Raw genomic sequence first — 71,474 nt, forward strand, 5'->3', positions numbered from 1 at the left:
ATGCCCTAAAGCCCAGGACAGCCAATGCATGTTACAAGCCATCATGGGGTAAGGGAGTCAATGATTTCAAGGACTTCCCCACTATTAATGCAGTTATTAAGAATATGTGAAATGTTGCAAAAAAAGTTGATGGAGAACGCTGTCTGAAATGACTGAGGATGACGTTAAGGAACACACCGAAAAGCAGAGAAACCCTTACCAGCTAGGAACTTCAAAGTCTGCTGAAATCCACTACACATGATGATGAGCTAGAAAACTTAGAAGACACAGAGCCATTGATTTGGACACTTGAAAAGTTTGCCACAGTTTTTCAGTAGGCAAAGGTGAAAAAGAGGTACGATCCTCAAAGATCCTACAATGGAACAAAGCTTTCACTCCACCCGAGAAGTAACAACATGCCTATAAACACTGCAAGATTTTTTTTTTAATGAAGCAAAGAAGAACTAGCTTCCTATAACTAAGCATCTGCAAAGAAGATGGAACATTCAATGGTTACAGATCTTCAGCCCTCAAGCCAAACAGATCCTAACATTAGTATTACATAGCCTCCTCAAATGAGTCCACATCTATAATCACAAGTTGGTTCTTCCAACATAGATGATAGTCCTGATGGCCTGTCAAGATTCAAGTTAACCTGCTGTCTCACTACTTACCCACAATGCCATACATCTAGTCATCTCAACACATCAAAACATTGGGCGCCACAGAATCATCATCATTGTTATAATCACGATACTTGGGTTATCAAGAGAGAAGACCCAGGGTTTGGTAAGTGTTAACACATTAAACAAAAGAAACAGGTGAGAGTTGAAACAAAGAAACTTTAATGTTCTGGCTGACTATACTATGTTGATAGGCTCACAATTACTGCATCTATACTGAAAATACATAGACTCTTTTCCTTATCATGAGTCCCTAAACAATACAATAGAACAACTATTTGCATAGCTTTTATAATGCATGAGGTATTTTAAGTAATCTAGACATAATTGAGACTATACAAGAGGATGTGGGTAAGTTACATACAAATATGTCATTTTATAAAAGGGACTTGACATGGCTCACGGAGTGCTGGAACCAATACCCAGCAGGTATCAAGGGATGACTGTACTGGAAAGAAACTGAAATTACTTAAGGTTTTACCAAGTGCTTACATTCACAGGGTCTATCTCCAATGTGTTTCGTACAAGTATCTGAAATGAAATAAAATTAATAAATGCTTTCCCACATTCCATACATTTAGAGAGAATGCTAGTGAGTCTTTTTATGTCTATGCAAGGAACTGAGAGAAGCAAATGCTTTCCCACATTCCTTACATCCATACGGGTTCTCTCCAGTGTGAGTTTTTTTCCAGTGAGTCTTTTTATGTCTATGCAAGGAACTGAGAGAAGCAAATGCTTTCCCACATTCCTTACATTCATATGGGTTCTCTCCAGTATGAGTTTTTTCATGTCCTTGAAGAAAACGGGAATGAGTGAAGGCTTTACCACATTGTTGACATTCATAGGATTTCTCTCTCATGTGAATTCTTTCATGTCGTAGAAAGCAAGTGAGCCAAGAGAATGCTTTCCCACATTCCTTACATTCATACGGCTTCTCTCCAGAGTGAATTCTTTCATGTACTTTTAAGTTACCAAAATGACTGAAGGCTTTCCTACATGTTTTACACTCATAAGGTTTCTCTCCTGTGTGAGTCCTTCTATGTTGAGAAAGGTATTGGAAACAACTGAATGCTTTCCCACATTCCTTACACTCATATGGCTTCTCTCCAGCATGAGTTGTTTTGTGATTTTGAAAGGAATAGAAATCAATAAAGGCTTTCCCACATTTGCATTTATAGGGTTTCTCTCCAGTATGAGTTGTTTCATGCCTTCGAAGAGAACTGGAAATACGGTAGGCTTTGCCACATTGTTTACATTTATAGGGTTTCTCTGCAGTGTGAGTCTTTTCATGCCTTTGAAATACACTGGGATAAACAAAGGCTTTCCCACATATCTTGCATTTGTGAGGTCCATCTCCAGTGTGCATTGTCATGTGTCTTCGAAAGCTTGAGCTATGAGATAACGCTTTCCCACACTGCTTGCATTCATAGAGTTTCTCTCCAGTGTGAGTTCTTTCATGACTTTGCAGTGAACTAGGACAATCAAAGCCTTTTCCACATATCTTACATTTATGAGGTCCATCTCTCGTGTGCATTACCATGTGTCTTTGAAAGCTTCCCAGATGATGAAACGCTTTCCCACATTGCTGACATGCATAGGGTTTCTCATCAGTGTGAGTTGTTTCGTGTCTTCGAAGGGAAGTGGAAGCACTGAAGGCTTTCCCACATTGTTTACATGTATAGGGTTTCTTTCCAGTGTGAGTTCTTTCATGTCTTAGACAAGAACTGTAATCAGGGAAGGCTTTAGAACACTGTTTACATTCATACGGTTTCTCCCCAGTATGTGTTCTTTCATGTCTTAGATAGGAACTGTAAAAAGAAAAGGCTTTAGAACACTGCTTACATTCATATGGTTTCTCTCCAGTGTGCGTTCTTTCATGCATATGTAATAAACTGGGCCAAAAACACGCTTTCCCACACAACTTACATTTATAAGGTCCATCTCCACGCTGCACTGCCATGTGTCTTTGAAGGTTTCCCAAAGAACTGAAGGACTTCCCACATTCTTTACAATTATATGGTTTCTTTCCAGTGTGAAGCCTCTCATGTGTTTGAAGTGAGTTGTGGTAACTGAAGGCTTTCCCACGTTGTTTATGCGTATCTGGCTTCTCTCCACATTCATGATACTCATGTGGTTTGTGCCCAGCACCAACTCTGATGTAACAATTAAGGGATGAATGACCCATGACGATTTCTCCTCTCATACTGCTTTCACATGGACCTACTCCAGGAAGAGTGTTCTTGGTCACAATACTATCTTGAATCTGGCTAGATGTTTCTCCACATTGACTTCCACCTTTACTTTCAACAAATCTCTCTAACATACGACATCTGTAAAAAATGGGAAATATATCACTAAAAGTCGGTCTATAAATAATCGTATAGGTGTTAATAAGTATTGGATGTACATTTTTAACACTATCATTCAAAGTGCAGGCTTCGTGTCCTGCTTGAACGTGAATGGATGGAATGCTGTGCAAGGTAACTCGACCCAGGTGTTCTCAAGACAATCACATTCATATGTGGATTCATAATATCGTTGCCATGGGAACTATTTTACAAACACTAAACAGCTATGGAACATTTAAGTATATGTTTTGGAGAAAATTTTCTAAGAATAAATAAATTTAAGCTAGGCTTGTTCATTTTCTTTGCTTCTTTTTAAATTTTCATGTCATTCTCAGAATGGCTCCAGGGACATATCTTTCTCTTGTGAGTATAAATTACCTTAGATTTTTCCTGGGATATCTGTATTGATCTTCAATGTTCTGGTCTTTCCATTTCATTCCTAAAAGGTATACACAGAAAAATCATTACAAATTTTTACAAAATTATAGACAAACAGTAAGATTGTGATGTACACTGCAATCGTGAAAAATGCATTCACTGAAGTACACCTGACTCTTGAAAAACAGAGGTTTGAACTGCACAAGTCCATTTGTATATACATATATATATGAATGTTCTTCAGTCTCTGCTACCCAAGACACTAAGACCAGCCCCTCCTCTTACTCAGCCTACTCAATGTGAAGACAATGAGGATGAAAACCTTTCTGAGGATGCACTTCCACTTAATGAACAGTAAATATAGTTTCTCTTCCTTATGATTATCTTTTTAACACTTTCTGTTTCTAGCTTACTTTACTGTGAGAATATACGATGTAATAATACGACATAAAATATATGTATTAATCACTGCTTATGTGACTGATAATGCTGCCCATCAATAGTAGGCTAAGATGTGGACAAAAAGTTATATGAAGATGTACAACTGCTACAGGAGCTGGCACCCCTAAACCCTGTTTTTTTTTTCCAGGGCCAACCATATCCCCTTTCCATATTCCAAATCTTTGAACAGCATGAATGACCAAGAAACAAATGTCTCCAATTAAATAAGTGGAAATGCGATGTCATCCTTACCTACACAATCCAGGTTCCTGATGGTTTCCTGCATCACATCTTTGTAGAGATTCTTCTGACAAGGACCCAGCAAAGCCCACTCTTCTCGGGTGAAGTTCACAGCCACATCCTCTAAAGCCACTGAGGCCTGATCCATCCCACATGTACAGAGGAGGAAGGGTGAAAATCACAGTACTGAGAATCTATACTCACTTCATAAATTTCACATGATGCTGTGGTTTCCAACCATTTTATTCAATGACATGGTAAACCCACTCTTATTCTCTGTCTACACTCACTTTCTCCTACACAGTAATTCTGAAGCTACAGTTAAACATGTTTGGTAAATTAACAGTGGGATAGAAACATGCCACTTGTTGGCGAACTAAGTGAGTGAATCACATAGCCTGGATCACCCCTAATGTCGATTTCCACAGTGGGTCTGCAGTCCTTGGCACGATAAAGTCCTACTACTAATTGTGCAAAAGGGAGTTACCATTAGCAGTGCTGAGACTGCGTGTCCTTACAAATGCTTTTTCACAAAGTTGGGCTTTTCATGGCATCTAGACAGCGTATTTAGGGGAGGGCCCCAGGAGCGTAACTAATAATAGGGGTGGAGTGTGCCTAAATTGTTTACGCAAAAAAAATACAGTATTTCGTTAACTCCCATCTTCCTTCTGAGAGTTTGGAATTTTGTTACATACTTAGCACAGGGAGTGCACCTGATCAGCCGCTGCTAGGTTTGAATGGTTGTCCCCTCCAAAATGCACACTGAATGTTAATCTCCAAAGTGGCAGTAAAAAAAAAAAAGTGGGGTTTAAGAGGTGATGTAGTCCTAAGGGTTTGGACCTCATGAATAGATTAATCCGTAACGGGTGAATGAATAAATGAGCTATCTCATGTCCTTCTGAGAAGAGTAAGAGATCTGAGCTAGACACTCAGCTCCCTCACCATGTGATACTCTATGCCACCTAGGGACTCTGCAGAGTCCCCACCAGCAAGAAGGTTTCTCATCAGATTCCCAGCCTTAACCTTGGACTTCCCAGCCTCCAGAAATGTAAAAATTAAATACTGTTTCTTATAAATTACCGAGGTTCAGTAATTCTGTTATGAATAACAAGAAACAGGCTAAGACAGCTACAAAGAAACACTCTGGGCATTGGGTCTATAATGAACTTTCTGGGTAGATAACATTTCACGTTTTGTTGCAACTTGTTATTTGGGGGATTTAGCCCATCCTATGTGATTATACTTACAGAGAATATTTGGAAGCTGGCAACTAGTTTCCTTTAGATCAAATGTACTGAAGTATGACAACAGACTGAGAAAAGATATTACACCACCTCAAAGGAAAAATTTTAATCATTTTGAGTAATGCCAAAGGGGAAAGAAAGAAGGGGAAAGACTGCACATATTCTTAGAAAGAACTCAATGTCATCTCTCATGAATATTTATAATACTTACTAAGAAACTAAAACAAATCTTTTAGTAGTCAACAAAAATTACATTACCAAATCTAATAGAACTCACAGTATCTAAAAAATGCTGAAAGGCTTCTCACCAAGAAAGTGCAGCATCCCAAAAACAAATAAAGGATTTTATTTGGCACCCTGTACTATTAACAGAGAGATAAATATATATATAAAGAAAAATGAAAACTGGTAGAAAAGTCTTGTGGAGCTTTTATTTGTCCTTGGCCCAATCCCTCCCCCATCAATGCCAGTCTTGAACACAGCAGCCTGAGTTCCCGGTATAGAACCCTGGACACTAATTCTAGAGACAGCAGATCAGATCTTATTTGCAAATTATTGCCTTGCATTTTCCAATCTGTATAAGGACTATCCCGAGGTCTGAAACAAAGCTGTCTTTTTTTTTTTTTGAGATGGAGTCTGCTCTGTCACCCAGACTGGAGTACAGCCACACAACCTTGGCTCACTACAACCTCTGACTCCCGGGTTCAAGTTATTCCACCCTGCCTCAGCCTCCTGAATAGCTGGCAGTACAGGCATGCTCCACCACATCCGGCCATCTTTTGTATTTTTACTAGAGACGGGGTTTCACCCTGTTGGCCAGGCTGGTCTGAAACTCCTGACCTCAAATGATCCACCTGCCTTAGCCTCCCAAGTGCTAGGATTACAGGTGCAAGCCACCGCGCCCAGCCAAGGCCCTCTCTTCTACTTTATCTACAATACAACACAATCAGGGTCAAATTTGGCAGGAACTGCATGAAAATGTTGCAAAATACACAAAAAGCCTGTAGCCAACTGCAAGAACAGACTACGATTAAGACATACAGTAGACCAACTAAGTCATGGAGAAAAAGAGCTGAAGAGAAAATGTCCTCCAGATATCAGGGTACTCAAAAGCACCCAGGTATCCTGGGGAATTGAGAAAGCCCCATGCATGCACACTAAAGAACACATTTTCACAAAAGACACCAGAGAAGAAACCCTCATTTTCACTTCTGGCTGATCTGTAGGTTTAGTTAAGCAGAACATAAAGCATAAGTAGAGTATTAAACAGCCTGGCTAAGTGTTCAAGGGATGCCCCAGGCACAGAGCCATCCACAAAGACTGGAAGAGGTCAGGCTTTTGTATGCTTTATCTTTTTTACTAGCTTCTAGCATTCAGGAAATCTCTGCCAGAACACTGGATGAACACACACTAAAGAACAGAGATGTCAGTTTCTACAACAAATAAGGAATACAGTCTGTGCAAACATACTTTGAAAATGTTATTAAACAAATGAACAATTACAGTCTTCAACACACATAAATAGAAAACAGTGAGGAAAGAAGAAGAATCCAATTTTCAGAATTACCCCATTATAACACTGAGATGTCTACTTTTCAACACAAAATTATGAAGAATACAGAAAAACATGAAAATATGGTTCATCAATTGGAAAAAATATAACTGAGATAAGCCATCTCTGAGAAACCTCAGACACTGCACTCACTGAATAAAAACGTTAAAACAACTATCTTAAATATGTTCAATGAAGTAAAGGCAATGATGAACAAACAACTAAAAGAAAACCAGAATACAGATGTAGAGATAAAATAATATCTATTAAAAAGTAGAAATTAACTGGGCGTGGTGGCTCATGCCTGTAATCCCAGCACTTTGGGAGGCCAAGGTGTGTGGATCACCTGAGGTCAGGAGTTTTGAGACCAGCCTGGCCAATGTGGTGAAACCCTATCTCTACTAAAAATACAAAATTAGCTGGGCATGGTGGTGCACACCTGTAATCCCAGCTACTTGGGAGGCTGAGGCAGAAGAATCGCTTGAACCCAGGACGTGGAGGTTGCAGTGAGCCGAGATCGTGCCACTGCACTTCAGCCTGGGCAACAAGAGCGAACCTCTGTCTCAAAAAAAAAGGGGTAGAAATTTAGCCATACAGAATTTATGCAGCTGCAGGGTACAACTAAAATGAAGACATCATCACAAGTGTTCAACAGATGTGAGCAGCCAAAAAAAAAAAAAAATCAGTTAAAATGATGATAAACCAATTGAAATTAATCTAATGGGGAAAAAAAAAGGAATGAAATTGAGAGAATGTGTTACCGGTGTACTTGTCTTGCCAATAATGTTAAAAGAAGTTCATCAGAGAGAAGAAAAATGTTACAGGTTAGAAATTCAGATCATACACACACACACACACACACACACAAATATACACATATGCATATATATGAAGAGCATTAGAAAATAATTCAACGAAGGCACAAAAATTATTTCCTTTTCTTATTCCTATTGGATATCATAAAGGTTTGTTCAAAAAATAATATCAACAATGTATTGGGTGGTTATAGTTTATAATAGGGCAAATGGATGACGGTGATGTTAAATTGGGCGGGAGGGAGGAATGCTGAACACTGGGTTATATGAGCATTACCCCAAAAGCCAGTACAGTGTTACTTAAAACTGAAGGTCCATTTGTTGTGAATGGTTTACTCCAAATGCTAGGGAATTCAATAATAAAATGTTAAGAAACAACAGCCTGTCACAGTGGCTCAGCCCTGTAATGCCAACACTTTGAGATGCAAGACAGGAGGACTGCTTAAGATCAAGACTTTGAGTCCACACTCGGCAACACAATGAGACTCTGTCTCTACCAAACGTGTAAAAAAAAAAAAAAAAATTAGCCAGGTGTGGTGGCCTGCACCTGTAGTCCCAGCTACTCAGGAAAGCAAGTAGGGAGGATCTCCTGAGCCCAGGAGTTGGAGGTTATAGTTAACTATGACTGCTCCACTGCACTCTAGCCTAGGTGATAGAGCAAGAACCTGTCTCAAAAAAAAAAAGAAACAAAGAAAGAAACAAAGAAACAAGTACACTTACCATACTATTAGAAGAAAATACAATCATATAGACTCCTCAGTTAAAATAAAAGGAGGCAGAAAAAGGAAGTTGAAAAAAACTGACAAGTATAACAAATGTAAAACAATTATATATGTACATATGAATCCAGGTATATCAATAACCACTTTAAATGTGTATTATATGAATATACCAATAAAAGAAGACAAGGACTGATAGAGTAGAATAAAAAAAAAAAACAAGATCCACCAATGTGTGCAAGAAAACTATTTTTTTATTCTCTCAAGAAAACTATTTTAAGTAGAAAGACACAGGTACATTAAATATAAAGGTATGAAAAAATATACTCCATTCTAGCCCTAATCAAAAGCCATATGGGGCTGGGCATGATGGCTCATGCCTATAATCCCAGCACTTTAGGAGGCCAAAGCTTGTGGATTGCCTGAGGTCAGGAGTTCGAGACCAGCCTGGCCAATATGGTGAAACCCCGTCTCCACTAAAAATACAAAAGAAAAAAAAAATTAGCCAGGCATGGCGGCACGCGCCTGTAGTCCCAGCTACTCAGGAGGCTGAGGCAGGAGAATCGCTTGAACGCAGGAGGCGGAGGTAGCAGTGAGCTGAGATCGTGCCACTGCACTCCAGCCTGGACAACAGAGTGAGACGCTGTCTCAAAAAAAAAAAAAAAAAATTGGTCTTAGCTGGAGGTGGGGGCATTGGCCTCAGGCCTCTCTGCCATAGTCAAAGCTACTCTCTTACCCTTCTATGCTTTACATGGATATTTCAAAACAAAATACTCATGTTTGATGAATCCAGGAAAATCACTCAAATTCAGTGTTTATGTCTATCGGTGGGAAGGAAAGTGTAAGGCACTGATATTTTATACCTCAACAGGAAAAGCCCAAATACCTATCCCTTCCAGACAATGAATGTCATTTAATTACTATTTCCATGATAGTAAGTGATATAGTAAAAAATAATTATATTTTACTTCTTTAGCTGTTGGAAAGTCCTGTTCCACAGAATTTAGCATTCATCTGTCAAACCCATATAACAGGAACAGAACAGATTTCTCCATTGTCCCAAAATCTCCACCCTTTTAAAAAGGAGAACTGAATTTTCGTTAAATCATTTTAATTCAATGTACCTACTACACTTTCTTGTAAAAATGTATTCCTTTTTTGCAGCCATAATGGAAGAGGATTTTTTCCTTGGTAGTAGTTATACTACTAAGTCCTGAAATTCCATCTGAAATCATCCAAAAAACAAACACACCTGAGAAACATACTACACAAGCTCTGGGGCAAAATAAATAAATAAAGGTTTTTAAAAAATGGAATAGAAGATTACATATACCATTTATATTCTGAAATCCAACTCTTTCTAGAATTACTTACACAATTTATTTTCTGAAGTCCAACTATTTCCAACTTTGGGTATACTTTGTCTTCAAAGTATACAATAACAATCTCTAATCATAGGATGTATTTTAAGGTTAATCAAAAATTTAGGCTGAAAAGAGTAAACATATCTTTTCAAGCTAACAAACTCAGGAATCAGCAGTGCTGACTGGAACACAGGAAAGTCTAATGCAACAATCAGTGCAGGTCATCCTATCACCTGGGACATCCCTTAACCCTCTTCTGGTCATCACCCTCCCAGGAGACACTCACCACCCTCCTAGGAGACACTGCCTTGTGTGCTTTTCAGGATCTTGCACTACCTCAACGGGCAGGTTCTCCAGTCCTTAGATATAACTTTCTACCTTTTAAGTCTGAGAGAGTCCAGAAGGCAAAAATCATTTCTGTTTTTTTTCCTGTGGAATATGACCATGAAATTGGCTGTTTTAGTCATGTGTCTCCAAGGAATGGAAACTAGGGTTGGGAAGAAAAGGTGAGTGTCCCAGGAGTTAGCTTTTTACAGGAATTATATACCAGAAGATTCCTCCCATCCCAGTGGATCCAGTTGCTCCCCAGGGGGCCCCACCCCCCATCTCAGGCTGTCCCCTGGGAGGAGTGACCCAGGGGATTATATTCACTAGACCCTCCAAGAGACTTGGCAGCTGTGGACATCCTTTTTTTTTTTTTTTTTTTTTTTTTTGAGACAGGGTCTGCCTCTGTTGCCTAGGCTGGGATGCAGAGGCACGATCATAGCTCACTGCAACTTCAAACTCCTGGGCTCCAGCCATCATCCCACCTCAGCCTCAGGAGTAGCTGCGACTACAGGTGCCAGCTACCAAGCCCAGCTAATTTTATTATTATCATTTATACTAGAGACAAGGTCTTGCCATGTTGCCCAGGCTGGTCTGGAACTACTGGGATCAAGCAATACCTCTGCCTTAGCCTCCCAAGGTGCTGGAATTACAGGAATGACCCACCGTGTTCAGGAACCCAAAACAATTCTTTCAAGAAAAAGCCATACATTGCTAGCTGAAAACAAGATGACAAACTAGTGAAATATCGCCTGGGGGCCAAACAGTTCATACCGTTGCTGTGAATTAAGGACAGAAGGTTAGCCTGGGGAAGTCTCTGGAAACCAAGAGATTTGCTGCCAGCCCTAGGAGGAGTCAGGATGAGAGAACACAGTGGTGGATTTGAGACCCTGCTGCCCACATCTTTGGAAGACTCAGAGGGGAAACGGTCGCCCTTGGAAAGGAAGAAAGGACTGAGGACCACGGAAACCACAGCTCCTCCCACACACGAGTCTGGATTCCACCTGGTGACTCGTCGTCACCGTGCAGCGTCCTCACCGGGTTCACAGGAACTGCGAGCCAGGCTGGAGGCGAGATTGCAGTTAGATATTAACCAGGTGCCCTCAGCCCCGCTGCCTCAAGGGGCCGCCTCCCTGAGAGTCAGGTCACAGCAGACGCTGACCGCCGGCTTCCCCACTGTGCCTGGGGATAAGATCTCTGAGAACCGCTCAAGAGTCGCCGGAGTTCTGTCTCAGATCCTGAATCCCAGCAAAGGCTGGCGCCAACCAGGTTGAAGACCCCACGAGGGAGCCCTCTCAGCAGAATGCGGTTTCTTCACCTGTCCCAGGATTCACCCCTCACTTCCCCACCAACCAACGACCCTACACCCAGCCGCCCCCGTCCAGACCCCAAATCCCTCAGGGAGGCGGATCTGGGGTGTCCTCCCCTCTCTGGCTATTAAACTGTTTCTGCTGCAGCCCTCAGCGTCTCGGTGCAGTGAGTCGGGCCGCGAACCTGTGTTGGTTACAGCCGCACAATCTCGGGAGACGCGAGGCTGCGGGCGCGGAGCTGCCCAGAGAGGGCGCCGGGGCCGCAGTCGCCGCGCAGGAACGGGACAGGACGCCCGGGGTCCCGGCTGCAGGCCCAGCCCCACCCTGCGGCCGAGGGCCGACCTACGCCAGGGGGACCCGGGTCCGTAGATCCCGGAGTCGCCCGTGGGGAGGCCCGGTTCCAGCCACAGCCGATTACGGCATGTTCCACCCAGCCCCTCCCCCGCCTAGGAACGCCGGCCCAGCACACGCACCATTTCCCGACTTCCGCGGTGTCCCAGGTCCTCCGGACGGCTCCCGCTGCCAATGCGGGTTCCCGCGTGACACAGGCTGCCACAGAACTTCCAGGTCGTCTCTTAGCTACAGAGCCGAGCAACGAGCGCCCAGCGCATGTGGGTGGAGAAGACGCCGCGGGCTTTTTCAACCACACACTCCTCTGGGCAGTGCGCCTGATTGACAGTTCCCACGAACCCGCCCCACGGCCCTTACTGGATACGGCGTCAGGTGCCGCCCCTCGTGGACTGATTGACAGAAGAAGCGATCTAGCACAGCTGAGTGGAGCCGGATGAGCAAGTTCCTGACACAGCCCTTGGCAGGGCGGGCTTCCTCCCTGCACTTTGATCTGAATCCTCCCGTGGGATATTTGCACTTAAGCGGAATTTCCTGCCTGTACTCAATAGGACCTCCTGCTTCTTCGTCCTGGACACGGACTGACAAACCAATTATACTTTTTTTTTTTTTTCCGAGAGAGAGAGAGAGAGAGAGAGAGAGAGAGAGAGTCTTGCTCTGTGGCTCAGGCTAGAGTGCAATGGTGCGAGGCTCACTGCGACCTCCGCCTCCTAGGTGGGTTCAAACAATTCTCCTGCCTCAGCCTCCCGAGTAGCTGGGATTACAGGTGCGCGCCACCACACCCGGCTAATTTTTGTATGTTTTAGTAGAGGCTGGGTTTCACCATGTTGGCCAGGCTGGTCTCGAACTCCTGACCTCGTGATCCGCCCACCTTGGCCTCCCAAAGTTCTGGGATTAGAGGTGTGAGCCATCGTGCCCGGCTCCAATTATACTCTTTTTCAATGAAATTTTTCAAAATATTTCAATGTACAATTAAATTATTTTTTACTATAGTCACTCTGTTGTGCTAGCAAATACTAGGTCTTATTCATTCTTTGTAACTATTTTTTATACCTATTAACCATCCCCACTTCCCCCATAACTACTCCTCCCTACTACTTTTCGCAGCCTCTGGTAACCATCCTTCTACACGTTTTTGGTTGTTTGAGATGGGGTCTTGCTCTGTTGCCTAGGCTGGAGTGCAGTGGGGCCATCATGGCTCACTGCAACCTCTACCTCCCAAGCTCAAGCAATCCTCCCACCTCAGCCTCTCAAGTAGCTTCAGATTGTTCACTGTTGGCATATAAAAATGTTACTGATTTTTGTATGTTAATATTGTATCCTGCAACTTTACTGAATTTATTTCTCAGTTCTAATACTTTTTTGGTGGAGTCTTTAGGTATTTCCAGGTATAAGATCATATTATATGCAAACAAGGATAATTTGACTTCTTCCTTTCCTTCCCAATATAGATGCCCTTTATTTCTTTTTTTTTTTTTTTTTTTTTTTTTTTTTTGGACTTATTGCTCTAGCTGGGACTTTGAGTACTGTGCTGAACAACAGTGGTGAAAGTGGGCATTCTTATTGTGTTCCAGATCTTACAGGAAAGGCTTTCAGTTTTTCCTCATTCATTATCATGCTAGCTGTGGGTCTGCCATATATGGCTTTTATTATGTTAAGGTAGCTGCTTCTATACCCAGTTTTTTTTAGGGTTTTTATCATGAAGGGATGTTAAATATTATCAAAAGCTTTTTCAGTACATATTGAAATGATTATATGGTGTTTGCCCTTTATTCTGTTGAAATGATACATCACATTGATTGATTTGCATATATTGAACCATCCTTGCATGCCCACTTGGTCATGATGAATGATCTTTTTGGTGTGTTGTTAAATTCAGTTTGCTAGTATTGAGTTGAGGATTTTTGCATCAATATTCATCAGTGACACTGGCCTATAGTTTTCTTTTTCTGACATGTCTTTGTCTGGTTTTGGTGTCAAAGTAATATTGGCTTTGTAAAATAAGTTTGGAAGTATTGCCTTCTCCTCTGTGTTTTGTAATAGTTTGAGTAGGATTGGTATTAGTTCTTTTTTAAATGTTGGTAGAATTCAGCAGTGAAGCCACTGGGTTCTGGGGTTTTCTTTGCTAGGAGACTTTTTATTATGGCTTTGATCTCATTATTTGTTATTGGTCTGTTCAGGTTTTTTATTTCTTCATGGTTCAATGTTGCTATGTTCTATCTGCCTAGGAATTTATCAATTTCTTCTAGGTTTTCCAATTTATTGGCATATAGTTGTTCTTAGTTGCATTAATGATCCTTTGAATTTCTGCAGTATCAACTGTAATGTCTCCTTTTTCATCTCTAATTTTATTTGGGCCTTTCTGTTTTTTTCTTAGTCTACCTCAAGGTTTGTCAATTTTGTTTGTCTTTTCAAAAAACCAACTTTTTGTTTCATTTTTCTTTTCTATTATTTCTTCATTTCAAATTCATTTATTTCTACTCTGATTTTTATTATTTCTTTTCTACTAATTTTGGGTTTGGTTTGCTCTTGCTTTTCTAATTCTTTAAAATGCATTCTTAGGTTGTTTATTTGAAGGTTTTCTTCTTCTTCTTCTTTTTTTTTTTTTTTTGATGTGAGTTTTACTTCACTCTTGCAGCCTAGGCTGGAGTGCAATGGCGCAATCTCAGCTCACTGCCACCTCTGCCTCCTGGGTTCAAGCAATTCTCCTGCCTCAGCCTCCCAAGTAGCTGGGATTACAGGCACCCACCACCATGTCTGGTTAATTTTTTGTATTTTTAGTAGACAGGGTTCCACCATGTTGGCCAGGCTGGTCTTGAACTCCTAAGCTCAGGTGATCCACTCACCTCGGCCTCCCAAAGTGCTGGGATTATAGGTGGGAGCCACCGCACCCAGCCTGCAGGTCTTCTTCTTTTTTGATGTAGGTGCTTATATCTATAAACTTCCCTCTTAGTACTGCTTTTGCTGTATTCCATAGGTTTTGGTATGTTGCATTTTCATTATCATTTGTTTCAAGCAACTTTACAATTTCCTTCTTAATTTCTCCACTGACCCATTGGTCATTCAGAAGCAGATTATTTAATTTCCATATGTTTGTATGGTTTCCAGAATTCCTCTTGTCATTGATTTCTAGTTTATTCCATGTATTCTATGACACAATTTAAATTATTTCAATTTTTTTGGAGAGTTTTAAGACATGCTTTTTGAACTAACATATGGTCTATCCTTGAGAATGATGCATGTGCTCGGGAAAAATATGTGTATTCTGTTGCTGTTGGATAAAATGTTCTGTAAATATCTATTAGATCCATTTGATCTATAGTGTAGATTAAATCCCATTTAATCTTTCTTTTGTCTGATTTTTCAGTATATATTGAGATAATCTTTGTTGATTTACTGTCTGGAAGATCTGTCCTGTGCTGAAAACGGGGTGTTAAAATCTCCAGCTATTATTGTATTGGTCTCTCTCTCTTTTATTTTTATTTTTATTTTCTTTGTGACAGAGTTTCGCTCTTGTTGCCCACGCTGGAGCGCAATGTTGCAATCTTGGCTTACTGTAGCCTCCTCCACCTCCCAGGTTCAAGCAGTTCTCCTGCCTGCTGGGATTACAGGCGTGAGCCACCATGCCCGGCCCTCAGTGCCAGTCTTAAAGACAGCAGCCCGAGATCCCAGTATAAAATCCTACTCACTCAATTATCACCTTTGTATTTTCCAATTGGTATGGGGACTTTCCAAAGGTCTGAAACAAGGCTCTCTGTTCTATATCATCTACAATAACTCAGTCCCTGTCAAATTTGGCAGGAATTGCCTAAAAATGTTGTAAAATACATCAAAAGCCTGCAACCACCTGGTAAAACGGATTATGATTATGACATACCATCTCTGATGGTTAATACTGAGTGTCAACTTGATTGGATTGAAGGATACAAAGTATTGATCCTGAGGGTGCTGCCAAAAGAGATTAACATTTGAGTCCCTGGGCTGGGGAAGGCAGATCCACCATTAATCTGGTGGGCACAATCTAATCAGCTGCCAGCAAATATAAAGCAGGCAGAAAAACATGAAAAGAAGAGACTGGCCTAGCCTCCCAGCCTACATCTTTCTCCCATGCTGGATGCTTCCTGCCCTCGAACATCAGACTCCAAGTTCTTCAGTTTTGGGGCTTGGACTGGCTCTCCTTGCTCCTCAGTTTGCAGACAGCCTATTGTGGGACCTTGTGATTGTCTAAGTTAATATTTAATAAACTCCCCTTTATATATATATCCTATTAGTTCTGTCCCTCCAGAGAACCCTGACTAATACACCATCTAAATCCTGGGGGGAAAAAGTTGGAGAGAAAATTTCCTCTAGTAAACTAGGGTATTCAAAAGCACTCAGGTATACTGGGGAATTGAGAAAGCCCCCTGCATGCACAGGAAAGAACACATTTTCACAAAACACATGATAAAACCCTCATTTTCAGCTCTGGCTGATCCCTAGGTTTAATTAAACAGAAAATAAATGCTAAAGTAGGATTTTAAACAGCCTGACTGTGTTTTCAAGGAATGTCCCAGTACAGAGCCATCCACAAAGACTGAAAGAGGTAAGGTTTTTGTTTGTTTCATCTTCTTCTTTACTTTTAGCTTCTAACATTCCAGAAATCTGTCAGAACACTGAATGAACACAGAGGAATAGACATCAGTGTCTACAATGAATAGGGACTACAGTCTCTGCAAACACAGTTTGAAAATGTTACTAAACAAATTACAGCCTTCAACAAACATAAATAGCAAAGAGTAAGCATAATTTTGTTTTGATACAAACAAAATTATGAAGAATACAGAGAAACATGAAAATGTGGCTCATTGATGGAAAAAGTTTAATTGACATAGGTCATCTCTGAGAAACCTGACACTGGACTTACTGAATTAAAACTTTAGAGCCGGGCGCGATGGCTCATACCTGTAATCCCAGCACTTTGGGAGGCCGAGGGGGGCAGATCACAAGGTCAAGCGATTGAGATCATCCTGGCCAACACGGTGAAACCCCATCTCTACTAAAAATACAAAAATTAGCTGGGTGTAGTGGCATGCGCCTGTATACCCAGCTACTCGGGAGGCTGAGGCAGAATCGCTTGAACCCGGGAAGCGGAGGTTGCAGTGAGCCAAGATTACGCCACTGCACTAATGTCTGGTGACAGAGTTGGACTCTGTCTCAAAAAAAAAAAAAAAGAAAAAAAAAAAAAAGGCCCAGCGCAGTGGCTCACGCCTGTAATCCCAGAACTTTGGGAGGCCGAGGCAGGCGGACCACGAGGTCAGGAAATCGAGACCATTCTGGCTAACACGGTGAAACCCCATCTCTACTAAAAATACAAAAAAAAAAAAAAAAAATTAGCCGGGCATGGTGGCAGGCGCCTGTAGTCCCAGCTACTTGGGAGGCTGAGGCAGGAGAATGGCGTGAACCCGGGAGGCGGAGCTTGCAGTGAGCCGAGATAGCGCCACTGGACTCCAGCCTGGGCGACAGAGTGAGACTCCGTCTCAAAAAAAAAAAAACAAAAAACTTTAAAATAACCGTCTCAAATATGTTCAACAAGGTAAAAGCAATGATGAATAAAGAACTAAAAGAAAACCAGAAAACAGATGTAGGGATAAAATAATATTAATTAAAAAGTAGAGGCCCGGCGCGGTGGCTCATGCCTGTAATCCCAGTACTTTGGGAGGCCAAAGTGGGCGAATCACGAGGTCAGGAGATCGAGACCATCCTGGCTAACATGATGAAACCCCGTCTCTACTAAAAATACAAAAAATTAGCTGGACATGGTGGCGGGCGCCTGTAGTCCCAGCTACTGGGGAGGCTGAGGCAGGAGAATGGCGTGAACCCCGGAGGCGGAGCTTGCAGTGAGCGGAGATCGCGTCACTGCACTCCAGCCTGGGCGACAAAGCGAGACTGCTTCTCAAAAAATAAAAAATAAAATAAATAAAAAAGTAGATATTGAGCCATATAGCATTTATGCAGGTGCAAGGTACGACAACCAAAATGAAAACATCACTACAGGTGTTCAACAGTTGTGACTAACCAAAGAAAAACATCATCTAAAATGAAGACAAAACAACTGAAATTACCCAGTCTGAGAGAGGAAAAAAGGAACAAGGATGAGAGAATGTGTGACTGGTATACCTGCCTTGCCAGTAATGTCAAAAGAAGTTCATCAGAGTGAAGAAAAAGGATACAAGTTAGAAATTTGGGCTGGCTCAGTGGCTCATGCCTATAATTCCGGCACTTTGGAAGACCCAAATGGTAGGATTGCTGGAGCCCAGGAGTTCAAGGCCAGCCTGGGCAACATGGTGAAACTCCATCTCTATAAAAAATAAAAAATTAGCCAGGCATGGTGGTGCACATCTGTGATACAGGCTACTTGGAAGGCTAAGACAGGAGGTTAACTTCAGCCCAGGAGATGGAGGCTGCAGTTAGCTATATTCCTGTCACTGCACTCCAGCCTGAGTAACAAAGCAAGACCCTATCTAAAAAAAAAAAAAAGAGAGAGAGAGAAAAAAAAAAAGAACTAGAACAAATTCTGGTCACACACACACAAACATATATACACAAATACATACAAACATACATATGCGAACTACATAAAATATATGAAAAGAATTAAATGAAGGCACAAGAAAACTCTTTCCTTTTCTAGTTCCTATCTGATGTAATAGATGTTTGTTCAAACTAATAATATCAACAATGTATTGGGTAGTTTAGCTTATAATAGGGCCAATGAATGACAGTGATGTTATCTGGGATACGAGGGAGGAATTTGGAACACTCTGTTATACAGGCACTATACCAGAAGCCAGTATGATGCTTTGTAAAACTAAAGGTCCATTCATTGTGAATGGAATACTCAAACTCTAGGGAATTTACTGATAAAATTTAAGAAACAATAGCTAGTTGGGTAGCTCATGTGTGTAATCCCAGGACTTTTAGGAGGCCAAGGTGGGAGGATTACTTGAGCCCAGAAGTTCAAGACCAGCATCAGCAACATAGTGAAACCCTGTCTCTATAAAAATTTTAAGAATATCTCGGGCATGGTGGCACATACTGTAGTCACAGCTGCTCGGGAGGCTGAGGCAGTGGGATCTTGAGCCCAGGAGTTTGAGATCACAGTCAGCTATGATTGTGCCACTGCACTCCAGCATGTATGAGAGACCCTGTCTCAAAAACAAAAAAGATTCTGTCTCAAAAGAAAAGAAAAGAAAAGAAAATGAAACAAGTAGTATAGTATAATAAGTCTACTTACTCTACTTCCATTTTCATAAAATTTCATTTCACATAGTAATAGACTTACTATACTAATAGAAGAAAGAAAGAAAATGGAATCATATTAAATGCTCAGTTGGAAGGAAAGGAGGCAGAAAAAAAGAAGTTGAAAAAACAGACAAACATAACACAATTACATATGTACGTAGTAATCCAACTATATCAATTGCCATTTAAACATGTATTATCTAGTAAGTTGGGACCGACTCATATTCAGAGAAGGACTGTGTGGTAGATAGAGCTCCCTCTCCCCTCTCCCCTCTCCCCTCTCCCCTCCCCCCTCCCCCCTCTCCCCTCCCCCCTCCCCCCTCTCCCCTCTCCCCTCTCCCCTCTCCCCTCTCCCCTCTTTCCACGGTCTCCCTCTGATGCCGAGCCGAAGCTGGACGGTACTGCTGCCATCTCAGCTCACTGCAACCTCCCTGCCCGATTCTCCTGCCTCAGCCTGCCGAGTGCCTGCGATTGCAGGCGTGCGCCGCCACGCCTGACTGGTTTTCGTATTTTTTTGGTGGAGACGGGGTTTCGATGTGTTGGCTGGGCTGGTCTCCAGCTCCTAACCGCGAGTGATCCGCCAGCCTCGGCCTCCCGAGGTGCCGGGATTGCAGACGGAGTCTCGTTAACTCAGTGCTCAATGGCGCCCAGGCTGGAGTGCAGTGGCGTGATCTCGGCTCGCTACAACCACCTCCCAGCCGCCTGCCTTGGCCTCCCTAAGTGCCGAGATTGCAGCCTCTGCCTGGCAGCCACCCCGTCTGGGAAGTGAGGAGCGTCTCCGCCTGACTGCCCATCGTCTGGGATGTGAGGAGCCCCTCTGCCTGGCTGCCCAGTCTGGAAAGTGAGGAGCGTCTCTGCCCGGCCGCCATCCCATCTAGGAAGTGAGAAGCGCCTCTTCCCGGCCGCCATCACATCTGGGAAGTGAGGAGCGTCTCTGCCCGGCCGCCCATCGTCTGAGATGTGGGGAGCACCTCTGCCCTGCCGCCCCGTCCGGGATGTGAGGAGTGTCTCTGCCTGGCCGCCCTGTCTGAGAAGTGAGGAGACCCTCTGCCTGGCAACCGCCCCGTCTGAGAAGTGAGGAGCCCCTCCGCCCGGCAGCCACCCCGTCTGAGAAGTGAGGAGCGTCCTCCCTCCTCGTCTGGGAGGGAGGTGGGGGGGTCAGCCCCCCGCCCGGCCAGCCGCCCCGTCCGGGAGGTGAGGGGCACCTCTGCCCGGCCGCCCCTACCGGGAAGTGAGGAGCCCCTCTGCCCGGCCAGCCGCCTCGTCCGGGAGGGAGGTGGGGGGGTCAGCCCCCCGCCTGGCCAGCCGCCCCGTCCGGGAGGCGAGGGGTGCCTCTGCCCGGCCACCCCTACTGGGAAGTGAGGAGCCCCTCTGCCCGGCCAGCCGCCCCGTCCGGGAGGGAGGTGGGGGGGTCAGCCCCCCTCCCGGCCAGCCGCCCCATCCGGGAGGGAGGTGGGGGGATCAGCCCCCTGCCCGGCCAGCCGCCCTGTCCAGGAGGTGGGGGGGGCGCCTCTGCCCGGCCGCCCCTACTGGGAAGTGAGGAGCCCCTCTGCCCGGCCAGCCGCTCTGTCTGGGAGGGAGGTGGGGGGGTCAGCCCCCGGCCCGGCCAGCCGCCCCGTCCGGGAGGGAGGTGGGGGGGTTAGCCCCCCGCCTGGCCAGCCGCCCCATCCGGGAGGTGAGGGGCACCTCTGCCCGGCCACCCCTTCTGGGAAGTGAGGAGCCCCTCTGCCCGGCCAGCCGCCCCGTCCGGGAGGGAGGTGGGGGGTCAGCCCCCCGCCCGGCCAGCCGCCCCGTCCGGGAGGGAGGTGGGGGGGTCAGCCCCCCGCCCGGCCAGCCGCCCCGTCCGGGAGGGAGGTGGGGGGGTCAGCCCCCCGCCCGGCCAGCCGCCCCGTCCGGGAGGGAGGTGGGGGGTCAGCCCCCCGCCCGGCCAGCCGCCCCGCCCAGGAGGGAGGTGGGGGGGTCAGCCCCCCGCCCGGCCAGCCGCCCTGTCCGGGAGGTGAGGGGCGCCTCTGCCCGGCCGCCCCTACCGGGAAGTGAGGAGCCCCTCTGCCCGGCCAGCCGCCCCCTCCGGGAGGGAGGTGGGGGAGTCAGCCCCCCGCCGGGCCAGCCGCCCCGTCGGGGAAGTGAGGGGCGCCTCTGCCCGGCCGCCCCTACTGGGAAGTGAGGAGCCCCTCTGCCCGGCCAGCCGCCCTGTCCGGGAGGGAGGTGGGGGGTCAGCCCCCCGCCCGGCCAGCCGCCCCGTCCGGGAGGGAGGTGGGGGGGGTCAGCCCCCCGCCGGCCAGCCGCCCCGTCCGGGAGGTGAGGGGCGCTTCTGCCCGGCCGCCCCTACTGGGAAGTGAGGAGCTCCTCTGCCCGGCCACCACCCCATCTGGGAGGTGTACTCAACAGCTCATTGAGAACGGGCCATGAAGACAATGGCGGTTTTGTGGAATAGAAAGGGGGGAAAGGTGGGGAAAAGATTGAGAAATCGGATGGTTGCTGTGTCTGTGTAGAAAGAGGTAGACATGGGAGACTTTTCATTTTGTTCTGTACTAAGAAAAATTCTTCTGCCTTGGGATCCTGTTGATCTGTGACCTTACCCCCAACCCTGTACTCTCTGAAACATGTGCTGTATCCACTCAGGGTTGAATGGATTAAGGGCGGTGCAAGATGTGCTTTGTTAAACAGATGCTTGAAGGCAGCATGTTCGTTAAGAGTCATCACCACTCCTTAATCTCAAGTACCCAGGGACACAAACACTGCGGAAGGCCGCAGGGTCCTCTGCCTAGGAAAACCAGAGAACTTTGTTCACTTGTTTATCTGCTGACCTTCCCTCCACTATTGTCCTGTGACCCTGCCAAATCCCCCTCTGCGAGAAACACCCAAGAATGATCAATAAAAAAGAAAAAAAAAAAAAAAGACTACTTTAAAAAAAAAAAATGTATTATCTATAGATACCAATATAAAACAAAGATTGATAGAGTAGAAGGAAAAAACAAGACCCATGAATGTATAAAGAAAACTATTTTAAATAGAAAGACACAGATACATTAAATACAATGGTATAAAGAAATATATGCCATTTTAGCCCTACTCAAAAGGAATATGGAACAGGCTACATTAGATTCAGATAAATCAGGTTGTAGATCAAGGAGAATTACAAGAGATAGAGATATTTCATAATGATAAAGTGCTCAATCCTAGAGACATAATAATCCTTGATATGTATGTCCAGAAAATAGAGCATCAAAATGCATAAGGTGGCTGGGTGTGGTGGCTCACGCCTGTCATCCCAGCACTATGGAAGGCCGAGGTGGGTGGATCACCTGAGGTCAGGAGTTCGAGACCAGTGTGGCCAACATAGTGAAACCCCATCTCTACTAAAAATACAAAAAATTAGCTGGGCGTGCTGGCTGGTGCCTGTTATCCCAGCTACTCGGGAGGCTGAGGCAGGAGAATCACTTGCACTCGGGAGGCGGAGGTTGCAGTGAGCCGAGATCGCACCATTGCACTCCTGCCTGGACAATAATTGTGAAACTACACCTCAAAAAAAAAAAAAAATGCATAAGGCAGCAGTCCCCAACCTTTTTGGCGCCAGGGACTGGTTTTGTGGAAGACAATTTTCCCATGGAATTGCGCTATAGGGGAATGGTTTCTGATGAAACTGTTCCACCTCACATCATCAGGCATTAGATTCTCATAAGGAGCGCACAACCTAGATCCCTTGCATGTGCAGTTCACAACAGGGTTCGCGCTCCTATGAGAATCTAATACCGTCACTGGTTTGACAGCATGTGCAGGAAATAATGCTTACTGCCTGCCGCTCATCTCCTGCTGTGCCACCCGGTTCCTAACCAGCTACAGACCAGTACTGGTCCACAGCCTGGAGGCTGGCAACTCCTGGCATACGGCATAAATTTATAAAACTGCAAGGCAAATACACAAATCCATAATTATAGTTGAAGGAGAACAATTCCCCTCTATCAATAATTGATCAATTCAGTAGAAAAATCACTAAGGACATAGCTGAACTCAACAGCATCATTAATCAACTGGATTTAATTCATATGTATTTATAGAATACTTCACTCAACACCAGAGTACACATTCTTCTCCAAACTACGTAACATATTCACCAGGATGGACTATATTCTGAGCCATAAAACCTACCTTAACAAATTTAAAATAGATATTCTGTAAAGTATGCAATCTAACCATATTAGAATTAATCTAGAAACCAGTAACAGAAACACAGTTGAAAATCTTCCAGAAAGTCGACATTTGAACAACAAACATCCAAAATACATGAAAGACAAACCGAACTGTCAAGAGAAATTTAAATATTCTGAAGTTGATGAGAAAACTATATCTTAGGGCCAGGCACAGTGGCTCACGCCCATAATCCCAGCACTTTAGAAGGCCAAGGTGGGTGAATTACTTGAGGTCAGGAGTTGGAGACAAGCCTGGCCAACATGGCAAAACCCTGTCTCTACTAAAAATACAAAAAATTAGCTGGGCATGGTGGTGCACACCTGTAGTCCTAGATACTCGGGGAGCTGAGGCAGGAAAATTGCTTAAACCCGGGAGGTGGAAGTTGCAGTGAGCTGAAATCATGCTACTGCACTCCACCCTGGGCAACAGAGTGAGACTGTGTCTCAAAAACCAAACAAACAAATATATATATACACATACATACATACATACATACATATACACATACATATATATACATATGTGTCTGTGTATATATCAATGTCTGTGTGTATGTGTGTGTGTATATATATATATATATATATATATATATATATATATCTTAGCCAAAAACACTTTTCATAGAGATGAGATCTATATTCCCCAGGCTGGTCTCAAATTCCTGGGCTCAAGTGATCCTACCACCTTGGCCTCCCAAAGTGTTGGGATTACAAGCATGAACCATAATGCCCAGCCTTAGCGAAATGTTTGAAATGTAGCAAAGGCAGTGTTTAGAGGGAAATTCAAAGAATTGAATGCAAACTCTGAAAAATAAAGATCTAAAATCAATGCTCCATTTTGAGAAACTAAAGTTCCGTTTTGAGAAACTAAAGAAAGAACTCCAAGATAAATCACTCAGAGGAAAATTACAATGAGAATATATTAATGAAATTGCAAGCAAGATATCAATTAAAAACACCAATAAAATCAAGAGCTAGTTCTTTAAAAAGACCAAGAACATTGCTAAACCCACAGCCAAGCCAACTCAGAAAAAAAAAGGGGGCCATCACTACTATTCCTATGCACATTAAAGTGACCATAAGGGACTATTCACAGCAATTGCATGTCTACAGATTTGTTTAATTACATGAATGGGCCAATTCCCTGAAAGACAAAATCTACCAAAACTCACAAAATTAGACCCATGTAATACGAACAGGCATAATCTATTTAAAAATTTGAATCACTAAATAACAAATGTCCCAAGAAAAAGGAACCAGACCAGGATGGTTTCACTGGTGAACTCTGGCAAACACTTATGGAAGAAATGACACCAATTTTCTACAATCTCTTCTGAAAAAGAGAAGCAGAGAGAAATCATGTTATAAGGCCAACATTGCCCTTACACTGCAACTAGACAGATGATACAGACATATCTCCACCATGTAAGAATATAAAAGGAAGACTGCTATCTGCAAACCAAGAAGCAGGCCCTTACTAGAGACTTCATCTGCTTGAACTTGGAAACCCAGCCTCTACATCTTTGAGAAATGTTTGTTGTTTATGGTATGCAGCCTGTGGTAATCTGTTATAACAGCTTGAGGTGACCACACATCAAGGCTTTGAAGTCTATAGTAATGAGGAGAGTATGGTATTAACCACAATGACTAAAAGAGAAACCAATGGAAAATAGCCAATTCTAAAACAAGATCACCAATTTAAGACACAAGAACCTATGGCATGCAGGTATTAGCAGGCAACGATATAAATGGGAGACACTTCAACACAAAAGACAGGGACAAATGGTTATCTTCAAGAGAAAAATCAATTTTCTGCTCATCATCTTCACATACAATAATCAACTCACTATACACCTACCTGTTTTGTGAATTCTTATTCACTTGATATTGCCCCAGTTTCCATTTTGGTTTTTCGTTTTTGTTTTTTTTGAGGCAGACTCTCACTCACTCTGTTGTCCAGGCTGGAGTGCAGTGGCTTGATCTCAGCTCACTGCAACCTCCACCTCCCAGGTTCAAGCAATTTTCCTGCCTCAGACTCCTGAGCAGCTGGGACTACAGATGCGCACTACCACACCCAGCTAATTTTTGTATTTTTAGTAGAGACAGGGTTTTACCATGTTGGTCAGGCTGGTATCAAACTCCTGGTCTCAAGTGATCTGCCAGCCTCAGCCTCCCAAAGTGCTAAGATTACAGGCGTGAGCCACTGTGCCCAGCCCAGCTTCCATTTTGAATTTGCTTTGAACACTCTCCAAGCAGAAAATGGGTTTGTAATCTCAGATACACTTTCTTGTTCTCTACCTCCTCCTCCTTCCTCAATGTGGTTGATCCAGATATCTCCCTTACGTAACCATCTTTCTGTCACCATGTCCCTATGGGACAGCTAAATACAACTTGCCTGACTCACCCCCCACAGCCCACATGGACTGCAGACATGTGTAGCAGTGACCACCTCTCAGTCAAAGCTGGACTCTGGGGAACTTGCGCATACTTCCTTTTAAACACACCAATTAGAACTCCCCAAGAGAAGCCTGGTTGGGTAACCCCTGGGCCCCAATAAAGGCTTCAGCTCATGAGTCCCCCTCCCTCTCTTGTTCCGCACATACTGGTCAAGTGTCCATGTAACTCAAGACCGCTAACTCTTGGTCTTCAAGGCATGCTAATCTCTTCTGTCTAGGATGTCTATGTAAATGCACTGTTTCTATTATTTCCTGTATTTTGTTGAGTTGCCTTTTCTATGTCGCACCTGACCAACACATCTGAACCTAAGTTCTATCCAGGTCAAAGCTCTCTTTGTAGGATTGTCTTGGCTGCGGCTGTCTTGGTAGAAATAAAATAAAAATTGGTCAGAAAAAAAAAAAAACCCACAAAATGTCAGCAAAAACAAGTGTTCTTGAAGAGGAACACTTGGTCACTAGTCTGACATTTAGGCATTATTAGGCCCCGACCAGGAAAAAGAAAAACCTAAAGGGTCACATTTGGCTGGCTTCCAAATTAATCCACCTGGGGGAGGTCTTCTGATCCACGGCCCACATCCTGTCCCTGAGTAAACAATCTTATCCTGGGCTGGGGGTGGTGGTTCACGCCTGTAATCCTAGCACTTTGGGAGGCCAAGGCAGGCAGATCACCTGAGGCCGGGAGTTTGAGACCAGCCTGACCAACATGGAGAAACCCTATCTCTACTAAAAATAGAAAATTAGCCAGGCATGGTGGTGCGTGCCTGCCTACTCGGGAGGCTGAGGCAGGAGAATCGCTTGAACCCGGGAGGCAGAGGTGACGGTGAGCGGAGGTTATGGTGAGCCGAGATCACACCATTGCACTGCAGCATGGGCCATAGAGCAAGACTCTGTCTCCAAAAAAAAAAAAAAAAAAAAAAAAAGAATCTTATCCTGAGTCCCTCAAATCATATTGTGAGTTCTTCAAACTGCTGATGTTCTCATTAACATATAACCTACTGACATCAAAAAGGATCCTGATTTGTTTCTAAATCATGAAGTTTTCCTGATTGTCTTCCATGTAGAACCTTTTAGCCTGTATGTTGTCATGTGTAACCAATGTTTATAACCTCTGAATTGTACCCTCCAATGAAAAGGACAATTCACCAATGAAGAGTCCCCCTCCCTTCTCCTAAAGGTTCTTAGGAAAGCGTCTGATTTGTAATGGAGGTTGGAACACATCCAAATTTGTTGGTGTGTCTTCCTGGGTCAATCCTCAAATTTGGCCAGTAAACCTACATAAAATGACTTCTACCTCAATAGCCTTAATTTAGGTCAACAGAAGGCTCTCAGAAAGGCACAATTTCAGAAAATGAAAGCCCACAAGGGAAAAATGTTCTGCACCAATGCTAATCAGTAAAAACCAATATATACTCATATGGAGATAAATAAAAGATAAGTCTTTGTAAGGAATAAACACACACATGCGTACACGGTCAGACAGGTAATGTACACATGCCATTAGAATTTCTTAGAAAACTTAAATTCATCCATAATCTACGACCAGTAGTGGGAATATTGAGGAGAGAAAGTTACCCCCTGGGGAAGGCTCTGGAAACCAAGGGACTTACTGTGACCCCTATAAAGAGTTAGGTTGAGGAGACAGGGCGGTGGATTAGACAGGATGGTGGACTTCAGACTCTGCTGTCCAGGGGAAGGGTCCGCAGACCGGGTAGTCGCCCGTAGGGAAGTCTGGGTCCTGCCCCAGCTGGTAACGGCTGGTTCCAACCAACCCCTCTTCCCGTCTCCGGACCCCTAGGCCGTGCACACGCACCATTTCCTGGCTTCAACGGTGTCCCGGGGTCTTCTCTACGGCTCCTGCGGCCTGTGCGGGTCCCAGTGTGCCAGAGGCTGCCACAGAACTTTCAGGGCGTCTCTTAGCAACAGAGCTGGGAACCAAGCGCAAGGAGTGGAGAAGATGCCCTGGGCTCTTGGAACCTCACAGCTTCCTCGCGGCAGCTCCCTTATTCACAGTTCTCACGACCCCACCCCACGTCCCTGATTGAGTAGTGTACCATGTCCCGCCCCCTGGGGAACTCAGTGACAGAAGAAGGTATCTCTTGGTGCTGAGTGGAGGCAGAAAAACAGGTTCCAGACCCAGACTCTCACAGAGCGATCTTCTTGCCTAGTGGTTCCTAGTGCTGTGACCTTATCCCGCCCCAGGGGACATTTGCATGTGGGCATAATTTCCCACCTGTACTCAATGAGCTCTTACTACCTCTTCCCCTGGACAGATCACAAGTCTGTGCTGGGAATCCCAGACCACTGTCCAGTGGAGCCATCCCCTAGCCTCAGAGCAGGAGGGGAGCCCAGGCCACACAGGCCACCCTGCAGCAGGAGGGAAGGCCTGATATCCTCCAGGGATCAGGAATTTCAGATGGGGTTGCTGGCGACATGGCCAAGCCTTTCTCCCACCTTATCTCTCAATCTACTCATTTTCAGCTCATAAAAGCACATCAACAATGAAATAAAACTGTTACATGCATGGAAAAACTGGAATTATAAGGCAACAGTCTTCTATAAAGGAATCAAAAGAGAAGAAAGGAAGAAACATGAACTAGCTCAAAGCAGCAGCCTGCTGAACCCACAGTTCACAAGCAAACTCCCTTTCAGGAGGTCAGATTCCCAAGCTTAGGAGCCAAACTCTGACTCCTGAAACAATCTAGTGATGAGGCAGGGACATGGAAGCATTTAACTTTTGGCACTCAACTCACCCTCCTATCCTGCTTGCACACTGTGGAAACACTCCTTTCTTCAACACTTTAAATGTTAACGAATTAAATGCTCCAATCAAAACCTGAAACATTAGACTTTGAATCTGAAAACATGAGTTTTGCCATGTTTTTAAGGACCAGACATAAAAGCATTGTGAGGCCAGGCGCAGTGGCTCATGCCTGTAATCCTACCTAGCACTACGGGAGGCTGAGGCGGGCGGATCAGCTGAAGTCAGGAGTTCAAGACCAGCCTGGCCAACATGGTGAAACCCTGTCTCTACTAAAAATATAAAAATTAGCTGGGCGTGGTGGCACGTGCCTGTAATCCCAGCTTCCTGGGAGGCTGAGGCAGGAGAATCACTGGAATCCAGGAGGTGGAGGCTGAAGTGAGCTGAGACTGTGCCATTGCACTCCAGCCTGGTGACAAAGCGAGACTCCACCTCAAAAAAGAAAAAGCATCATCAACTGGAAGCTGGAATCCATCGCTAAAAGAAAGGAACCAAACATGAGGTGTCATCAGATTAAATGAAATCTTCTATTTTTAAAAACTGTAGCTTTTCCTGACAGGGAAAATGGGCATGTTTGGCAAATAAGAAATAAATGATGTCTGATTATAACTCATCAACAAATAATTTTCATGTCTTAAAAAATGACAGACATACACACACACAGTCTATTATCACAGGATTTTGTTCCCTCCTTGAAGGATAAACTACTGCTCTGCAAGATGCTCCACCCTTCACTCCTCACATTAACTGCTGCTAGCATATTTATTTGTTCCAAAACAGGTATAAAAAGAGGGTTCAGTGTGTCAAACTACATGATTGTTAGAGGTTTATGTACAGATTTTGTATATTTTTACAAACTGCACCAATTAAGTAGTTGATTTATGTTGTTTTTGTTTTTTGTTTGTTTTTAGACAGAGTCTCACTCTGTTGCCCAGGCTAGAGTGCAGTGGTGCAATTTCGGTTCACTGCAACCTCCGCCTCCCAAGTTCAAGCGATTCCCCTGCTTCAGTCTCCCAAGTAGCTGGGATTACAGGCATGCATCACCACTCCAGGCTAATTGTTTTTTGTTTTTAGTAAAGACGGGGTTTCGCCATGTTGGCCAGGCTGGTCTCGAACTCCTGACCTCAAGTGATCTGCCTGCCTTGGCCTCCCAAAGTGCTGAGATTACAGGCATGAGCCACTGTGCCCAGCCTACTGTGTTGATTCTTACAAAAGCTCTAGGACAAAAATAAATGTTCACGTTACCATGATGAAAAACTCGGGAATGGTGACTCCTCGATTCCTCTGAAAAACAATTTTTTTTAACCCTAAGAGAAGCTAGGAAGTCTACAGTAAATGGCTGGAGGTGATCCCTGAGAGAACACATTTTGGTGGAAAAGGTCACTCATGGAAAATACCAAAATTTATATGTAGCAGTTTAAATATACTACAGGAAACACTGCGATTACATTCTTCAGTTACCTCTATGACAGCACGATGGTTTTTTTTTAGGTAGGGTGTTTCTTTTTGGTTTTCTTTTAAAAAAGAAAACTGTAGGCTGGGCACAGTGGCTCACGCCTGTAATTCCAGCACTTTGGGAGGCCAAGGTGGGCGGATCACGAGGTCAGGAGATAGAGACCATCCTGGCTAACACGGTGAAACCCCATCTCTACTAAAAATACAAAAAATTAGCTGGTCATGGTGGCGGGCACCTGTAGTCCCAACTACTTGGGAGGCTGAGGCAGGAGAATGGCATGAACCCAGGAGGCAGAGCTTGCAGTGAGCCGAGATCACGCCACTGCACTCCAGCCTAGGCAACAGAGCGAGACTCCATCTCAAAAAAAAAAAAAAAGAAAAGAAAACTATAAATCTTTCCCCACAACTGTAAATCTTTCTCATTCATAGAGATATCTTCCTAAATGTGCTACTAAACTTATATTTATATTTTCACCATTTCAGTGTGACTTCATTTTAATGCGTGCTGTTATAAGGGTCTCAGTTGCTCTTCTCTGCAGGTCAATATCTGTTGCGGGAAGTCAGGGACACCGAATGGAGGGACCAGCTGGAACCGTGACAGAAGAACATAAATTATGAAGATTTCATGGACATTTATCAGTTCCCAAAATTAATACTTTTATAATTTCTTACGGCTGTCTTCACTGCAATGTCTGAACATAAATTGTGAAGATTTCGTGGACATTTATCAGTTCCCAAATGATATTTTTATAATTTCTTATGCCTGTCTTTAATCTCTTAGTCCCGTTATCTTCGTAAGCTGAGAATGTACATCACCTCAGGATCACTATTGTACAAATTGATTATAAAACATGAAATCAGTTCACCTTAAAAAAGAACGGAATAACAGCAATTTTCAGGGAACAAGGGAAGATAACCATATGGTCTGACTGCCTGCGGGGTCGGGCAGAATAGAGCCATATTTTTCTTCTTGCAGGGAGCCTATAAATGGATGTGTGAGTAGGAGAAATATCACTGAATTATTTTCCCAGCAAGGAATACCCTGGGGAAGGAATGCTTCCTGGGGGGTGGTCTATAAACAGCAACTCTGGGAGTGTCTGTCTTACGTGGGTGAGATAAAGACTGAAATACGCACTGCTCTCCTACAGTACCCTCAGGCTTACTAGGATTGAGAAATTCCAGCCTGGTAAATTTTGGTCAGACCGGTTCTCTGCTCTCGAACCCTGTTTCCTGTTAAGATGTTTATCAAGACAATACGTGCACAGTGGGACATAGACCCTCATCAGTAATTCTAATTTTGCCTTTGCCTTGTGATCTTTATCACCCTTTGGAGCATGTGATCTTTGTGACTTACTCCCTGTTCACACACCCCCTCCCCTTTTAAAATCCCTAATAAAAACTTGCTGGTTTTGTGGCTCAGGGTCGTCATCACGGTCCTACCAATATGTGATGTCACCCGTGGAGGCCAAGCTGTAAAATTCCTCTCTTCGTACTCTTTCTCTTTATTTCTCAGACCGGCCGACACTTAAGGAAAATAGAAAAGAACCTACACTGAAATATTGGGGGCTGGCTCCCCCGATAAATATCCAATTTTCCTAGCACCCTGTTGAAAAGACTTTCCCCATTCATGTATCTTGGCCTATTTGCTGAAAATCTATTAACGGTCAATGAAGGGTATCTTTATCTGTTTCTGCTGATATAATGAAATACTATAGATGGCGTAACTTATAAGGAACAGAAATTGGCCAGGTGCAGTGACTCATGCCTGTAATCCCAGCACTTTGGGAGGCTGAGGTAGGTGGATCACCTGAGGTCAGGAGTTCGAGACCAGCCTGACCAACATTGAGAAACCCCGTCTCTATTAAAAATACAAAATTAGCCGGTCACGGTGGCGCATACCTGTAATCCCAGCTACTCAGAAGGCTGAGGCAGGAGAATCACTTGAACCCAGGAGGTGGAGTATGCAGTGAACCAACATCACGCCATTACACTCCGGCCTGGACAACAAGAGCGAAACTCCGTCTCAAAAAAAAAAAAAAAGAACAGAAATTTATTTTTCACAGTCCTAGATACTGGGAATTCCAAGATAAAGGTACTAGCATCGGGTGAGGGCCTTCCTCTTGGATCTTCTGGAGGGAAGAAATGCTTGCATCCTCACAGGGCAGAAGACAGAAGGGCAAGAGAGGGCAAACCCCATCCATCAAGCCCTTGTAGTGGCATTAGTTTATTCATGAGGGCTTTGCCAAAAGGCCAAAGGCCTGCCTCCCAAAACTGTTTCACTGGGGATTAAATTCTAACCTATGAATTTTGGAGGGGAAATAAGCATTCAAACCATGGCAAAGGGGATGATTTCTGGACTCTCAGTTCTGTCTTATTGATCTGTGTATCAGACATTTTTCCAGTAGGTCTGGCTACTATAGTCCTTGACCTGATGATGGAGAGCTCCACCCCATTCCACATGATTGTCATGCACGGATAGAAATGGTCCTAAAGCCTCCAGAAGATCTCCTTGACATACTCTTAGACAACATAGACTTACTTCTATTTTGGGATAGCTCCTGTAAATGAATTGTTAAGGAAAACATAATAATGGGTTATGCAATATTTTCTTTCTTTGTTTTTTGAGACAGTGTCTCACTCTGTCGCCCAGGCTGGAGTACAGTGGTGTGATATTGGCTCACGCAGCCTCTGTCCCCCTACTCAAGCAATCCTCCCACTTCAGGCTTCCGAGTAATTGGGATGACAGGCATGCACCACCACACTCAGCTAATTTTTTAACTTTTTATAGCAACAAGGTCTCACTCTATTGCCCAGGCTGGTCTCAAATTCCTGGCCTCAAGTGATTCTCCTACCTTGATATCCCAAAGTGTTGGGATTACAGGCATGAGCCATCATGCCTGGCCTAGGCAATATTTTCTCTACATGAAACACTTGAGGCATACTCTTCACTCACTGTAAAATCAGTATGAGCCTAGAGCTCATAGCTCTTACTACATCTTGCACGCTGACAAACGGGAAAACTGCCTCTACTGACACAGACTGCAGATATGCTTTTGGAATTCCTTATGCAACTGGCACAATTTGAAAAATCTGTGGATTCACAACTTGTTCTGGTATACCCACTGCCGACAGACACATAACTGGGCTACTATTTTTTTTTTTTTTTTTTTTTTTTGAGATGGAGTCTTACTGTGTTGCTGGGGCTGGAGTGCAGTGGTGCGATCTTGGCTCACTGCAACCTCTGCCTCCCGGGTTCAAATGATTCTCCTGCGTCAGCCTCCCAAGTAGCTGGGATTACAGGTGCCCACCACTATGATCAGCTAATTTATTTTTGTATTTTTAGTAGAGACGGGGTTTCACCATATGGGCCAGGCTGGTCTCGAACTCCTGACCTCGTGATTTGCCCACCTCGGCCTCCCAAAGTGCTGGGATTACAGAGGTGAGCCACCACGCCCGGCCCATAACTGGTGAACTATTACAGATGATTTGCCTCCCTATTAAAATGGCCACCGTTCACCGTCTAGTCCATACTACGGAGATTTATACTATATCTCTAGGGAATGATAGGGCTCAAAAGATTGCTAAATAGGAAGCCAAAAATGGTACCTTGTTCTTTCCCAATCCAGTTTGCAAAACTGCCTTTACCCGTGACTGATATTATCAAGTAAATGTCCCATAATCTGAGAAGATCTATAGATACAAAAGGGAAAAATAGTATTGTAGAGATTATACATTAGGCCAGTCACACTCCCTGTGCTATTAATACTTTCCTTCAATCTTTTCCCTTACACAAATCTCTCACCAAGTTGGACATAGAGGCAGATGGGAAAGAGTTAAGAAAACGAAAGACAACTGACTGGCCTGGCATCTACAAAATTACTGACCCACTTATTTCTCAGTGCATTACTTGTAACCCACCCAGTTTCTGGATGAAGCTCACAAATTTCACAGAATCCTCCAACACCCACACTGACCCTCCCAGCACTCCAAATGGATGGTTTATCTACAACTGTAGTCAATTCTCATTGTTTAGTGATTGTCTCCATGTTTAGTGGATGGGCGCAATGCTATACAGCTAGACATGATGATGCCATCAGTGGTAAATAATTAATCATTGAAATTATTCCTGGTTTTAGTATTCTTTTGTGGACAGAACAAAACCAAGGAGGTACTTTTATATGTGCTGCTGAAGCGAGCACAACCAAGGAGGTAATTTTATAGCTGATATAAACCACATTCTTGCAAAAACTACGGAAGACTTATTAAAATACATACCATCCTTAACCATCAGAGCAAAGGGAATATAAAAATCTAAACATAAAAAGGACTTTAGAGAAATAGCTGTCAAAACACTGGACTTCAATGGCCAAAAGCATTAGCCCTGGCCCTTATAAAAATCTGAAATACTACCAACAGTAGACATGGATTATCTCCTTTTCTGTAGTTTTTGGGTTTTGGTTGCACTGTAGCTATTGGTGTATCTAAACTTTACATTCCTGGATTGAGTAAATATTCTTGGGAATGAAGTGAACAATATGATGCTATGACTAGCTACATGTAAGAACTAACCAGTGGCCGGGCATGGTGGCTCATGCCTGTAATCCTAGCACTTTGGGAGGCCGAGGCAGGCAGATTGCTTGAGGTCAGGAGTTCAAAACTAGTCTCGCCAACATGGTGAAACCCTGTCTCTACTAAAAACATGAAAAAGTTAGCCAGGCATGGTGGTGGGCGCCTGTAATCCCAGGTACTTGGGAGGCTGAGGCAGGAGAATCGCTTGAACCCAGGAGGCAGGAGGATGCAGTGAGCTGAGATCATGCCACTGCACTTCAGCCTGGGCGACACAGTAAGACTCTTATCAAAAAAAAAAAAAACAAAAAACAAAAAAAAAACTAACTAGTATATTTGGAGCATGTCATCAACAGGTTGAAAAAAAAAATGCCATCACTTTTGACCAAAAGATAAGGTATTTCCAGGTGTGGTGGCTCAGGCCTGTACTCCCAGCCATTTGGGAGGCCAAGGTGGGAGGATAACTTCAGTCCAGGGGTTTGAGACCAGTCTGGGCAACATAGCAAGACCCTGTCTCTGTAAAAAAAAAAAAAAAAAAGAAAAATTAGCTGAATGTGGAGATATGTCTCAGTAGACCTAGTTACTCATGAGACAGAGGCAGGAGCATCACATGACCCCAGAGTTTCAAGGCTGCAAGGGGCTGATCATGCCAGTGCACTGCAGCCTGGGCAACAGACTGAGACCTTGTCTATAAAAAAATAAAAATAGGTCAGGCACAGCGGCTCACGCCTGTAATCCCAGCACATTGGGAGGCTGAGGCAGCTGGATCATTCAAGGTTGAGAGTTCGAGACCAGCCTGGCCAACATTAAACCCCATCTCTACTTAAAAATACACATATTAGCTGGGCATGGTGGTGGACGCCTATAATCCCAGCTACTCGGGAGTCTGAGACATGAGAACCACTTGAACCTGGGAAGCAGAGGTTGAGTGAGCCGAGATTGCACCACTCCTCTCCAGCCTGAGCGACAGAGTGAAACTGTGTCTTCGGAAAACAACAACAAAAGAATATTATTCAGGCATAAAAAAGCAATGAATTACTGACATATGCTACCACATGGAGGGAATCTGAAAACATGCTAAGTGAAATAAGCCAGACACAGAAGGACAAATATTGTATGCTCCACTTATTTATTTTTTTGATTCGTTTTTTTGAGACAGAGTCTCACTGTCACCCAGGCTGGAGTGCAGTGGTGCAATCTCAGCTCACTGCAATCTCTGCCTCCGTGGTTCAAGCGATTCTTCTGCCTCAGCCTCCTGAGTAGCTGGGACTACAGGCATGCACCACCACACCCAGTTAATTTTTGTATTTTCAGTAGAGACGGGGTTTCACCATATTGGCCATGCCGGTCTCGAACTCCTGACCTTGTGATCCACCTGCCTCAGCCTCCCAAAGTGCTGGGATTACAGGCGTGAGCCACCACGCCCAGCCCTAGATGCTCCACTTAGTCAAATTCACAGAGCAAGAGAGTAGACTAGATGTGATCAGGGATTGAGTGTAGAGAAGGGAAGTTGTTTTTTAATGGGTACTGAGTTTCTGTGTGGAGCGATGAAAATCTAGAGATAATTAGCTGTAATGGCTATAACACATTGTAAATGTATTTAATGCTCCTGAATGACACACTTAAAAATGATTAAAGTGGAAATTTTATGTTAGTACATGTTACTTCAAGACAATTTATGAACAAAAGAAAAGACACAATTCAAGCTACTATATATGAACACAACAATATCTAGAAGCACTGGATGGAGGTTGGTGTGGTGGCACATGCCTCTAGTCCCAGCTACTCAGAGCCTGAGGTGGGAAGGATCGCTTGAACTCAGGAATTCAAGCCCAACAGGGGCAACTAGTGAGACCCTGTCTCTTAAAAAATAATAATAATGATAATAATAATAATGCACTGAATGGACAAAACAGCAGAGGAGATATTGCTGAAATAAAGATAAGTGAACCTCAAAAACTAGGAGTATAACCGATTTAAAATATAGCACTCAGACAAAAAAATGAACAGAACCTCAGTGAGCTGTGTAATGGGACAATTGTACAAGGACTCCTTGAAAGACAGGAGTAAAAACAGAACAAACAAAAAATATTTCCATAAATATTTCAGGCCGAGCACCATGGCTCAGGGGTTTATTGAGCTTTTTGGATCTCTAGGTTTATAGTTTTCATCTAATTTGGAAAATATTTGCTGTAATCCCAGCACTTCAAAAGGCCGAGACAGGCAGATCATGAGGTCAAGAGATTGAGACCATCCTGGCCAACATGGTGAAACCCTGTCTCTACCAAAAATACAAAAATTAGCTGGGCGTGGTGGCACGCGCCTGTAGACCCAGCTACTCAGGAGGCTGAGGCAGAAGAATCATTTGAACCTGGGAGGCGGAGGTTTCAGTGAGACAAGATTGCGCCACTGCACTCCAGCCTGGCAACAGAGCAAGACTCCATCTCAAACAAAAACAAAACAAAACAAAACAACAAAACTAGCAGTAACAATATGTTTTACACAGGAGTTTGAGACCAGCCTGGGCAACATGGTGAGACCCCATCTCTACAAAAAAAATTAAAAATTAGCCAGATTGCCAGGTGCGGTGGCTCACACCTGTAATCCCAGCACTTTGGGAGGCTGAGGCGGGCATATCACGAGGTCAGGAGATCGAGACCATCCTGGCTAACACGGTGAAACCCTGTCTCTACTAAAAATACAAAAAAATTAGCTGGGCTTGGTGGCAGGCCCCTGTAGTCCCAGCTACTCAGGAGGCTGAGGCAGGAGAATGGCGGGAACCTGGGAGGCGGAGCTTGCATTGAGCCGAGATCCCGCCACTGCACTCCAGCCTGGGCAACAGAGCGAGACTCCGTCGCAAAAAAAAAAAAAAAAAAAATTAGCCAGGCATGGAAGCTCACACCAGTGGTCCCATCTACTCAGGAGGCTGAGGTGGAAGGATCACTTGAGCCTTGGAGGACGAGGCTGCACTGAGCCATGTTCGTGCCACAGTGCTCCAGCCTGGGTAACAGAGTGAGACCCTGTCTCAAAACAAACAAACATTTGTCGCATATTTTCCAAAACAGATAAAAATTATGAACCTACAGATGCAAAATGCTCAACAAACCACAGGCACAATATATATCAACAAATCTACACCAAGACACAGCATCAAATTGCTGAAAACCAGGTATAATAAAAAATTCTTTAAAGAAACCAGAGAAAATAGACACCTTAACAACAGACAACCAAATGTAACATTGATTACATACTTATTATCAGAAACAATGCAAACCGGAAGACAATGGAGTAACATCCTTAAAGAACTAAAAGAGGCAGGAGCCGCGCTCTGGGGCTCTGCCGCGGACGACCTCGAGGCCCTTAGTTGACTGGGACCGGAAGTGGCGTGTGCTCGGCCTTTCCGTGTTCCTGGCCCGCGGCCGTCGGGTGTGAGCTGCGCTGACCGCTCTGAGGGTCTGAGGGTTCGTGGCCCACCGCTCCTTCGCGGTCCCTGCCGCCACCGTCCACGCTCAGCGTTGTAGAGAAGATGGTGGGTCGGAACAGTGCCATCGCCGCCGGTGTATGCGGGGCCCTTTTCATTGGGTACTGCATCTACTTCGATCGCAAAAGACGAAGTGACCCCAACTTCAAGAACAGGCTTCGAGAACGAAGAAAGAAACAGAAGCTTGCCAAGGAGAGAGCTGGGCTTTCCAAGTTACCTGACCTTAAAGATGCTGAAGCTGTTCAGAAGTTCTTCCTTGAAGAAATACAGCTTGGTGAAGAGTTACTAGCTCAAGGTGAATATGAGAAGGGCGTAGACCATCTGACAAATGCAATTGCTGTGTGTGGACAGCCACAGCAGTTACTGCAGGTCTTACAGCAAACTCTTCCACCACCAGTGTTCCAGATGCTTCTGACTAAGCTCCCAACAATTAGTCAGAGAATTGTAAGTGCTCAGAGCTTGGCTGAAGATGATGTGGAATGAGAAACAAATGTCAACATAATAAAATCTCAGTTAAAAATATTTTAAAAATTCTTGGTAGTTGAGCAGCTCTGGGGGAATAAGGGCAAATATGCTTGTTATGAACTACACTGAAATCTACCAAAGTTAATGTTTACTTTGTGTAGATCCATTTGTCTATTGTATTTATTTTTCCCAGTGAAAAGTGTATTTTGATAGAGAACTTTTCATTCTATAAATACACTATGAGTTACTAAAATATCATGGATTTTGTTTATTCCTGAAACATAGTTACATAGTTAAACTGTACATATGACATGGCTTTATGTTAAAAATACCCAGTGCTCAGTTTTGAAAGATAGGCCAAAAAAAAAAAAAAAAAAGGTATAGGAGAAACTGAAGAATGTACACTTTCTTAGAGGGCACATTTTGCTGTAAATCTGGAAATTTGATAGACTGTGTTTGTGAAAACTGAGCATTAAAGGTTTGGATTGATCCTTTCTTTCCATTTAATCTCTGAGACGTAAATATGTGAGGCGTGCTGCTGTGCTGGGTTAACAGCTTCCTTCCCTTTCTGTGTAGCAGTCTTGAAATGTTCTGTTTAAATCAGTAGGCTTAATGTGTTCTGGGTATTTATCTCCTTGTATTTTAAATATATGTAGTTGCAAATAGCACCAGGAATTAGATTTCTGTACACCCCTAATCTAGCCTTGTGAGCTTCGCCAGTTAATGTGTGCTCACTTTCCCTCCATTTGTTACATGAGAGAATGTGTCTGCTGATCACTGAAGTGTCCCTTTTAGCTTCTGATTCATTGGGTTCTGTTGGGCATCTTTAAATCCACCTTAACCTGAGGAATGTATGTGGGCAACCAGGCCCTGCATTTTTTTATATTCTGAATTTTGCATGCTTGCCTGACTTAGTATTTCTGAATGATGTTTTTTTTAATGGTATAACTATCTTGATTTTCACTGAAATTATATGGTTCTGTCACTACTCTGTAAATTAATCCGAAACTTTTAAGGTAACTGGGATGATCTGCTTGTAAAAATGCTTGTTGCCTTTTGCTTTATCTTCAGTGTACCTCCTTAATCCTGCTTCAACTTGATTATCTTGTGAAACGATGAGAGTAAGTTGCAACCTTGTGACTGAAGACTTGAAAAGAGTGGAGCAGGTGGGACCTCTTATTCTCAAATAGTGACATATTCTCCGTAGTCACAGTTTCAGAACTGGGTAAGGATCCTTGGTACTTGGTGGCATCTGTTGAACTGAGGAGCATTTCTCATTGTAAAGATTGCCTTTGTTCTGTCTAAAAGTCTGGAGAAATCCCAAAGACTTTTCCTATGTACTAGGCATTTTATTTTGATTGACTTACAAACTCTTCTTAATCATTATTAATCTCGGTTTTTTTGTGGTGCAGTGGAAGGAGAAATAGGTCTAGTTTCTGCCTCTGATTAGCCGCACAGCCTTGAACAAATCACATTTCATCTTTGAACTTACCTCTACTGTTAGACTAGGCGACTCACATTTGAGGACTTTTCTCGGGTATCTTGAGGGTTTGTGATCCTGAACCCTTAAACAGTGCTTTTTTGTTACACAGGAGGGCTTTTTTGGGGGGATGACCAGTACAGACATGCCAGTTAGTTTTACTAGTGGGATCCCAAATCCAAAGCAGTGTAGTGGTGATTGGTCAGTGACTAACCAGGCAACTAAGAAGTCTTAGGCAGCAGCCCAGACATGTATAGAGGGGCAGTTAGAGGGAGAACAGGGGTGGGAAAGGGAGCAAGGGGCAGATAGCTCAGCAAGGAAAGAATGGGCTCAGAAAAAGGAGGGCTGGCTGGAGGAGTGAGGGGCAGCTTAAGTTTGGGGAGGGTAGAAACGCCATTTCCTTGGGAACTGGAGTGCAGTATGAGCTGGGTGTCACTTGGCTCTGAACGTATTGGCTTTGCTGTAATGCTTGAAAAGGCGGTGGTATCTTCATTTTACAGTTCATTAACCCAAGTACGTTTTCTTATTTAAATGACAACTTTGGTGCTTTAAAATGAGGTACCACTTTTTAAAGCTAGCTGTGTCGAGTTAAAGAAAAAAATCAGCAGTTTTTTCTCCCAGAAATGTAATTGCCAAACACTATTCATCCCCATCTTAAGTTTTACAAGGTGATGTAATCAGCTTGTTGTAGTGATGCTGGCCAAATGGTGCTCCGCAGGTGAGAACGAAAAAACCCCAGATTTCAGTGAACTAATACACAGCTTGAGCGTTTCCATGTGCTAATGTTGCACACTTACTAAAAAACTTTGGAAATGGAAAATAATGTATTAGTGCAACAGTTGATGTGCTTCTTTGGGCAAACATATAGTTTTGTTCCACAATTTGTACTTAAAAGTGAAAGAACATTGAAAACATAGACTTACTGGCTGTAGCAATGCTGGCCTGTTAACTGATAACTAGAAGTTAGGTTCATGTTTATGTAAAGTGTGTAAAACCTAGTAGAGCGTGCATAGTCGGCACTCAGTAAATGTTTGGTTCCTTTTGCCCCTTGGTAAGTTTATTTTACCATCCTCCCACCTGCCATTCTGACTTTATTAAATCAACATGTGGACCAGAGTGTTAATGAGATGTTATTGCAGAAGAGATTGAGAAAATTGGTATATCATGCAGATAACATACAAAATCTTTTTGTAACGTAAAAAATGCAGTTTTATTATTGCTTGTGCCTCAACTGTTTAAGTGAATATTAAAGGGCTTGGAGAAAAAAAAAAAAAAAAAAAAAAGAACTAAAAGAACAGGGATATCAACAAAGAATCTTATATTGAGCAAATAGTATCTTTCCAAATGAATGGAAAATACTTTATTTAGTCATAATAAATGTGTTTGCAATCAGCATATTGGCTCACTGAGAAAGGTACAGCCGGGTGTGGTGGCTCACGCCTGTAACCTGAGCATTTTGATAGGCTGAGGTGGGTGGATCACCTGAGGTCAGGATTTTAAGATCAGCCTGGCCAACATGGTAAAACCCCATCTCTACTATAAACACAAAAATTAGCTAGGTGTGGTGGCGCATACCTGTAGTCCCGGCTACTTAGGAGGCTGAGGCAGAAGAATCACTTGAACCCAGGAGGCGGAGGATGCAGTGAGACAAGATCGCGTCACTGCACTCCAGCCTCGGCGACAGAGTGAGATTCCGTCTCAAAAAAATAAAGGTCCAGCTGGGTGCAGTGGCTCACGCCTGTAATCGCGACACTTTGTGACGCCGAGGCGGGAGAATTGCTTGAGTCCAGGAGTTCAAGACCAGCCTGAGCAACACAGCAAGACTCCATCTTTACAAAAAATTAAAATGGCATGGTAGTATGTGCCTGTCCAGATCACTGAATCCGTAAAAAAAGAAAAACAGGCCAGGTGCAGTGGCTCATGCCTGTAATCCCAGCACTTTGGGAGGTCGAAGCAGGCAGATCACCTGAAGTCAGGAGTTCGAGACCAGCCTGACAAACATGGTGAGATCCCATCTCTACTAAACATACAAAAATTAGCTGGGCATGGTGGCGGGCACCTGTAATCCCAGGTACTCGGGACGCTGAGGCAGGGGAATCACTTGAACCCGGGAGGTGGAGAAAGCAGTGAGCCACGAGATCATGCCATTGTACTCCAGCCTGGGTGAGAGAATGAGATTCCATCTCAAAAACAAAGCAAAACAAAACAAAAACCAAACAAACAAAAACCAAACTGGCTGTCTTACTACTGGGGTGGCTGAGTAAGTCCTCTAAACTACTATTCCTATCAAATGGTCCTTGGACACACCTTTAGAGTTTTCTCTTCCCAAGATGATTTTTCATCTTGGTAATATGGATAGACTGAGAATTTTCCAAATCTTTTTGTTTCAGTTCCATCTTAATAATTCCATCTCCAGTCAAGTCTTTCCTCACATTAGTATATGCAGTCAAGAGGAACCAAGCTGCCTTTTTCAACACTTCTTAGAAATGTTGTCAACTCAATATCCAATTTCATCACTTCCTAGTTCTACTTTCCACAAAACTAACACAGGACCACGATACACAAAGTTCTCTGCCACTTTATAAGAAGAAATCAACTTTTCTCCATTGTGTAATAACATTAACCTCAATTCTCTTTTTACATATATTTTAGTTTGTTTCAGAAACAGGGTCTCACTCTCTCTCCAGCCCAGGCTGGAGTGCAGTAGCATGACCTAGCTTACTGCAGCCTCGAACTCCTGGGCTCAAGTGATCTGGTGACCTCAGCCTCCCTGGTAGCTATGACTACAGGCATATACCACCAAGCCTAGCTAAATTTTCCTTTTTTCTTTTTTTGTAAGGATGAGGTCTCACTATGTTGCCCAGACTGGTCTTGAACTCCAGGCCTCGGTTGGGCATGGTGGCACACACCTGAAGTCCCAGCTACTTGGGAGGCTGAGGCAGGAGGATCTGTTGAGCTTAGGAGTCGGAGGTGGCAATGAGCTATAATCACGCCACTGCACTCCAGCCTGGGCAACAAATTGAGATCCGCATTTCCAGGAAGGAAGGGAAAGGAGAGGAGGGGAGGGGAGGAAGAAGAGAAGAGAAGGGAAGGGAAAGGGGAAGGAGAAGGGGAAGGGGAAAAGGAAGGGGAAGGGGGAAAATCCAAGCCTCAAGCGATCCTCCCATCTTGGCCATTCAAAGTGCTGCCATAACAGGCATGAGCGACCATGCACAGCCCACTTTCATTTTTGAGGATCCACTCTCATAATCTAACCTAATCCTTATCATATCTCAAAAAAACCATTGCCTAATACTGCCACATCAGGGAAGTGGAAAAATAAATAAAATTTTCTACAAACATTTATTCCATAACAAGAGATTAGTAGCTTTTTATCATTTTCTAAATACTCTTCATGTTAATCCCTTATCAGATATATAATTTGGAAATGGTTTCTCCCATTCTATGGGTTACCCATTTACTCTGTTAATATTGCCTTTTGATGCCAAAGGTCCACAAAGTCCAAATTATTTTTTCCCTTGTGGGTCATGCTTTTGGTGCCAAATCTAGGAAATCGTTGCCAAATTCACTGTAATACAGCTTTTGCCATGTATTTTCATCTAACAGTTATAGATCTAAGATGGACACTCGGGTATTTCGTTCATTTTAACTTCTGTACATGTTAGGTATGGGTACAACATCATCCTGTTGCATGTGGATGTGCATTGCCCAACAGCATCATTCTACAGAAACACTAAGCTATCCCCCATTGAATAGTCAGAGCAGACTTTTCAGAAATTGTTAGACTTTATGTAAATTATTAGACTTTATTAGACTTTCTGTGTTATCTTCTTGCATTGTCTATTTCTGCATTATTACGCTAGTACCAAACAGTTTTTATTAGTATGGATTTGTAGTAAGTTTTGAAATCAGGAAGTGTGAGTTCACCAACTTTGTTCTGGCTTTTTTTTTTTTTTTTTTTTTTTTGAGACAGAGTCTCGCCCTGTTGCCCAGGCTGGAGTGCAGTGGCATGATCTCAGCTCACTGCAACCTCCACCTCTCAGGCTCAAGTGATTCCCCTGCCTCAGCCTCCTGAGTAGCTGGGATTACAGGTACGCGCCACCATGCCCGACTAATTTTTGTATTTTTAGTAGAGATGCGATTTCACCATGTTGGTCAGGCTAGTCTCCAACTCCTGACCTCGTGATCCACCTGCCTCAGCCTCCCAAAGCAGTGGGATTACAGATGTGAGGCACATCTGGCCATTGTTCTGGCTTTTGAAGACTGTTTTGTTCATTCAGAGACCCTTGAGATGTCATATATAAAAAAAAAAAAGTGTTTAAAAATGGCTCCTAAGAAGGAATCAAGTGGTCAAACCTATCCCTAAAAGGCTAGCAGGGGACAAAAAGTGGTATCTCTCAATAAGAAAATACAAACCTAAGATGTTTTGAAAAGTGGTGTTTATCACCTTGGAAAGTTCGTCATAAGGTAAGAACAAACCAAGAAATCACACACTAATGCAGAGAGAAGCTGAAGTTCCTCAAAGTGTTAGAGCTGCCCCTACAGTGGCAAAAATGATCCCTCTAGTTCATGATAAACTAAGGATAAGCATTAAGTGTGTGGCTAGAGGACACGTCACAGAACCACAGCCCTACTGATGGCAACATCATACTTGAAAAAACACTTAGCCAGGCCAAGCGCAGTGGCTCAACTCCTGTAATCCCAGCACTTTGGGAGGCCAAGGCGGGTGGATCACAAGGTCAGGAGTTCGAGATCAGCCTGACCAACATGGTGAAACCCAGTCTCTACTCAAAAGACAGCTGGGTGTGGTGGCACGCACATGTAATCCCAGCTACTCAGAAGGCTGAGGCAGGAGAATCACTTGAACCCGGGAGGTGGGGGTTGCAGTGAGCCAAGATCACGCCACTGTACTCCAGCCTGGGCGACAGAGCAACACTCCGTCTCAAAAAAAAAAAAAGAAGGAAAGAAAGAAAAGAAAAGAAAAAACACTTAGCCTCTATAAGCATCACTGTGAGGGGGCTGAGGAGAGCAAGAGGAAGGAGTTTGAAGCCAGTAAGTTCTGGCTAGGCTAACTATGCAACACAGTGCAGCCCAAGAACTTGAAGACCACAGGAGAATTGGCATTGGCTGATGCCAGGGAAACAACAGCATTCCTAGAAGAGCTCATAAACCAGAAAAAAGACACTACCTTCCAGAGTAAATCTTCTATTGTCATGAATCAGGCATGTTCTAGAAGATGCCCAATGGTACCTTCATACATGAGGGCAGGTACTGGGGTTCAAGGCCTGGAAAGACCACCTTTTTCTGGTGCTGTCAGGCCATGCATTAGTTCATGAGAACAAGCGAGGCTTCGTCTACTGAGCAATCACCAGGTTCTTTAGGACAAAAGCAAAACTTGCTGGCCTGTGTCCTGGCAAGAACATAAGAAGGCTTTCTTCTAGCAATGCTTCACTCCTGATGTGATGGAATACCTCAAAGAGAAGGGACTGCCACTCAAGGTCTTCCTCAGAATTGACAACACTCCAGGCCATCTCTCCAATCTCTTTGTTTTGCCTAAAAGAACATGCAAGTGATATTTCTGCCTCCTAAAACTACATCACTGCTGCGTCACTAGATCAAGGCATCATCAAGTGCATTCAAGTGACTTACATCCACCTGACCTCGGGTGAATTCATGGAGTCTTGATGCTAACCTTGAATGTACCACAGTGGTTTTATTGAAGAGCTTCACAATTACAAATACAATTGTGCTTATTGGGAAGGCTACAGATGCCCTAAAGCCCAGGACAGCCAATACATGTTACAAGCCATCATGGGGTAAGGGAGTCAATGATTTCAAGGACTTCCCCACTATTAATGCAGTTATTAAGAATATGTGAAATGTTGCAAAAAAAAGTTGGTGGGGAACGCCATCTGAAATGACTGAGGATGACGTTAAGGAACACACCGAAAAGCAAAGAGAAACCCTTACCAGCTAGGAACTTCAAAGTCTGCTGAAATCCACTACACATGATGATGAGCTAGAAAACTTAGAAGACACAGAGCCATTGATTTGGACACTTGAAAAGTTTGCCACAGTTTTTCAGTAGGCAAAGATGAAAAAGAGGTACGATCCTCAAAGATCCTACAATGGAACAAAGCTTTCAATCCACCTGAGAAACAACAACATGCCTATAAGCACCACAAGATTTTTTTTTTAATGAAGCAAAGGAAAAGAAGAACTAGCTTCCTATAACTAAGCATCTACAAAGAAGATGGAACATTCAATGGTTACAGATCTTCAGCCCTCAAGCCAAACAGATCCTAACATTAGTATTACATAGCCTCCTCAAATGAGTCCACATCTATAATCACAAGTTGGTTCTTCCAACATAGATGATAGTCCTGATGGCCTGTCAAGATTCAAGTTAATCTGATGTCTCACTACTTACCCACAATGCCATACATCTAGTCATCTCAACACATCAAAACATTGGGCGCCACAGAATCATCATCATTGTTATAATCACTATACTTGGGTTATCAAGAGAGAAGACCCAGGGTTTTGGTAAGTGTTAACACATTAAACAAAAGCAATATGTGAGAGTTGAAGCAAAGAAACTTTAATGTTCTGGCTGACTACACTATGTTGATAGGCTCACAATTACTGCATCTATACTGAAAATACATAGACTCTTTTCCTTATCATGATTCCCTAAACAATAGAACAACTATTTGCATAGCTTTTATAATGCATGAGGTATTTTAAGTAATCTAGACATAACTGAGGGTATACAAGAGGATGTGGGTAAGTTACATACAAATATGTCATTTTATAAAAGGGACTTGACATGGCTCACGGAGTGCTGGAAACAATACCCAGCAGGTATCAAGGGATGACTGTACTGGAAAGAAACTGAAACTACTTAAGGCTTTACCAAGTGCTTACATTCACAGGGTCTATCTCCAATGTGTTTCGTACAAGTATCTGAAATGAAATAAAATTAATAAATGCTTTCCCACATTCCATACATTTAGAGAGAATGCTAGTGAGTCTTTTTATGTCTATGCAAGGAACTGAGAGAAGCAAATGCTTTCCCACATTCCTTACATTCATATGGGTTCTCTCCAGTGTGAGTTTTTTTCCAGTGAGTCTTTTTATGTCTATGCAAGGAACTGAGAGAAGCAAATGCTTTCCCACATTCCTTACATTCATACGGGTTCTCTCCAGTATGAGTTTTTTCATGTCCTTGAAGAAAACGGGAATGAGTGAAGACTTTACCACATTGTTGACATTCATAGGATTTCTCTCTCATGTGAATTCTTTCATGTCGTAGAAAGCAAGTGAGCCAAGAGAATGCTTTCCCGCATTCCTTGCATTCATACGGCTTCTCTCCAGAGTGAATTCTTTCATGTACCTTTAAGTTATCATAATGACCGAAGGCTTTCCTACATGTTTTACACTCATAAGGTTTCTCTCCTGTGTGAGTCCTTTTATGTCGAGAAAGGTATCTGAAACGACTGAATGCTTTCCCACATTCCTTACACTCATATGGCTTCTCTCCAGTGTGAGTTGTTTTGTGATTTTGAAAGGAACAGAAATCAATAAAGGCTTTCCTACGTTTGCATTTATAGGGTTTCTCTCCAGTATGAGTTGTTTCATGCCTTCGAAGGGAACTGGAAATACGGTAGGCTTTGCCACATTGTTTACATTTATAGGGTTTCTCTGCAGTGTGAGTCCTTTCATGTCTTTGAAATACACTGGGATAAACAAAGGCTTTCCCACATACCTTGCATTTATGAGGTCCATCTCCAGCGTGCATTATCATATGACTTCGAAAGCTTGAGCGATGAGATAATGCTTTCCCACACTGCTTGCATTCATAGGGTTTCTCTCCAGTGTGAGTTCTTTCATGACTTTGCAGTGAACTAGGACAATCAAAGCCTTTCCCACATATCTTACATTTATGAGGTCCATTTCCAGTGTGCCTTATCATGTGTCTTTGAAAGCTTCCCAGATGATGAAACGCTTTCCCACATTGCTGACATGCATAGGGTTTCTCTGCACTGTGAGTGGTTTCATGTCTTTGAAGGGAACCGGAAACACTGAAGGCTTTCCCACATTGTTTACATTTATAGGGTTTCTCTCCAGTGTGAGTTCTTTCATGTATTAGACAAGAACTGGAATCAGGGAAGGCTTTAGAACACTGCTTACATTTATATGGTTTCTCCCCAGTATGTGTTCTTTCATGTCTTAGATAGGAACTGTAAAAAGGAAAGGCTTTAGAACACTGTTTACATTCATACGGTTTCTCCCCAGTATGTGTTCTTTCATGTCTTAGATAGGAACTGTAAAAAGAAAAGGCTTTAGAACACTGCTTACATTCATATGGTTTCTCTCCAGTGTGCGTTCTTTCATGCATATGTAATAAACTGGGCCAAAAAAACGCTTTCCCACACAACTTACATTTATAAGGTCCATCTCCACGCTGCACTGCCATGTGTCTTTGAAGGTTTCCCAAAGAACTGAAGGACTTCCCACATTCTTTACAATCATATGGTTTCTTTCCAGTGTGAAGCCTCTCATGTGTTTGAAATGAGTTGTGGTAACTGAAGGCTTTCCCACGTTGTTTATGCGTATCTGGCTTCTCTCCATATTCATGATACTCATGTGGTTTGTGCCCAGCACCAACTCTGATGTAACAATTAAGGGATGAATGACCCATGACGATTTCTCCTCTCATACTGCTTTCACATGGACCTACTCCAGGAAGAGTGTTCTTGGTCACAATACTATCTTGAATCTGGCTAGATGTTTCTCCACATTGACTTCCACCTTTACTTTCAACAAATCTCTCTAACATACGACATCTGTAAAAAATGGGAAATATATCACTAAAAGTCGGTCTATAAATAATCGTATAGGTGTTAATAAGTATTGGATGTACATTTTTAACACTATCATGCAAAGTGCAGGCTTCGTGTCCTGCTTGAACGTGAATGGATGGAATGCTGTGCAAGGTAACTCGACCCAGGTGTTCTCAAGACAATCACATTCATATGTGGATTCATAATATCGTTGCCATGGGAACTATTTTACAAACACTAAACAGCTATGGAACATTTAAGTATATGTTTTGGAGAAAATTTTCTAAGAATAAATAAATTTAAGCTAGGCTTGTTCATTTTCTTTGCTTCTTTTTAAATTTTCATGTCATTCTCAGAACGGCTCCAGGGACATATCTTTCTCTTGTGAGTGTAAATTACCTTAGATTTTTCCTGGGATATCTGTATTGATCTTCAATGTTCTGGTCTTTCCATTTCATTCCTAAAAGGTATACACAGAAAAATCATTACAAATTTTTACAAAATTATAGACAAACAGTAAGATTGTGATGTACACTGCAATCGTGAAAAATGCATTCACTGAAGTACACCTGACTCTTGAAAAACAGAGGTTTGAACTGCACAAGTCCATTTGTATATACATATATATATGAATGTTCTTCAGTCTCTGCTACCCAAGACACTAAGACCAGCCCCTCCTCTTACTCAGCCTACTCAATGTGAAGACAATGAGGATGAAAACCTTTCTGAGGATGCACTTCCACTTAATGAACAGTAAATATAGTTTCTCTTCCTTATGATTATCTTTTTAACACTTTCTGTTTCTAGCTTACTTTACTGTGAGAATATACGATGTAATAATATGACATAAAATATATGTATTAATCACTGCTTATGTGACTGATAATGCTGCCCATCAATAGTAGGCTAAGATGTGGACAAAAAGTTATATGAAGATGTACAACTGCTACAGGAGCTGGCACCCCTAAACCCTGTTTTTTTTCCCAGGGCCAACCATATCCCCTTTCCATATTCCAAATCTTTGAACAGCATGAATGACCAAGAAACAAATGTCTCCAATTAAATAAGTGGAAATGCGATGTCATCCTTACCTACACAATCCAGGTTCCTGATGGTTTCCTGCATCACATCTTTGTAGAGATTCTTCTGACAAGGACCCAGCAAAGCCCACTCTTCTCGGGTGAAGTTCACAGCCACATCCTCTAAAGCCACTGAGGCCTGATCCATCCCACATGTACAGAGGAGGAAGGGTGAAAATCACAGTACTGAGAATCTATACTCACTTCATAAATTTCACATGATGCTGTGGTTTCCAACCATTTTATTCAATGACATGGTAAACCCACTCTTATTCTCTGTCTACACTCACTTTCTCCTACACAGTAACTCTGAAGCTACAGTTAAACGTTTGGTAAATTAACAGTGGGATAGAAACATGCCACTTGTTGGCAAACTAAGTGAGTGAATCACATAGCCTGGATCACCCCTAATGTCGATTTCCACAGTGGGTCTGCAGTCCTTGGCACGATAAAGTCCTACTACTTATTGTGCAAAAGGGAGTTACCATTAGCAGTGCTGAGACTGCGTGTCCTTACAAATGCTTTTTCACAAAGTTGGGCTTTTCATGGTGTCTGGACAATGTATTTAGGGGAGGGCCCCATGAGCATAATAACGGGGTGGAGTGTGCCTAAATTGTTCATGCAAAAAAAATATAGTATTTCGTTAACTCCCATCTTCCTTCTGAGAGTCTGGAATTTTGTTACATACTCAGCAGACAGAGTGCACTGATCAGCCACTGCTAGGTTTGAATGGTTGTCCCCTCCAAAATGCACACTGAATGTTAATCTCCAAAGTGGCAGAAAAAAAAAAAAAGAAAAAAAAAGTGGGGGCTTTAAGAGGTGATTTAGTCCTGAGGGTCTGGACCTCATGAATAGATTAATCCATAATGGGTGAATGAATAAATGAGCTATCTCATGTCCTTCTGAGAAGAGAAAGAGATCTGAGCTAGACAGTCAGCTCCCTCACCATGTGATACTCTATGCCACCTAGAGACTCTGCAGAGTCCCCACCAGCAAGAAGGTTTCTCATCAGATTCCCAGCCTTAACCTTGGACTTCCCGGCCTCCAGAAATGTAAAAATTAAATACTGTTTCTTATAAATTACCGAGGTTCAGTAATTCTGTTATGAATTACAAGAAACAGGCTAAGACAGCTACAAAGAAACACTCTGGGCATTGGGTCTATAATGAACTTTCTGGGTAGATAACATTTCACGTTTTGTTGCAACTTGTTATTTGGGGGATTTAGCCCATCCTATGTGATTATACTTACAGAGAATATTTGGAAGCTGGCAACTAGTTTCCTTTAGATCAAATGTAGTGAAGTATCACAAGAGACTGATAAAAGATATTTCACCATCTCAATGGAAAAATTTTAAACATTTTCTTGAGTAATGCCAAAAGGAGAAGGAAAGAAGGGGAAAGACTGCATATATTCTTAGAAAGAACTCAGTGTCATCTCTCATGAATATTTATAATACTTCCTAAATAACTAAAACGGACCTTTTAGTAGTCAACAAAAATTACATTACCAAGTCTAATAGAACTCACAGTATCTAAAAAATGCTGAAAACTTTCTCACCAAGAAAGTGCAGCTTTCCAAAAACAAAGAATTTTGAAACTATAATATTTGGCTCCCCATACTATTAACACAGAGACAAATATATACATATACATATATATATATGAAGAAAAATGAAAACTGGTAGAAAAGTCTCGTAGAGTTTTTATTTGTCCTTGGCCCAATCTCTCCCCCATCAATGCCACTCTTGAACACAGCAGCCCGAGTTCCCAGTATAGAACCCTGAACACTAACTCTAGAGACAGCAGATCAGATCTTATTTGCAAATTATTGCCTTGCATTTTCCAATCTGAATAAGCACTATCCAAAGGTCTGAAACAAGGCTGCTTTTTTTTTTTTTTTTTTTTTTTTTTTTTGAGACAGAGCCTTGCTCTGTCACCCAGACTGGAGTGCAGACGCATCACCCAGACTGGAGTGCAGACGCACAACCTTGGCTCACTACAACCTCTGACTCCCGGGTTCAAGCAATTCTCCTGCCTCAGCCTCCCGAGTAGCTGAGAGTACAGGAATGCTCAAACACATTCGGCTAATTTGTATTTTTACTAGAGACGGGGTTTCACCCTGTTGGCCAGGCTGGTCTCAAACTCCTGACCTCAAATGATTCGCCTGCCTTAGCCTCCCAAAGTGCTAGGATTACAGGTGTGAGCCACCGCGCCCAGCCAAGGCCCTCTCTTCTACTTTATCTACAATATAACACTATCAGGGTCAAATTTGGCAGGAACTGCATGAAAATGTTGCAAAATACACAAAAAGCCTGTAGCCAAGTGCAAGAACAGACTATGATTAAGACATACAGTAGACCAACTAAGTCATGGAGAAAAAGAGCTGAAGAGAAAATGTCCTCCAGATATCAGGGTACTCAAAAGCACCCAGGTATCCTGGGGAGTTGAGAAAGCCCCATGCATGCACAGTAAAGAACACATTTTCACAAAAGACACCGAAGAAAAACACTCATTTTCGCTTCTGTCTGATCTGTAGCTTTAAGTAAGCAGAACATAAAGCATAAGTAGAGTACTAAACAGCCTGGCTAAGAGTTCAAGGGATGCCCCAGGCACAGAGCCATCCACAAAGACTGGAAGAGGTCAGGCTTTTGTATGCTTTATCTTTTTTACTAGCTTCTAGCATTCAGGAAATCTCTGCCAGAACACTGGATGAACACACACTAAAGAACAGAGATGTCAGTTTCTACAACAAATAAGGAATACAGTCTGTGCAAACATACTTTGAAAATGTTATTAAACAAATGAACAATTACAGTCTTCAACACACATAAATAGAAAACAGTGAGGAAAGAAGAATCCAGTTTTCAGAATTACCCCATTATAACATTGAGATGTCTACTTTTCAACACAAAATTATGAAGAATACAGAAAAACATGAAAATATGGTTCATCAATTGGAAAAATATAATTGAGATAAGCCATCTCTGGAAACCTCAGACACCACTCACTGAATAAAAACGTTAAAACAACTATCTTAAATATGTTCAATGAAGTAAAGGCAATGATGAACAAATAACTAAAAGAAAACCAGAATATAGATATAGAGATAAAATAGTATCTATTAAAAAGTAGAAATTAACTGGGCGTGGTGGCTCATGCCTGTAATCCCAGCACTTTGGGAGGCCAAGGTATGTGGATCACCTGAGGCCAGGAGTTTGAGACCAGCCTGGCCAATGTGGTGAAACCCTATCTCTACTAAAAATACAAAATTAGCTGGGCATGGTGGTGCACACCTGTAATCCCAGCTACTTGGGAGGCTGAGGCAGAAGAATCGCTTGAACCCAGGACGTGGAGGTTGCAGTGAGCCGAGATCGTGCCACTGCACTTCAGCCTGGGCAACAAGAGCGAACCTCTGCCTCAAAAAAAAAGGGATAGAAATTTAGCCATATAGAATTTATGCAGCTGCAAGGTACAACTAAAATGAAGACATCTTCACAAGTGTTCAACAGATGTGAGCAGCCAAAAAAAAAAAAAAATCAGTTAAAATGATGATAAACCAATTGAAATTAATCTAATGGGGAAAAAAAAAAGGAATGAAATTGAGAGAACGTGTGACTGGTGTACTTGTCTTGCCAATAATGTTAAAAGAAGTTCATCAGAGAGAAGAAAAATGATACAGGTTAGAAATTCAGATCATACACACACACACACACACACAAACACACAAATATATACATACGCATATATATGAAGAGCATTAGAAAATAATTCAATGAAGGCACAAAAATTATTTCCTTTTCTTATTCCTATTGGATATCATAAAGGTTTGTTCAAAAAATTATATCAACAATGTATTGGGTGGTTATAGTTTATAATAGAGCAAATGGATGACGGTGATGTTAAATTGGGCGGAAGGGAGGAATGCTGAACACTGGGTTACATGAGCATTACCCCAAAAGCCAGTACAGTGTTACTTAAAACTGAAGGTCCATTTGTTGTGAATGGTTTACTCCAAATGCTAGGGAATTCAATAATAAAATGTTAAGAAACAACAGCCTGTCACAGTGGCTCACCCCTGTAATGCCAACACTTTGAGATGCAAGACAGGAGGACTGCTTAAGATCAAGACTTTGAGTCCACACTCGGCAACACAATGAGACTCTGTCTCTACGAAACGTGTAAAAAAAAAAAAAAAAAAAATTAGCCAGGCGTGGTGGCCTGCACCTGTAGTCCCAGCTACTCAGGAAAGCAAGTAGGGAGGATCTCCTGAGCCCAGGAGTTGGAGGTTATAGTTAACTATGATTGCTCCACTGCACTCTAGCCTAGGTGACAGAGCAAGAACCTGTCTCAAAAAAAAAGAAAGAAACAAAGAAACAAGTAGACTTACTATACTATTAGAAGAAAACACAATCATATAGACTCCTCAGTTAAAATAAAAGGAGACAGAAAAAGAAAGGAAGTTGAAAAAAACCGACAAGTATAACAAATATAAAACAATTATATAATCCAGGTATATCAATAACCACTTTAAATGTGTATTATATGAATATACCAATAAAAGAAGACAAGGACTGACAGAGTAGAATAAAAAAAACAAGACCTACCAATGTGTGCAAGAAAACTATTTTTTTTATTCTCTCAAGAAAACTATTTTAAGTAGAAAGACACAAGTACATTAAATATAAAGGTATGAAAAAATATATGCCATTCTAGCCCTAATCAAAAGCCATATGGGGCTGGGCATGATGGCTCATGCCTGTAATCCCAGCACTTTAGGAGGCCAAAGCTGGCGGATTGCCCGAGGTCAGGAGTTCAAGACCAGCCTGGCCAATATGGTGAAACCCCGTCTCTATTAAAAATACAAAAAAAAAAAAAATTAGCCAGGCATGGTAGCACGCACCCGTAGTCCCAGCTACTCAGGAGGCTGAGGCAGGAGAATCGCTTGAACGCAGGAGGCGGAGGTAGCAGTGAGCTGAGATCGTGCCACTGCACTCCAGCCTGGACAACAGAGTGAGACGCTGTCTCAAAAAAAAAAAAAAAAAAAATTGGTCTTAGCTGGAGGTGGGGGCATTGGCCTCAGGCCTCTCTGCCATAGTCAAAGCTACTCTCTTACCCTTCTATGCTTTACATGGATATTTCAAAACAAAATACTCATGTTTGATGAATCCAGGAAAATCACTCAAATTCAGTGTCTATGTCTATGGGTGGGAAGGAAATTCTAAGGCACTGACATTTTATAGCTCAACAGGAAAAGCCCAAATACCTATCCCTTCCAGACAATGAATGTCATTTAATTACTATTTCCATGATAGTAAGTGATATAGTTAAAAATAATTATATTTTACTTCTTTAGCTGTTGGAAACTCCTGTCCCACAGAATTTAGCATTCATCTGTCAAATATAACAGGAACAGAACAGATTTCTCCATTGTCCCCAAATCTCCACCCTTTTAAAAAGGAGAACTGAACTTTTGTTAAATCATTTTAATTCAATGTACCTACTACACTTTCTTGTAAAAATGTATTCCTTTTTTGCAGCCATAATGGAAGAGGGTTTTTTCCTTGGTAGTAGTTATACTACTAAGTCCTGAAATTCCATCTGAAATCATCCGAAAAACAAACACACCTGAGAAACGTACTACACAAGCTCTGGGGCAAAAAAAATAAATAAAGGCTTTTAAAAAATGGAATAGAAGATTACATATACCATTTATATTCTGAAGTCCAACTCTTTCTAGTATTACTTATAAAACTTATTTTCTGAAGTCCAACTCTTTCCAACTTTGGGTATACTTTGTCTTCAAACTATACAATAACAATCTCTAATCATAGGATGTATTTTAAGGTTAATCAAAAATTTAGGCTGAAAAGAGTAAACATATCTTTTCAAGCTAACAAACTCAGGAATCAGCAGTGCTGACTGGAACACAGAAAAGTCTAATGCAACAATCAGTGCAGGTCATCCTATCACCTGGGACATCCCTTAACCCTATTCTGGTCGCCACCCTCCTAGGAGACACTCACCACCCTCCTAGGAGACACTGCCTTGTGTGCTTTTCAGGATCTTGCACTACCTCAACGGGCAGGTTCTCCAGTCCTTAGATATAACTTTCTACCTTTTAAGTCTGAGAGAGTCCAGAAGGCAAAAATCATTTCTGTTTTTTTTCCTATGGAATATGACCATGAAATTGGCTGTTCAGTCATGTGTCTCCAAGGAATGGAAACTAGGGTTGGGAAGAAAAGGTGAGTGTCCCAGGAGTTAGCTTTTTACAGGAATTATATACCAGAAGATTCCTCCCATCCCAGTGGATCCAGTTGCTCCCCAGGGGGCCCCACCTTCCATCTCAGGCTGTCCCCTGGGAGGAGTGACCCAGGGGATGATATTCACTAGACCCTCCAAGAGACTTGGCAGCTGTGGACATCCTTTTTTTTTGAGACAGGGTCGGCCTCTGTTGCCTAGGCTGGGATGCAGAGGCACGATCATAGCTCACTGCAACTTCAAACTCCTGGGCTCCAGCCATCATCCCACCTCAGCCTCAGGAGTAGCTGCGACTACAGGTGCCAGCTACCAAGCCCAGCTAATTTTATTATTATCATTTATACTAGAGACAAGGTCTTGCCATGTTGCCCAGGCTGGTCTGGAACTACTGGGATCAAGCAATACCTCTGCCTTAGCCTCCCAAGGTGCTGGAATTACAGGAATGACCCACCGTGTTCAGGAACCCAAAACAATTCTTTCAAGAAAAAGCCATACATTGCTAGCTGAAAACAAGATGACAAACTAGTGAAATATCGCCTGGGGGCCAAACAGTTCATACTGTTGCTGTAAATTAAGGACAGAAGGTTAGCCTGGGGAAGTCTCTGGAAACCAAGAGATTTGCTGCCAGCCCTAGGAGGAGTCAGGATGAGAGAACACAGTGGTGGATTTGAGACCCTGCTGCCCACATCTTTGGAAGACTCAGCGGGGAAACGGTCGCCCTTGGAAAGAAAGAAGGGACTGAGGACCACGGAAACCACAGCTCCTCCCACACACAAACCCCACACACGAGTCTGGATTCCACCTGGTGACCCGTCGTCACCGTGCAGCCTCCTCACCGGGTTCACAGGAACTGCGAGCCAGGCTGGAGGCGAGATTGCAGTTAGGTATTAACCAGGTGCCCTCAGCCCCGCTGCCTCGCGGGGCCGCCTCCCTGAGAGTCAGGTCACAGCAGACGCTGACCGCCGGCTTCCCCATTGTGCCCGGGGGTAAGATCTCCGAGTGCTGCTCAAGAGTCGCCGGAGTTCTGTCTCAGATCCTGAATCCCAGCAGAAAGGCTGGCGCCAACCAGGTTGAAGACCCCACGAGGGAGCCCTCTCAGCAGAATGCGGTTTCTTCACCTCCTGTCCCAGGATTCACCCCTCACTTCCCCACCAACCAGCGACCCCACACCCAGCCGCCCCCGTCCAGACCCCAAATCCCTCAGGGAGGCGGATCTGGGGTGTCCTCCCCTCTCCTGTTAAACCGTTTCTGCTGCAGCCCTCGGCGTCTCAGTGCAGTGAGTCGGGCCGCGAACCTGTGTTGGTTACAGCCGCACAATCTGGGGAGACCCGTGGCTGCGGGCTCGGAGCTGCCCAGAGAGGGCGCCGGGGCCGCAGTCGCAGCGCAGGAACGGGACAGGACGCCCGGGGTCCCGGCTGCAGGCCCAGCCCCACCTTGCGGCCGAGGGCCGACCTACGCCAGGGGGACCCGGGTCCGTAGATCCCGAAGTCGCCCTTGGGGAGGCCCGGGTCCAGCCACAGCCGATTACGGCCGGTTCCACCCAACCCCTCCCCCGCCTCGGGACGCCGGCCCCGCACACGCACCATTTCCCGACTTCCGCGGTGTCCCAGGTCCTACCGACAGCTCCCGCTGCCAATGCGTGTTCCAGCCAGACAAAGGCTGCCTCAGAACTTCCAGGTCGTCTCTCAGCTACAGAACCCAGAGCCAAGCGCAGGTGGGTGGAGCAGACGCCGCGGGCTTTTTCAACCACACACACTTCTCTGGGCAGTGCGCCTGATTGACAGTTCCCACGAACCCGCCCCAGGTCCCTGATTGGATAGGGCGTCAGGTCCCGCCCCCTAAGGGCTGATTGACAGAAGAAGCGATCTTGCACAGCTGAGTGGGGCCGGATGAGCAAGTTCCTGACACAGCCCTTGGCAGGGCGGGCTTCCTCCGTGCTCTTTGATCTGAATCCTCCCGGGGTATATTTGCACTTAAGCGGAATTTCCTGCCCGTACTCAATAGGACCTCCTGCTTCTTCCTCCTGGACACGGACTGACAAACTAATTATATCTTTTTTTTTTTTTCCTCGAGAGGGAGTCTTGCTCTGTCGCCCAGGCTACAGTGCAATGGTGCGAGGCTCACTGCAACCTCCGCCTCCTGGGTGGGTTCAAGCAATTCTCCTGCCTCAGCCTCCCGAGTAGCTAGGATTACAGGCACGCGCCACCACCCGGCTAATTTTTGTATTTTTCAGTAGAGGCTGGGTTTCACCATGTTGGCCAGGCTGGTCTCAAACTCGTGACCTCGTGATCCGCCCACCTTGGCCTCCCAAAGTTCTGGGATTAGAGGCGTGAGCAACTGCGCCTGGCTCCAATTATACTTTTTCAATGAAATTTTTCAAGATTTTTCAATGTACAATTAAATTATTTTTTACTATAGTCACTCTGTTGTGCTAGCAAATACTAGGTCTTACTCATTCTTTGTAACTATTTTTTATACCTATTAACCATCCCCACTTCCCCCATAACTACTCCTCCCTACTACTTTTCGCAGCCTCTGGTAACCATCCTTCTACACATTTTTGGTTGTTTGAGATGGGGTCTTGCTCTGTTGCCTAGGCTGGAGTGCAGTGGGGCCATCATGGCTCACTGCAACCTCTACCTCCCAAGCTCAAGCAATCCTACTGCCTCAGCCTCTCAAGTAGCTTCAGATTGTTCACTGTTGGCATATAAAAATGTTATTGATTTTTGTATGTTGATATTGTATACTGCAACTTTACTGAATTTCTCAGTTCTAATACTTTTTTGGTGGAGTCTTTAGGTATTTCCAGATATAAGATCATATTATATGCAAACAAGGATAATTTGACTTCTTCCTTCCCAATATGGATGCCTTTTTTTTTTTTTTTTGTCTTACTGCTCTAGCTGGGACTTCGAGTACTGTGTTGAACAACAGTGGTAAAAGTGGGCATTCTTATTGTGTTCCAGATCTTACAGGAAGGGCTTTCAGTTTTTCCCCATTCATTATCATGCTAGCTGTGGGTCTGCCATATATGGCTTTTATTATGTTAAGGTATGCTCCTTCTTTACCCACTTTTTTTTAGGGTTTTTATCATGAAGGGATGTTAAATATTATCAAAAGCTTTTTCAGTGCACATTGAAATGATTATATGGTGTTTGCCCTTTATTCTGTTGAAATGATACATCACATTGATTGATTTGCATATATTGAACCATCCTTGCATCCCAGGGATAAAGCCCACTTGGTCATGATGAATGATCTTTTTGGTGTATTGTTAAATTCAGTTTGCTAGTATTGAGTTGAGGATTTTTGCATCAATATTCATCAGTGACACTGGCCTATAGTTTTCTTTTTCTGACATGTCTTTGTCTGGTTTTGGTGTCAAAGTAATATTGGCTTTGTAAAATAAGTTTGGAAGTATTGCCTTCTCCTCTGTTTTTTGGAATAGTTTGAGTAAGATTGGTATTAGTTCTTTTTTAAATGTTGGTAGAATTCAGCAGTGAAGCCACTGGGTTTTGGGGTTTTCTTTGCTAGGAGACTTTTTATTATGGCTTTGATCTCATTATTTGTTATTGGTCTGTTCAGGTTTTTTATTTCTTCATGGTTCAATGTTGCTATGTTCTATCTGCCTAGGAATTTATCAATTTCTTCTAGGTTTTCCAGTTTATTGGCATATAGTTGTTCTTAGTTGCATTAATGATCCTTTGAATTTCTGCAGTATCAACTGTAATGTCTCCTTTTTCACCTCTAATTGTATTTATTTGGGCCTGGTTTTTTCTTAGTCTACCTCAAGGTTTGTCAATTTTGTCTTTTCAAAAAACCAACTTTTTGTTTCATTGTTCTTTTCTATTGTTTCTTCATTTCAAATTCATTTATTTCTAGTGATTTTTATTATTTCTTTTCTTCTACTGATTTTGGGTTTGGTTTGCTCTTGCTTTTCTAATTCTTTAAGATGCATTCTTAGGTTGTTTATTTGAAGGTTTTCTTCTTCTTCTTTTTTTTTTTGAGATGAGTTTCACTTCACTCTTGCAGCCTAGGCTGGAGTGCAATGGCGCAATCTCAGCTCACTGCCACCTCTGCCTTCTGGGTTCAAGCAATTCTCCTGCCTCAGCCTCCCAAGTAGCTGGGATTACAGGCACCGACCACCATGTCATTTTTTGTATTTTTAGTAGATACAGGGTTTCACCATGTTGGCCAGGCTGGTCTCGAACTCCTAACCTCAGGTGATCCACTCCCTTTGGCCTCCCAAAGTGCTGGGATTACAGGTGGGAGCCACTGCACCCAGCCTGAAGGTCTTCTTCTTTTTTGATGTAGGTGCTTATATCTATAAACTTCCCTCTTAGTACTGCTTTTGCTGTATTCCATAGGTTTTGGTATGTTGCATTTTCATTATCATTTGTTTGAAGAAACTTTTCAATTTTCTTCTTAATTTCTTCATTGACCCACTCGTCATTCAGGAGCGTATTGTTTAATTTCCATATGTTTGTATGGTTTCCAGAATTCCTCTTGTCATTGGTTTCTAGTTTATTCCACTTATTCTGTGACACAATTTATATTATTTCAATTTTTCGGAGTGTTTTAAGACATGTTTTTTGACCTAACATATGGTCTATCCTTGAGAATGATTCCTGTGCTCAGGAAAAGTATGTGTATTCTGTAGCTGTTGGATAAAATGTTCTGTAAATATCTATTAGGTCCATTTGATCTATAGTGTAGATTAAATCCCATTTAATCTCTTTTGTCCAATTTTTCAGAATATATTGAAATAATCTTTGTTGATTTACTGTCTGGAAGATCTGTCCAGTTCTGAATAGGGGGTGTTAAAATCTCCAGCTATTAGTGTATTGGTGTCTATCTCTCTCTCTCTTTTTTTTTTTTTTTTTTTGAGACAGAGTTTCACTCTTGTTGCCTAGGCTGGAGTGTAGTGGTGCAATCTTGGCTTACTGCAGCCTCCACCTCCAAGGTTCAAGCAATTCTCCTGCCTCAGTCTCCCAAGTAGCTAGGATTACAGGTGCCCGCCACCACACCTGGCTAATTTTTTGTATTTTTAGTAGAGACGGGGTTTTGCCATGTTGGCCAGGCTGGTCTTGAACTCCTGGCCTCAGGTGATCCACCTGCCTTGGCCTCGCAAAGTGCTGGGATTACAGGCATAAGCCACCATGCCTGGCCCTCTCTCTTTTTACCTAATAATATATGTTTTCTATATCTGAGTGCTCCAATGTTAGGTGCATATATGTTCACAATTGTTACATCGTCTTGCTGAATTGACCTCTTTATAATTGCATAGTGACCTTCTTTGACTTTTCTTACAGTTTTTGTCTCGAAATATATTTTGTCTAAGTATTGCTACTCCTGCTCTTTATTGGTTTCCACTGGCATGGAATATGTTTTTCCATTCCTTTATTTCCAGTCTATGGGTTTCTTTATAGGTGAAGTGTGTTTCTTGTAGGCAACAGATCATTAGGTCTTGTTTTTTTAATCCATTTAGCCATTCTATGATTTTTGATTGGATAGTTTAGTTCATTTACATTCAGTGTTATCATTAGTAAGTGAGAACTTACTCCTGCCATTTTGTTATTTGTTTTCTGGTTGTTTTTTCATCTTCTCTCCCTTCTTTCCTTCCATCCTGTCTTCTTTTTAGTGAAGGTGACTTTCTCTTGTGGTATGATTTAACTTCTTACTTTTTATTTTTTGTGTATCTGTTGTATATTTTTTGACTTGAGGTTGCCATGAGGTTTGCAAATACTATCTTATAACCCATAATTTTAAGCTGATGACAACTTAATGCTGTTTGTATAAACAAAGAAACAAACAAAAAGAAATCTAATGAAAACTCTATGCCTTAACATCATACCCCTGCTTAACTTTTCTTTGTTTCTATTTATATATTGCTTGTACTGTCTGTGTTTTGAAAAGTTGTTGTAGTTATTATTTTGGATTTGTTCATCATTTAATCTTTCTACTTAAGAATAATTTACGGCCAGTTGCGGTGGCTCAAGCCTGTAATCCCAGCACTTTGGGAGGCCAAGGCGGGCGGATCACAAGGTCAGGAGATCGAGACCATCCTGGCTAACACGGTGAAACCCCGTCTGTACTAAAAACACAAAAAATTAGCTGGGCATGGTGGCAGGTGCCTGTAGTCCCAGCTACTTGGGAGGCTGAGGCAGGAGAATGGCGTGAACCCAGGAGGTGGAACTTGCAGTGAGCCGAGATCGTGCCACTGCACTCCAGCCTGGGTGACAGAGTGAGACTCTGTCTCAGAAAAAAAAAAAAAAAAAAGAATAATTTACACACCACAGTTACAGTGTTACAATATTCTTTTTTTTTTTTTTGAGATGGAGTCTCTGTCGCCCAGGCTGGAGTGCAGTGGTGCGATCTCAGCTCACTGCAAGCTCTGCCTCCCAGGTTCACGCCATTCTCCTGCGTCAGCCTCCTGAGTAACTGGGACCACAGGTGCCCGCCACCACGCCCGGCTAATTTTTTGTATTTTTAGTAGAGACGGGGTTTCACCGTGTTAGCCAGGATGGTCTCGATCTCCTGACCTCGTGATCCGCCCACCTCGGCCTCCCAAAGCGCTGGGATTACAGGTGTGAGCCACCACGCCCAGGCTTTTTTTTTTTTTTTTGAGATGGAGTCTCACTCTGTTGCCTGGGCTGGAATGCAGTGGTATGATCTCAGCTCACTGCAACCTCCACCTCCCAGGTTCATGCGATCCTCCTGCCTCAGCCCCGCTAGTAGCTAGGATTACAGGCACACACCACCATGCCTGGCTAATTTTTGTATTTTTAGTAGAGACCGGGTTTCACCATGTTGGCCAGGCTGGTCTCAAACTCCTGACCTCAGGTGATCCACCTACCTCAGCCTCCGAAAGTGCTAGGATTACAGGCGTCAGCCACCGAGCCCGGCATACAATATTATTTTTGTGTGTGTGTACTTACTAATACCAGTGAGTTTTGTATCTTCAGATGATTCCTTATTGTACATCCTTTTCTTTGTGATTGATGTAGTTCCTTTAGTATTTCTTGTAGAACAGGACTGGTGTTGATGAAATCCCTCAACTTTTGTTTGTCTGGTAAAGTCTTTATTTCTCCTTCATGTTTGAAGGATATTTTCACTGAATATGCTATTCAAGGATAAAAGTTTTTTTTCCTTCAGCACTTTAAATATGTCATGCTGCTCCCTCCTGGTTTGTAAGGTTTCTACTGAAAAGTCTTCTGCCAGTTGTATTGGAGCTCCATTGTTTGTTATTTGTTTCTTTTCTCTTGCTGCTTTTAGAGTCCCTTCTTTATCCTTGACCTTTGGGGGTTTGATTACTAAATGCCTTGAGGTAGTCTTCTTTGGGTTAAATCTGCTTGGTGTTCTATAACCATCTTGTGGTTGGATATTGATATCTTTCTTTAGGTTTGGGAAGTTCTCTGTTATTATCCCTTTGAATGAACTTTATACTCCTATCTCTTTCTCTACCACCTCTTTAAAGCCAATGACTCTTAGATTTGCCCTTTTGAGGCTATGTTCTAGATCCTGTAGGCATGCTTCAATGTTTTTTATTCTGTTTTCTTTTGCCTCCTCTGACTATTTTCAAGTAGTCTGTCTTCAAGCTAATTATTCCTTTCTTTTTTTTTTTTTTGAGGCGGAGTCTTGCTCTGTCGCCCAGGCTGGAGTGCAATGGTGCTATCTCGGCTCACTGCAAGCTCCGCCCCCCAGGTTCATGCCATTCTCCTGCCTCAGCCTCCCGAGTAGCTGGGACTACAGGCACCCGCCACCACACCCGGCTAATTTTTTGTATTTTTAGTAGAGACGGGGTTTCACTGTGTTAGCCAGGATGGTCTCAATGTCCTGACCTCGTGATCCGCCCACCTCGGCCTCCCAAAGTGCTGGGATTACAGGTGTGAGCCACTGAGCCTGGCCCAAGCTAATTATTTCTTCTGCTTGATCAATTCTGCTATTAAGAGACTGATGCATTCTTCAGTATGTCAACTGCATTTTGAACTCCAGGATTTCTGCTTGATTCTTCTTCTTCTTCTTCTTTTTTTTTTTTTTTTTTTTTGTGAGATGAAGTCTCACTCTGTCACCCAGGCTGGAGTGCAGTGGCGTGATCTCAGCTCACCACAACCCTGCCTCCCAGGTTCAAGCAATTCTCATGCCTCAGCCTCCCGAGTAGCTGGGATTACAGACATGTGCCACCATGCCTGACTGATTTTTATATTTTAGTAGAGATGGGGTTTCACCATGTTGTCCAGGCTGGTCTGGAACTCCTGACCTCAGGTGATCCACCCACCTTGGCCTCCCAAAGTGCTGGGATTAAAGGCATGAGTGACTGTGCCTGGCCTTGATTCTTTTAAATTATTTCAATCTCTTCATTACATTTATCTGATGGAATTCTGAATTCCTTCTCTCTGTTATCTTAAATTTCTTTGAGTTTCCTCAAACAGCTACTTTGCATTCTCTGCCTGAAAGGTCACAAATCTCCATTTCTCCAGGATTTGTCTCTGGTGCCTTATTTAGTTCATTTGGTGAGGTCACATTTTCCTGGATGGTTCTGATGCTTGTGGACATTTATCCCTGTCTGAGCATTGAAGAGTTAGGTATTTATTGTAGTCTTCTCAATCTGGGCTTGTTTGTACTCATCCTTGTTGGGAAAGTTTTTTAGATATTTGAAAGGACTTAGGTCTTGTGATCTAAGGCATCTCTACATTAAGGGGCATCCCAAGCCCAGTAACACTGTGGTTCTTGCAGACTTAGAGGTACCACCTTGATTATCTTGGATAAGATCCAGAAGAATTCTCTGGATTACCAGGCAGAGATGCTTGTTCTGTTCTCTCTTTTCTTTTCTTTCTTTCTTTCTTTTTTTTTTTTTTTTTTTAGGTGGAGTTTCACTCTTGTTGCCCAGGCTGGAGTGCCATGGCACAATCTCAGCTCACCGCAATCTCCATCTCTTGAGTTCAAGCGATTCTCCTGCCTCAGCCTCCTGAGTAGCTGGGATTACAGGCATGCACCACCACACCCGGCTAATTTTGTATTTTTAGTAGAGATGGGGTTTCTCCATGTTGGTCAGGTTGGTCTCGAACTCCTGATCTCAGGTGATCCATCTGCCTCGGCCTCCCAAAGTGCTGGGATTACAGGCATGAGTCACTGCGCCTGGCCTGTTCTCTTCTCTTTTACTCCAAACAGCATGTCTCTCTCTTGCTCTGTTCTGAGCCACCTGGAGCTGGGGCTGGGGTGACACAAGCACCCTGGTGGCCACCATCACTGAGATTATGCCGGGTCAGACCTGAAGTGAGCACAGCAGTGGGTCTTACCCAAGGCCTGCTGTAACCATTACCTGGCTACCACCTGTGTTTGCTCAAGGCGCTGAGGCTCTACAACCAGTGGGTGGCAATACCAGCCAGGCTTGTTTCCTTCCCTTCAGGGTGGCAGGTTCCCCCAGGCCCTGTGTGGGTCAAGAGGTGCTATGCAGGAGCCAGTGACTGGAGTAAAAAAACTCAGAAGTCTACCTGGTGTTCTAATTGTACCGTGGCTGAGCTGGCACTCAAATCATGAGATGCAGTCCTTTCCACTCTTCCGTCCCCTTTCCACAGGCAGAGAAGCCTCACCCCATGGCCACCACCACCAAAGGCCCATGGGGAGTACTGCCAGGCTACTGTCAATGTTCTCTTAGAGACCAAAGGCTCTTGAGTCAGCTTGTGGTGAAGCTGCCTGGCCTGGGATTCACCCTTCAGTGCAGTGGGCTCCCCTCTGGCTCAGGGAAGGTCCAGAAATGCCATCCAAGATCCAAGGCCTGGAATCAGGGATCCCAACAACCCGCTTGGTGCCTACCCCACTGTGGACAAGCTGGTACCGAACATGCAAAAGTCTCTTTTGCTTTTCCCTCAACTTTTTTCAAGCAGAAGGAGTCTCTCCCTATAGCCACCACAGCTGAGAATGTTCTGAGTTTCACTCAAGGCCTATGGTGTACTATCAGGGTATTGCTGCTGGTTATTCAGGGCCCAAGGACTCTTCAGTCAGCAGGTGATGGGTCCTTCCAGAACTGAGTCCTTTCCTTCAAGGCAGTGGGTTTCCTTCTGGCCCAGGATGTGTTTAGAAATGTCATCCAGGAGCTAGGGCCTGCAAAGGGGACCTAATGACTATGACTAGTGGCCTATCCTACTGTGGCTGAGCTGGTATACAAAGTGCAAGATAAAGTTCTCTTTACTCTTCCCTCTCCTCACCTCAAGCAGAAGGAAGGGGTCTCTTTTGGAGCCGTGAGCTGTGCTGCCTGGGATTGGGAGAGGGGTGGCACAAGCACTCCCTTAGCTGCCCTGTTGTCTTACTAGGTTACATGCCCACCAAGTCCACTGGCTCTGAGCCCAGCTCAGTACTAGGAATTGCCTCAGAGTTGCAGTCCTTGTGGCCTAGACTGCCCTTCAAGTTTACTTAGGATTCCAGAGCATTTTAGCCCACAGTCGTGAGGCTCACTGGAACTCAAGTTCCAGCCACTGGGATGGGTAATTCCCCCCTGACTAGAGCTGACTGTTTATTTATTTATTTATTTACTTATTTTGAGATGGAGTTTCGCTCTTGTTGCCCAGGCTGGAGTGCAATGGCGCAATCTCGGCTCACCACGACCTCCACCTCTTGGGTTCAAGCTATTCTCCTGCCTCAGCCTCCCAGGTAGCTTGGATTACAGGCATACACCACCACACCCAGCTAATTTTGTATTTTTAGTAGAGACGAGGTTTCTCCTTGTTCATCCGGCTGGTCTCGAACTCCTGACCTCAGGTTATCCGCCTGCCTTGGCCTCCCAAAGTGCTGGGATTACAGGTGTGAGCCACCGCACCCGGCCAAAACTCAAGTTTTTTAAGAGAGTGGGCAGGAAGATCCAGCTCACCTTACTAGCCACTAGAGCTGATTTAAATGCTCCCTTTGTGGGTGGGCATCAGCTGAATTCAGCCTGGTTTTGCTTTCTACTTGTTGGTAGAAGAGCTGAGGGAGGACTGGCTTATCTGTCATAATATAACAGAGTCTTGGAAGATGTCTGGGGTCCAGGGTCTAAAACCCCTCGTGGCCTTTGGAACACCAAACTCTGTGCCAAAGGGTGGAAGGCTGCCCTGCCGCACCACAAATCTAAGCCCAGGGCATAAAACCCCTCATGGCTTGGAAGGAATCCAGGGCTTAGGGTATAAAACCCCTTGTAGCCTCTGGAATGTGCACAGACTTGTTGGTTGCTCTCCCAGGTTCGTAAACATGTTCTCTATTATCTCCAAGCAGCAGAGCATATTATATATGCATCAAAGAAAATGCTAAACCATCACAGATACGCTTGATGCACCACTACCTTTCTAACCTCACACCCTCACCTGTTTACCCGCACGTCCTCACAACCTGCTTCTTTGTTTGATCACCAATAAATAATGTGGGCTCCCAGAGCTCAGGGCCTTCGCAGCATCCATACCAGCGTTGGCCCCCTGGACCCACCTTATGCACTCTTAACTTGTCTTTTCTCATTCCTTTGACTACGCTGGAGTTTGTAGCCCCCACGGCCTGGTGTTGGGTCTGATCACCCCAACATTTCTGGCACCCAACGTGGGGCTACGAACACTCCAGTGAAGGAACACTAGAGTGTGCGGAAGCGGAGGACACATTGTCATAGGACACCCAAGGACGACTGAAAGAAGCTTGGTGGGTAAGCTGAGCACTCAGAAGAACCAGGGTAACAATGGAACAGAATGAAAGTAAATATTCTGCTTATTTAAATTTCTTAAGGCATTTATTTTGGAGAGGGGGAGTGAAATTTAATACTCAGAACTTATTAACACTCTTTGATACAGTAGAGCAGTTTTGCCCATGGTTCCCAGAACAAGGGATAATGGAGCTAGATGAATGGGAAAGAATTGGCAGAAATTTTAAAAACGCGTATAAAGAAGGAGCCAAAATTCCAGTTTCTGTTTGGTCAGTGTGGGAGTTGATAAAGGCAGTTCTTGAGCCATTTCAAACAGATGACAAGGCAGATTCAGATGAGGAAGAGGTAGATGAGTGTAAAAAATTAACTTCAGATTCTGAATATGAGGAACAGCAACCGGAAGAAATTAAAGAAAAGAAATGGAAACTGAAAAAGGTATATTTTACTAGCCCTTCGGTTCCACCTGCTGAATTAAGTGAATGGCCACCTCCTCCCTCTCCCCCTAATGGGTGAGAAGATGAATTAGCTGTAAAACTTACCGCTCCAGTAGCTGCAACATTAAAACCTGGAGCAATTGGTGATGCGATACAAAATTTTATTCAGAAGGCTAGAACTGAAGGAGACCTAGAAGCATGGCAATTTCCCATTACTATAATCCAGAGAGGAGGACAGAATATAGCTAGTTGGGCCACCTTTCCTTTTAAGTTGTTAAAGGAATTCAAGCAAGCCATTAGTCAATATGGGCCAAATTCTCCTTTTGTACAAACTTTACTAAAAAATGTGGCTCTTGATAATAGATTAATACCATATGACTGGGATACTTTAACAAAATCTGTTCTCACTCCATCTCAGTATTTGCAGTTTAAAACTTGGTGGGCTGATAAAGCTCAAACTCAGGCAAGAGAAAACACACAAGCACAGCTGCCTGTGCCTGTTTCCTTTGAAGAGTTAATGCAGTTGGGCCCTAATTGGGGCCGATTAGATAATCAAGCAGTAATGAAAAATGTTGCCATTGTTCAGTTATGCACTGTGTGCTTACAGGCATGGAAAAAAAATGTTACAGGGTAAAAATATCCTTCTTTCATTAGACCTATGAGAGGGAAGACTCATTTGGCTGAATATATTAAGGCTTGTGATGGCACTGGGGAAAATTTTAGTCCAGCTATGGCTTGACTAAAGGTGGGAAAAAATATGCCCCATTTCTCAGGCTCTTGTTTTAATTGTGGGCAATTTGGACACATAAAAAAGGAATGTAGAAAAGGAAATCAGAAGGCAAAAACTATTGCCATCAATCAACAGAAAAGTCCAGGTGTATGCCCCCAATGTAAGAAGGGCAATCACTGGGCAAATCAGTGTCATTCTAAATTTAGCAAAGATGGGCAACCTCTTTCGGGAAACGGGAAGAGGGGCCCACCTTGGGCCCCTCAACAAACTGAGGCATATCCGACACAGTCAGTGCCCTTACAAACATACAACAATTGTCCCCCGCCACAGCAGGCAGTGCTGCTGTAGATCTCTGCAGCACAATTCCCGTTTCCCTACTTCCTGGGGAGCCACCAAAGAACGTCCCATGAGAGTTAGGAGCCCTTTACCCTCAGGAACAGTTGGTCTATTGCTTGGAAGGTCTAATTTAAATTTAAGAGGTGTCGCTGTACATAAATAATTGATTCTAATTATACCGGAGAGATTCAATTAGTTATTAGTTCCTCAATTCCATGGTCTGCTTTCCCAGGAGAAAGAACTGCTCAGTTGTTACTGTTACCTTATGCAAAACTGGGAAGCAGCACAGTAGAAAAAAAAAAAAATAGGAGGCTTTGGTGGTACGAATCCAGCAGGAAAAGCTGTATATTGGGTTAATCAAGTGTCTGATAAGAGACCTATTTGTACAGTAACCATTCAAGGAAAGGACTTTGAAGGGTTAGTAGATACTGGAGCTGATGTTTCTATTATTGGTTTAAATCAATGGCCCTGGCATTGGCCTAAGCAGAAGGCATCCATTGGTATTGTTGGAGTAGGGGCTGCCTCAGAATTTTTTAAAGTTCTTTAATTTTGCCACGCCAAGGGCTGGATGGCCAAGAAGGGACAATTCAACCTATTATTACACCTATTCCTGTCAATCTATGGGGTAGAGACTTATTACAACAATGGGGTGCTAAAATATCTATTCCTATGGATCAGTATAATAATAACAGTAAACAAATGATGAGAAAAATGGGATATCTCCTGGGGAAGGGACTAGGAAAAAAAAATAAAAATGGCCAACCAGAACCTTTAGAACTAAAAAGGCAAACAGATCGAACTGGATCAGGGTATCATTTTTAGGAGCTGCAATTGCTGAGCCTCTGGCTCCCATTCCGCTTGTTTGGTTAACTGCTAAACCGGGTTGGGTGGAGCAATGGCTGCTGAAACAGGAAAAACTGGAGGCTTTAAAAGAATTAGTGCAGGAACAATTACAAAAAGGACACATAGAGCCTACTTTCTCCCCTTGGAATTCTCCTGTGTTTGTTATTAAGAAAAAATCAGGGAAATGGAGAATGTTAACAGATTTGAGGGCTGTTAATGCTATAATTCAGCCCATGGGCTCACTGAACCAGGGCTGCCCTCTTCAACAATGATCCCAAAATACTGACCTCTCATAGTAATAGATTTAAAAAATTGCTTTTCTACCATTCCTTTAGCTACTCGAGATTATGAAAAAATTGCTTTTACTGTTCCCACTATAACAAAGAACCAGCGGACAGATACCATTGAAAAGTACTGCCACAAGGCATGTTAAATTGCCCGACTATTTGTCAAACTTATGTTGGAAAAGCTATTAAGCCAATTAGAGAACAATTCAAAAAATGTTATATTATCCACTACATGGGTGATATTTTATGTGCAGCTGAAACTAGGGAGGATTAATGCTATGCTACAAACAGTTAGAAAAGGCTGTAACTGCAGCAGGGTTAATCATAGCCCCCGATAAAATCCAAACTTCTACTCCCTTTCAGTATTTACGAATGAAAGTAAAACAAAGTACTATTAAACCTCAAAAAGTTCAAATTAGAAGAGATACTTTATAGACTAAATAATTTTAAAAATTATTAGGAGACATTAATTGGATGTGTCCCACTTTAGGCATTCCTACTTATGCTATGTCTCACCTCTTTTCTACCTTACGAGGTGATTCTAACTTAAACAGTAAATGCTCCCTGTCCAAAGAGGCATTAGAGGAACTTCAATTAATTGAAGAAAAAATTTCTTGTTTTATTCCATTAGTGAGGACATCTAGGATGATGATGAATAGCAGTGGTGAGAGGAGGCATCCTTACCTCGTTCCTGATCTCAGTGGGAAAGCGTCTAGATATCAAAATTAAGTATGATCTTAGCTTGGCTTCTTTTTAGAGGTTCTTTATCAAGTGGGAGAAATTTGCTTCTATCTGCTATTAGGTTTATGGACCTGAGCATGCCACCTAATCATTGCTTTTCCCTTTTCTTTCTGTAAAAAATCCCTCAGAATTCATATAAAGTTGCGAGTTTCAGGTTGGTTGGCTCTGACTGATCACCTGTATTATGGACCATCTGTGTGATTATGGGGAAAAGTTCAGGACACCAGCAACCTACATTGGATAGGACCACCTCTGACTCCAGGGATTGCCACTCAATCTTTCTGAGATTAGCACCCACATCCAACAAGGTAATTTTGCCTAAGACCCTGGTGGGAACCAACAGCCTTGTGATCTCAAGATTATCCCTTTGACATGCTGGTAA

At 43.3% G+C, this 71,474-nt stretch overlaps 3 protein-coding genes across 8 annotated transcripts; 1 reads left to right on the forward strand and 2 right to left on the reverse strand.

Annotated features, from left to right (window-relative positions):
- Positions 1 to 801: 801 nt before the first annotated feature.
- LOC100993826 (zinc finger protein 799) lies at positions 802 to 27,872 on the reverse strand. 4 transcript variants are annotated; one of them, XM_055103652.3, is made up of 4 exons: positions 27,483 to 27,872; positions 4,082 to 4,208; positions 3,389 to 3,449; positions 802 to 2,992 (listed from the first exon to the last, which is right to left on the reverse strand). In XM_055103652.3, the coding sequence occupies exons 1-4, from the start codon at positions 27,483 to 27,485 to the stop codon at positions 1,252 to 1,254; spliced, it is 1,932 nt and encodes a 643-aa protein (XP_054959627.2). In that variant the 5' UTR covers positions 27,486 to 27,872; the 3' UTR covers positions 802 to 1,251. The 4 variants fall into 4 exon arrangements, with proteins under 4 accessions (XP_054959627.2, XP_034800807.3, XP_034800808.3 ...); XM_034944916.3 differs by lacking the exon at positions 27,483 to 27,872 and adding an exon at positions 11,871 to 19,311; XM_034944917.3 differs by lacking the exon at positions 27,483 to 27,872 and adding an exon at positions 11,126 to 11,857.
- A 9,030-nt stretch (positions 27,873 to 36,902) lies between these two features.
- Positions 36,903 to 38,891, forward strand: LOC100976619 (mitochondrial import receptor subunit TOM20 homolog). The gene has a single exon (XM_063599925.1). The coding sequence runs from the start codon at positions 37,978 to 37,980 to the stop codon at positions 38,413 to 38,415; it is 438 nt and encodes a 145-aa protein (XP_063455995.1). The 5' UTR covers positions 36,903 to 37,977; the 3' UTR covers positions 38,416 to 38,891.
- Positions 38,892 to 46,456: 7,565 nt separating this feature from the next.
- Positions 46,457 to 62,142, reverse strand: ZNF443 (zinc finger protein 443). Of its 3 annotated transcripts, none has more exons than XM_034944969.3 (4): positions 57,646 to 62,142; positions 49,815 to 49,941; positions 49,123 to 49,183; positions 46,457 to 48,726 (listed from the first exon to the last, which is right to left on the reverse strand). In XM_034944969.3, exons 1-4 carry the CDS (start codon positions 57,646 to 57,648, stop codon positions 46,902 to 46,904), a joined length of 2,016 nt encoding a protein of 671 aa, XP_034800860.1. In that variant the 5' UTR covers positions 57,649 to 62,142; the 3' UTR covers positions 46,457 to 46,901. The 3 variants fall into 3 exon arrangements, with proteins under 3 accessions (XP_034800860.1, XP_034800861.1, XP_014198013.3); XM_034944970.3 differs by lacking the exon at positions 57,646 to 62,142 and adding an exon at positions 56,899 to 57,633; XM_014342527.5 differs by lacking the exon at positions 57,646 to 62,142 and having other exon boundaries at positions 49,815 to 55,521.
- Between the last annotated feature and the right edge of the window lie 9,332 nt (positions 62,143 to 71,474).

The sequence above is a fragment of the Pan paniscus genome, chromosome 20 (genome assembly GCF_029289425.2).
Source record: "Pan paniscus chromosome 20, NHGRI_mPanPan1-v2.0_pri, whole genome shotgun sequence".
Lineage (NCBI taxonomy): Eukaryota > Metazoa > Chordata > Mammalia > Primates > Hominidae > Pan > Pan paniscus.

Coding starts and splice junctions, on each gene's coding strand:
- LOC100993826 (XM_014343607.5), bottom strand. CDS start 4,217: ATGGATCAGGCCTCAGTGGCTTTAGAGGATGTGGCTGTGAACTTCACC. Junction 3,450..4,081: donor CAGGAACCTGGATTGTGTAG/GTAAGGATGACA, acceptor TATACCTTTTAG/GAATGAAATGGAAAGACCAG. Junction 2,993..3,388: donor TATCCCAGGAAAAATCTAAG/GTAATTTATACT, acceptor CATTTTTTACAG/ATGTCGTATGTTAGAGAGAT.
- LOC100976619 (XM_063599925.1), top strand. CDS start 37,978: ATGGTGGGTCGGAACAGTGCCATCGCCGCCGGTGTATGCGGGGCCCTT.
- ZNF443 (XM_014342527.5), bottom strand. CDS start 49,950: ATGGATCAGGCCTCAGTGGCTTTAGAGGATGTGGCTGTGAACTTCACC. Junction 49,184..49,814: donor CAGGAACCTGGATTGTGTAG/GTAAGGATGACA, acceptor TATACCTTTTAG/GAATGAAATGGAAAGACCAG. Junction 48,727..49,122: donor TATCCCAGGAAAAATCTAAG/GTAATTTACACT, acceptor CATTTTTTACAG/ATGTCGTATGTTAGAGAGAT.